This window comes from Hyaena hyaena, unplaced genomic scaffold (assembly GCF_003009895.1).
Source record: "Hyaena hyaena isolate Hyena2069 unplaced genomic scaffold, ASM300989v1 scaffold_56, whole genome shotgun sequence".
Classification (NCBI taxonomy): domain Eukaryota; kingdom Metazoa; phylum Chordata; class Mammalia; order Carnivora; family Hyaenidae; genus Hyaena; species Hyaena hyaena.
In genome coordinates, this window is record NW_024080688.1 from 1,718,405 (window position 1) to 1,789,864 (window position 71,460).

General features: G+C 44.8%; 1 protein-coding gene and 1 pseudogene across 4 annotated transcripts; both read left to right on the top strand.

Moving 5' to 3' along the window:
- Positions 1-3,222: 3,222 nt before the first annotated feature.
- TAMM41 (TAM41 mitochondrial translocator assembly and maintenance homolog) lies at positions 3,223-51,194 on the top strand. Of its 4 annotated transcripts, none has more exons than XM_039231399.1 (8): positions 3,223-3,612; positions 6,103-6,285; positions 8,872-8,964; positions 15,722-15,872; positions 28,934-29,079; positions 38,200-38,365; positions 39,605-39,667; positions 51,058-51,194. In XM_039231399.1, exons 1-8 carry the CDS (start codon positions 3,478-3,480, stop codon positions 51,132-51,134), a joined length of 1,014 nt encoding a protein of 337 aa, XP_039087330.1. In that variant the 5' UTR covers positions 3,223-3,477; the 3' UTR covers positions 51,135-51,194. The 4 variants fall into 4 exon arrangements, with proteins under 4 accessions (XP_039087330.1, XP_039087331.1, XP_039087332.1 ...); XM_039231400.1 differs by having other exon boundaries at positions 38,260-38,365; XM_039231401.1 differs by lacking the exon at positions 39,605-39,667.
- Positions 36,541-36,694, top strand: LOC120231348 (annotated as a pseudogene).
- Positions 51,195-71,460: the final 20,266 nt, after the last annotated feature.

Below are 71,460 nucleotides of genomic sequence, written 5' to 3' on the forward strand. Positions count from 1 at the left end.
GTTTCAACAAACGATGGCATATCCATAGTTTTAAAAAATTTGCTACTAGTGAATGGGATGACATAGATCTATATATGTGACACAGAAGATGTCCCCAATATATTAAGTGAAAAGAGCACATTGCAGAGTAGTATCTGTCATATGATTCCATTTAAAAATGTTTTTAATTTGGGGCACCTGGATGACTCAGTCGGTTGAGTGTCCAACTTCAGATCAGGTACTGATCTCACAGTTCGTGAGTTCAGCCCCATGTCGGACTCTGTGCCGACAGCTCAGAGCCTGAAGCCTGCTTTGGATTCTGTGTCTCCCTCTCTGCTCCTCCCCAACTCATGCTGTCTCTCTCTCTCTCTCTCTCTCTCTCTCCCTCAGAAATAAAATAAATATGAAAAAATTTGAAATGTTTTTAATGTTAACATGTGTGTAGAAAAATATCTAGAGGAATATGTACCAAAGACTATCAGTGGCTATTTCTGAGGGATGGTATACATATATTTGTAATGTTTACATTTTTATGAGCATAGATTGCTTTTGCAAGGGTGGGGGGGGAATACAAAACAAAGTTGAATTATTTCCTCAAGGGAAGATTGAAAGAAACACAGCTGGTGGATATTTATTCACTGTATTTGGGTGAAAGGTATTAGTGTGATTCTGCAGTGAGTACCTCTCAGATTCTGCCAATCTGGGCAACGGTGCTATTTAGTCCAAATGAACCAAAATGACTGTGCTCACACTGGGAGCCTGAGTCGCGCTGTGTCTCCCTTCCCCTGCCCTTATTCTGGTCTCTAGGTTGTACCTCTGGCTCTTGCTGCTGCTCAAAACCTTGGCTGACACATTTCCCTTTTCCTTCTCTTGCCTCACAGGTTGGCCATTTTTTTTAATTATAAATTTTTTGAATGTTTTATTTATTTTTGAGAGAGAGAGAGAGAGAGTCAGAGAAAGGAGGAGACACAGAATCCAAAGACAGGGTCCAGCTCTGAGCTGTCAGCTCAGAGCCCCACGCGGGGCTTGAACCCACGAACTGTGATATCATGACCTGAGCTGAAGCCCGACGTTCAACTGACTGAGCCACCCAAGTGCCCCAAGTTTGGCTGTTTTAGAAGGTACTAAAATATGGTGGTAAACAGGTTGGCCTTTGGAGTTCCAGAGCGTTGGGTTCAAATCCCAACTTCGCCACTCTCCTAAGTACGTGACTTTGAGAAATTTGTTTCTCCTGTCAGGCTGTCTGTTTCCTCATGTGAAAAATGAGTTTAGAGAACCTGTCTGATGGGGTCTTTGGAATGATGAAAAGAGATAAGTAGAGAAAGCGCTTGGGAGTTTATCTTGATGAGTAATATTTGGACCTGTTATGTCACTATAATGAATGCCTGAATCAAATGTAACACTGAATAGGAACTAGCATGAAATTAAATTTTCCAAAAATTAAAATTAAAAAATTTAAATTTTTCTAAGAAGCGCTTGGGAATGGTAAATACATAAACAAACATTACCTGTAATTATTGTCACCATGGCCTATCAATCTCTTTGTAAAATGTCTTCTCATCGGTCTTCTGCCTAATAAACTCCTACCCATTCTTCAAGCCCCCGGTCAGATGCTCACCACTCCTCTGCTCTCTCCCCCACAGACCCAGAACTGATTAGCACTCCCTCATCAGAGGTCCTGCAGGGTGCTGGGTGCCCAGGCTTCATTACTGCTGGTTACATTCTGGGTTTGCTCATCCCTCTCCTTTATAGACCCCGAGGCATCAGCCCTGCAAGGCATCAACCCTGTTCAAATCATCTCAGATCCTCAGCACTTACCTCAGTGCTGTGCCCAGAGTTTGAGTTCACATAATTACCTTTCAAATTAAATCAATCCCATCCCTGCCTCTATCATCCCAGGCCAGGCATCTTTAGTTCCCGGTGAAACTATGGTAACAGCATCCTCACTGCTCTCCCTCCTCCTTCTTACCCGATTCCAATCTAAACTAACATTCAGCCCTGGGTTTCAGCTCCCTTTTGCCACAGGCTAATGTGATCCTAAGCACATTGCTTTCTCTCTAAGAGTTAGCTTTCTCATCTGTAAAGCAGAGACAGTAACTTCCTCCCATCAGGTAGTAGAAGGAACTCACTGAAAACTGCACGTGAAAGGCATCCACATTACCTGAATTTACCTATTGCTACTTCTGCTTTTTGAAAGGCAGTGTACGTCAGGGCAGAAGAAAAGAGAATCTGAAAATCTGTGTCCTGGGAGTTAAAGTACATCCTGAATAGTCCTGTGATTTTTATTAAGTTTCTTTAGTTATACATAAACGGGCGAGCTCTCACCTGGGGTCCTATTTCCTCCAGAAATCGCATTTGATGTGTCTTCTGTGAGGTTAATCTCCAAGGCAAAGGGGCGAAGGCTCTTCATCACCCTTAGAATGAAATACAAACCTGAGAGCACATCGGTGTAGTCCTTCCATTCATGAACACTTTCATACCCATCACTGGATTTGAAAAGAGCTTTAATGGGGGGGGGGGGGGGGGGGGATCACAGCCAGATCTTAACAGTGATCATCGCTGGATGGTGGAAATGGACATGATTTTAATTTGACGTATGTTTTCCTAAGCCTTCAAAATCTTCAATTTTGGAGCTGGGTAGAGATGATGGTAACACAACATTATGAATGTACTGCCACTGAATCGCACATAAAGTGTACACTTTTATGTCAGTTGGGTGAATTGCACCTCATTAAAAATATTCTGCAATACACACGCACGATTTTATAGCCATTTGTTGAAATGTGTTTGAGGCGAGAACAAAAACGGATTCTTTTTTTTTTTTTTAATGATTTATTTATTTCTGAGAGAGAGAGAGACAGGCAGCATGAGCAGGGGAGGGTCAGAGAGAGAGGGAGATACAGCATCCGAAGCAGGCTCCAGGCTCTGAGCTGTCAGCACAGAGCCCGATGCGGGGCTCGAACCCACAAACCGTGAGATCATGACCTGAGCTCAAGTCAGACGCTTAACCGACTGAGCCACCCAGGCGCCCCCAAAAACGGATTCTTAAAGCTCAAAAGCAGTTCAGGCGGCTGACACTCTCCCGCACCCGTATTTCCGAGTCACTCGTCTAGGCGGCTGGCCTGCAGCGCGCTCCTCCGACCACCAGGGGTCTCCACGGAGCCCTCGCGTCCCCACCCGCGGAGGAGCGTCTTCTCTTGCGCCTTTGAAGCGCGTGCGCCGGCGAGAGGCGTGGTCGGGGTTGGCAGCTCGGCCCGCAAGCCCGCCGACCGCCTGTACCTCTGCCCTGCGCTGCTCCGACCAGGGCTGGGGCTGGCCCGTAGTCCCGAGTCCTCGCCTGTCCCTCCACTCCCCACCCCTGGCTGCAGCGCTCTGCTGTCTCGGCCGGTCCCCGACTTCCACCTCCCACGTTAACTGCCTGCTCCGGGATCTGCCCCCGACCCGCTGTCCTCTGCCGCGCCCGCCCCGCCGGGGGCCCTGTCCCTGAGCCCCGACCCCATGGCGCTGCAGGCGCTGCAGAGCTCGGGGGTGGCCTTCCGCAAGATCCTGTCTCACTTCCCCGAGGAGCTGAGCCTGGCTTTCGCCTACGGCTCCGGGGTGTACCGCCAGGTGGGGCCCAGTTCAGACCAGAAGGTGAGCCTGGCCCCGGGGCAGGCCCCACGCCGGGTTCGGCCTCTTCTCACGAGGTCCTTTCCACCTGGGACCCCTCCAGAGCCCTCACATATCAGGCAGCAAAGTACAAACCGCGGGAAAGTGTTCCTGGTTTAATGACCTCATGAGCTCAATTCTGAAGGATAAGTAGGAGCCCACTTATCTCCGGTCTAGAGCAGGAGATGCAATTATGCGGAGGGAAAAGCTGATGCAGAGGCAAGATGGAAGGAAGGAAATATTTACCTGGTGCTAATTCAGTGTACTTGGCCTCTGCTGAACATTGGGAGTTTTCTGAGACATGTAAAATGCTGATGCCTGGGTTCCGCTTGCAGAGATTCTGAGTTACTTGGTCGAGGGCTGAGACCTGGGCTCCAGAAAATTTAAAAACTGCCCTGCTGATTCTGATACGCAGCCAAATTGAGAGTCACATCTTTTGCAGTGGGGAAAAAAAAATGCAAAGATCCTCCTGACTTCAGGAAGCTGAAGGGTCAGGGCAGACGCGGGGAAGTTATCAGGAAAAGTTAGTGAGTGACCAGTATATTTCCGATGCTCAGATTATGTAACAAGAGTCAGTTTAGGACTAGGAGTTGTTACACTTCAAAGTTGGCTGAGCGCAGCAGCCGTGAGGATACAGTGTTCCTTGTGTCGCCGATTTTTTTTTCCTGTAAATAAAGTGAAAACAGTTTGCTTCCTAGGTGGAGAGGAGATTCAAGACCTAGCAGAGGAGTGGCAGGCAAATGTTTTCATTTAAACGAGGCCATTAATGACTTCTTCTGCTAAGGCTTTAGAGCTTTTGCTGAATTAACGTAAAAGGAGCTAGAGTCTAAATAGAGATATTCTCCCGTGAACTTGGAGTTTTACCTGCTGTAGTTCATGCACAGGCTAATAATTCATTGTCGTCTTTCATAAACTAAGGAAAAAAGTGTGCAGATTGTGGCAGGGCCCATCTTGGATTTGGACACCCGACTGTAATGTATCCTTAGGTTAAAGTTTGCCTGTTCACTTCCTGGTGGAGCCGTCGATACTGTCGCTTGGACTTCCTTTTTCCCACCTATACTGTATTTAAGTAATACTTTGCTTTAAATTGACAATACGTAAAAAAAAAAATTTATAGATGGTAGGTATGTAAGAAATTCTATAGACTTATAGAATGGTTATTTTTTCTAACCCACATTAATATAATTATACATTTTTTTAAAACATGTCCACCCCAAATCTTTCACCAGTGGTTTGTGGATTACGTTTTGAGAAACCTAGAGCAGGTCTTGGCCTCCTGATTTGCCACATACCTCTTCATTTTTCCATGATTTTCCTTTGAGTAGACCTGGAATTTCCTCCAAGAACAGGCCCTTTTTTTCCTTTCCCTCACCCTCATTGCCTACAAGATAACAAGTCTTATAGATTCCAATAGGAAGTCTCAGATCAGTCCTTCCCCTCCGTGTCTGACTTTGTATCTTTTTCATTTCTCACCGGGAATTTTGCAGCTAGCCTCCTGTGTGGTTTCCCGGCCTGTAGTCTTTCTTCCCTCCAGTGAGCTCTTCTGTAGGAAAATTCTTTCCCCTGGCAACCAGCCTCCCGCTCTGGTCTCAGCTCGTGTTCTCTTCCAGCCACATCAAACTCGATGCAGCATCGAGAAAGCCTGTCCAGCTCTCATATCTACAAGAATGTTTTCCTTTAACAGGACTCCCTTCCCTTCCCCATCCTTCTAATACTTCCACCATGCACATTCTTCAAGGCTCCAATTTATCAGAGTCTTGAAGAATGTAATTTTATAGCAAGATTTCTCCTCCCTGTTCTGACCCCATTCTGAGTGAAATTAGTACACTTTGCATTCCTCTGTCAAGTTCATTTCGTGATCATTTGTCTTTTCTCCCCCAATAGACTTTTTAAAATCTCCACCCCAAGATCTATCAGAGCTCCTTGTAGGTGCTCAGTGAGTGGTTGGCGAATGGGTAAGAATTAAAATAGCATATTTCCCTTCCTATAATATTTTACAGAGCTTTTCCATACTGTGTTATTTGATCTGGAAGAAGAGCAGAACACATTTAGATGAAAGGCCATGTGGCATAAGGTTCACTACCTAGAATTTGTACCAGACTGTGTCTTCCACTAGCTGGCTTTGTGTCCAGGGCACAGAGCTTACTCCGTGCCTTGGTTTCTTTTTTTCTGAAGTTGGGGCAATAACAGCATCTATCTTGTAAGATTGTTTTGAGGATAGAATGAATTATGGTACTACGTATAATATAAAGGATCTGGAAAAGTGCTGGCAGGAAAGTACATGAGGAAACACTGCTGTTACTATGCATATTGATGAAAACAAGCTCAGAGGGGTTCTGGAGACTTGCTTACGTTTTCCCTGACAGCCTCAGATCTTCTATTTATTAATCACAATGCCATTGAATTTTAGAGCTTTCCACTCTATCTAGCTGCCTTTCTAGGAATTAAAACTAAAACCATTCTCTTCCTTCCCAGAATGCCATGCTGGACTTTGTGTTCGCAGTAGATGACCCCATTGCCTGGCATTCAAAGAACCTGAAAAAAAATTGGAACCATTACTCGTTCCTGAAAGTTTTGGGGCCCAAGTTTATCACCGCTGTCCAGAATAACTATGGTGCTGGCGTCTACTATAATACGCTGATCACGTGTGATGGAAGGGTAAGTGACTTCGGACCTTCGTTGTAAGTTGGGTGGTTATTAAATTAAATATTAGGCTACCAGCTGAATATACATGTTGTTGCAATCGGGAACGGGTCACATTCCTGCTGGGTAAATGCGGTTGAGGGTGACTGTCTTTAATTTTTACCTCCGGCCAGTGGCTCTCAAATTTTAGTGAGCCTCAGACCCCCTAGGGTGCCTCTCAGACATACAAATTAGGGTTCCCCATCTCCAGAGTTTCTGATTCAGTAGGTCTGGGGTGAGGTTTGAGAATTTGTATTTTTTCTTTTTAATTTTTTAATGTTCATTTTTGAGAGAGAGACAGACAGAGAGTGAGCGGGGAGGGTCAGAGAGAGAGGGAGACACAGAATCCAAAGAAGGCTCCAGGCTCTGGGCTGTCAGCACAGATCCTGACGAGGGGCTCTAACTCACAAACTGCAAGACCACGACCTGAGCCAAAGTCTGATGCTTAACTGGCTGAGCCCCCCCAGGTGTCCCTGTGTTTTTTCTATTGAGATATAATGATACAGCATTGTGTTAGTTTTAGGCGTACAGTGTGATAATTTGATGTGTGTGTATATTGCAAGATGATTGCCACAGTAAGTTGAGCTAAGGTTCATCACGACACGGTTACAATATTTTTTCTTAGGATGAGAACTGTTAAGATTACTCTCAAAGTAACAAGGATTTGCATTTCTAACAAGCTTCCAAATGACGGTGCTGCTGCTGGTCTGGAAAACACTTTGAGAAGCACGGGTTTGGTCGGTGGGAGGAGAAGGCGGGACCATTAAGGATGAGCGTGAAGATTAGTCTTCTGTATGTGCAGGGGCACGTACTCCCAGGAAGAGGTTGGAAGTGACAGGGAAGTCGGGAGACTGTGGTGCCATGTGACAGGACCTCTTGGTGCCGGCAGGCGGGTGGAACTGAGGAGGCGCCCGGCTCCCTGTTGCAGAGCAGATGCGACGCGCAGATCCCGGCAGAGTGCTGTCTGACATCGGGAGCCCTGCCTAACGGGCTTTCACGTGAAGGGGCGAAGGGGTCCGGTCTGGAGGAGAGCGGCCTGACGAGCAGAACCGCAGCCGGAGAGGACCAGTGCAGCGCTGCATCACATCCGTCCGAAAGATTAGCTGCGCTGCTGCTGACATGCAGCTTCCGCCGGCGCCCGTCCTGCTTCCACGTGCCAATGCATCATCTCGAAGGACCGCGTCGAAGTGCAGATTATGAATCAGTTTCCTGGAACGGAGCCCGGGATTCTGCATTTTCTGACAAGCTCCCAGGTGCTGCTGCTGCTGGTCAGTGGACCACACGCTGAAGGGCAGGAGGTTGGAGTACTGACCTCAGAAGGGTTTTGAAGACCTGTGTGAGCTGGGCAGGGGCGGGTCCGAGGACCGGGGATGTCTGCACAGCCTTCGGGGTGTTTACTTCTCTGGTTGAGGGTTCATCCTGCCCCGCCTGCAGTCTGCAGTTGAGAAGATGAAGGTTCAGAGAGTGGACATGGCTTTCCTAAGGTCATGCAACTCGTTAGTGACAGTTAGTGACTTCCAGCTGGGTGTTTCCATGATCTCAGCAGTGAGGTGCTGCAGCAAGAAGGGCTTTTTCTGCAGTGCTGAGGCCGGATCGGAGGGAAGATGGTTGCCCAGCGCAGCTTTCCACATCCGCTTTAGTCGTGCCAAACACAGAGCTTCGTTCTTCCTCCATAATTAGCATTATGCTGAGCCCATCTCTAATTAGCGGTTCCAAACAACATGACAAGCTCCAGTAACCAAACGTTGGGGCATAATTATATGCCAAAGAGGTTGTACTTTTTAATTGAAATGCCTTAGCTACTTTTTAGATATTTGTAGCTGGAGAAGGCTGTTTGGATACTGAAGTTCAGCAAAGTGAGTCCGAAGTGATTCGTTGAAGCCAATAGGATTTTGTGACCTGCAACAACTACATTTAGGGTTTCTACAGATTGCTTTTGAAATGAGCTGGGCCGTAATTCCACGTGTTCAGCCCTGATAAAGAGGTTTCATTTTTGGAGATGTGGCTTTGTAATCCCAAATGTGTCTGACATTGTCAGTAGTAAAAGAGAAATTCACCATGTAGAGGATGTTCGTGAAAACTTCTAAAGAAAATGTCTTGGATTTTGCGATGAAATGAACGTCGGAAGCCCACACTGAAATTCAGGGACCTAGTTTTTACACTGCTGCCATGGTTACGCCATTTATTAGGTTTCTTATTTCTCAGATGAGAAATAGGAACTATATCTTCGCTTCTTAAACTGTGATACAGACTCAGCTTTTATTTCCAATCCAGGCAGGACCAATATGTGCTAGATTCCCCATAAGACCCATTGTGCCTTTAACGTCACAAGACCCTGAGTAAAGATAGTGGTCACTTTACCTCCCATCCCTGAGGGGCCAGATCAGTCTTGGAAACCAATCCTTTGTGACAGATTTTGTGTTATTCACCAGGTAGATTTTAAATGGCTTTGGAAATCTAGGTGCTACTCTGGTCAGAAATAGATTACCTTGTGTTTTGCATTTGCAAAAGCAATGGTATGGCGGTTTGCTCTCTTTCATGCCCATTTCTTTTCTTTTCTAGCTTATCAAATATGGGGTCATTAGCACTAGTATTTTGATTGAAGATCTCCTCAACTGGAATAACTTATACATTGCTGGACGACTCCAGAAACCGGTGAGCAAGTGTCTTATTGGCTGCCACAGTGAGTGATGTCTCTCCCCTCTGAACCTGACCCTGCTTTCGTCCTTGTGATTCCATTGAGATGGAGCTCCAAGAAACAGAAATGAGTTTCAGACCCCTTTTACTCACTATAGAATTCAGTGCCACACAATATCCAGGTATCACCCACACCGCTCCTGCCCACCTTCTAAAGAGACTCCAGTTGTCCGAATGCATCAGCCTCAGAGGCAGTAGCTGTAGATGGCATGACTTCTAGAGGCAGAAGAGGTGCTCCGTGCCTCAGCGGAGCCTCTGTGAGCAGGACGCAGATCACCAGTCCAGGACGTAAGTGCCACAGTGTTTGTCCACTGATGTGTCCCAGCGGTGCCTGGCACGCTGCCTGGCACACACAGTAAGCATTCAGCAGCCATTTGTCGAAGAAACCAGGTAGTCTTTCCGAGGGGAGTAGAGTCCAATCCCCTTTCTTACTCTCCTCAGGCCAGTGGTGAGATCCTGTCGTCTAGTCCTTCCCACATTTGGGATTCTGCTAAAGGAGGCAATGGGGAGTAGGCTTCCCCTTGGGCACAGGAAAAAAATGGAAAGGACTTGAACTACTGACATGTGTTTACATATTACATTTCTTCTTTTTTGCAGATATGTAGCCTATTTTCTATGAAGGAGTCTTCTCGTAGTTTAAGAACCGTGTGAAATAGTCACAGTTGCTAATGTCACAGCCAGGAACAATTTTTGTGCTGCTAGAGGGTCTCAGGCTCCACAACAGGGTACATAGATTGTTCTCACATGTCTCCCATAAGAGTGACTCTGCTGCTCCCCTTTTTGTCAGTTATGGCAAAAATTAAAGATTTACACAACCTCAGCTCACTTGGTTGTATCGTAAGAGTCTTGATCTACACAGGCAGTCACAATTCCCTTGCCTTTTGCTTCTGAGCTTGGAGTTTAATGGTGTAGCTCATTGGAACATCCAGAAACCCTTTATCAGGGCAAAAGTTACATGGGTATGTCCATATATAAACATTTGCCAAGCTGTTCCCTTTAGACTCATGCATTTCACTAAAAACATTCTTTTTAAGTCCAGAAGCAATAGGCTTCCTGAAATAACTTCATATTTATGTTGATGAATTTCTCATTTCTAAGCTGGACAATTAGTAAGGATAATCCAGTAAAGCTGGGTAATCCGTAAAATAATTGAACAGATAGATGTAGTTGAAAATTTGTAAATGTTTGTTTTCTTTCCAAGTTTTTTTTTTTTTTTTTTTAATTTTCAAAATATATAGCCTGATGGAAAGAGTAATGAAAGTGGAATTAGACGCCTTGGGCCTTATTCATTCCTGCCCCTTACTAGATGTGGACTTGAGACACTTGTTTGATTTTTTTGAACCTCTGGTGATTTACCCGTAGGACGGAGTAACAATACAGTACTTTCCCTGTCTACCTCACAAAGGCTTTGACAAGTGGAAGCAGAATGGAAGTGCTGGAAAGAGCCAGGAGTATTTTAGACTCAGGTCTAGGGCTTCGATCCCAGCTCTGACACTCCCCAGCTATGTGACCCTGCACCAGTGACTTAATTTCCCTGAGCCTTGGGACATCCTCATCTGTGGATGAGGCTGACAGACACCATCCTTAAAAGGCATTTGAGAAATGCCTAGATCTAAAATGCCCGGCACTTAGTAGATACTGAGGAAGTGGTCTTTCCTTTTTCTTTGTCCTTGCCTGTCTCAGTTATTTTGAGATACAGTGAGGTATTGAATGAGAAAATGTTGTATTGTGCTCTGTACAATGCTTTGTGCTTAGAATATTTCCATTAAAAAAAATAAGCTTTAGAAAATGAAACGCCATGAAATCTCAGAATTTAGGCACTGGAGATGACCTCAGATTTCATCTAAATGTCACATATCCTGGTAAAATAAAACCAACAACTCAAGACAAGTAGTAGCTGCTACACTCATCTTGATAAAGATGGCATTTCTCATCTACTTGAAAAAAAAATGTTATCGAGAATGATGACTGTTCTTCAGGCTTATTAAGTTTCTAACTCAAGAAAATTAGGCTATCTTGGGAATCATTTGAAAGTGTTGTACATAACACTTGGCAAAAAATAAAAGCATAAATTATAAACGGGCAAATTAACTTACACCCATTAACAGCTTCCCTATCACATAGAAATCACTGCTAACCGGAGAATTCTCGGTGAGAACTATCTTTAAACCAATGATTTGTACCAGTAGGTGGCAGCAAATGGTAATCAGACTTGAACAAATCTGCGAAAGAGAAAGGGTTGCTAGCATTGTGGACAAAAAAATAATTGAAGCTCTTAGAATTGTGAGAATATGAGTGCGAATTCTTTGCTTTTATGTATTTTCAAAGGAGGAGTTACATTTTCTAAAGCTCTAAAGTTATCTTCCATATTGCAAATAGAACAGAATTTCTCAACTCAAGTGTTTAAAAGGAATATACAGAGGGTGTGTGGGAATTCACTATACTTACCAGTCAGTTTTGCTATGACTCTAAAACTGCTCTAAAAAATAAACTTTATTAATAATAATAAAAAAAGAAATATAGGAGCACCTGAGTGGCTGAGTCAGTTGAGTGTCTGGCTCTTGATTTTGGCTCAGGTCATGATCTCAGAGTTGTGGGATTGAGTCCCACAGCAGGGTCTATGTTGAGCATGGAGCCTGCTTAAGATTCTCTCTCTCTCTCTCTCTCTCTCTCTCTGTCTCTGTCTCTGTCTCTGTCTCTGTCTCTCCCTCCCTCTCTCTCTGGCTCCCCCTTCTGGCTCCCTCTCCCTGGCTTGTGTGCTCCTGCTTGCTTGTTCTCTAAATAAATACATAAATAAATAAAGAAATATATGAAATATAAAAAGATGGACATTTCTGGAAAAAATTTAATGTGAATTAAATTTCTATCATACTTTACCATTAACTTACCTCGTAATTGAGAAGATGAGCTGTTTTTATTTCTAGTGCAGCTTTAAGTTTCTGAGTCATTTCCCAAGTCCTGTTTCTATGAAATATGAAATTTAAAGTATTTAACAGAATCTTCTGGCCAGTCCTATTTTAAGTCAAAAGAAGTTTAAAGTAAAATTAAGTAACTTCCCTAATTTATTTACCGTAAGTCTGGATTTTTGGGTATCTATGTATAGATAATTTGGCTTGTTTTAAATCATTCACATTGACGTACAATGGTATTTTGCTACCTTGCTAAGAGGATTTTAATTTATTTTAATGTATTCGTTGCAATATTTGTCTCTTATTTGCTAGTAACAGAGCTCTTTATAATGAATTATTGAGCTATAATTCACACATCATACAGTTCATCCATTTAAAGTGTATATAGTTCAGTGGTTTTTAGTATATTCATAGTTGTACAATTATCATCATATTGTAAATTTGTTGATTTGTTTTTTGCGGATAGAAAAATCCCAGTGGTATTAAAGATCCCTGAAAGAGAGTTGGAAAACCAGACTTACTGGTTTTGGCTCTGCCCAGCTGTGAGCGAATGTTTGCGTCCCTAGCCTTTGAAATGCAAAATTTGAGCCATTCATTTACTTATTCAAGAGACAACTAAGTTTTTTCCCTGTGGTTGCTAAAGGAATAAAAAAAAATAATAATACCATATTTTTGGCCCTGGAAAAGCCCACAGTTCAACAGGTATATAATAAGGTTTCAACTAGTTCCAATGTTCAGTGTTTCTTCTTAGTCCTCAAGCAGTAACCATTTAGAAAAATTCGCCTTTCTGGTCACTTGGGCTGGAAAACTTCTGTGGAAAGTGTCATTTGGTTGAGTATCTGAGCGCTAGGTAGAGCTGTGTTCTTTGTGACTATAACTTCACTTTTTACAATTCAAGGACTGTCTCCCTGTGACCGTATTATAGAGCAGCATGTGACTCTTTTTTTTTTCCTCTTTTGAAAGGTACTCACAAATCTCTCCGGAGTTGGGCTTTAGAAAGTCCCTTCAAGCGTTGCCCCTTCCTCTGTCCAGTAAAGACTTTCTCCTTGGCAGTGGAGCTAATGCTATCTGTGCAGTTCAGGTCGGGGCATTCCCAGTAAGATACAAACAGCTATTCACAAATCTGAGGGCTTTCTTTTTTTCCCAGGCCTCTCTGGCAGTGTCCCAAAAGTTCACTGGCTTTTCGCGCCGAACCACAAATAACAGTGCTGCCGAGCCAAGTCCCTAGGTCACCTTACACTGCAGAGCCCGACCAGCACAGGAGCGGTCTCCTGGATGGACAGTTTTCCTTTGAGGAAGGATGCCTTTATTTTTACTCTCTTAACCTTAAATAGCAAACAGGCTGCTTTTCTACAACCTAAGTAGAACAGCTCTCTTAGAGAACAAGTGTATTGCTTTGACTAAGAACATTTTTCCCAAAGTTACTCTTTGCATCTGTGATTGGTGAGCATCTCAGAATAACCTCTGTTTTCACTGAGTTTCTGTAAAAGCCGCCAGAAAGAGAGGATGAAGAGTTACTGAGCAGGACCTGGTGAATGAGAATGAAGAGCAGGGCTTTGGAAGTAAGCCTGTGTCACAGGGTTGTAGAAAGAGCTCTGGATAAATTGGGACCTACGTCCTCTCTTGGGGTGCTTCTCAAGGGGAAGTCTTTTAACCGTTTGGGCCTCAGTCTCCCCATTAGTAAGATGAGGAGGTTCTCCTTCTAGATCCATGACCCTATACAGAATACAAAGTTTGTGAAAGTTATTCAGGAATAAACATGAGCGTTATTATAGCACCCTGACATTTCTTTTAATCATCTTTCAAGATAAAAAATTAACCAGTACCCCCCCAAAAAAAAAAGTTAGCCAGAACAGATCCCTAACTGAATGCATGAGAATAATTCAAAATATTCAGAGCTGGATTTGCCAGCTGTAAGGGTGTTACCCTGATTTTTGCCATCGACTCATGATGCAACCTTGGGCAAGTCATGCTCCTGGGCTGCACCTTGGTTTTACTTTCTGCAGATGATTGCAATAATGCTAAACTCACCCAAGTGCCCAAAGGCTTAATTAAGGGCCATTAAGTGCCGTAATTACAAGGGAGGAGTTGGTAGTAGGGAATAAAGTGGCTTACCTACCGTTTGAGGGGTTTGGATGTTATAAATATTCCCTTAGAGACAAAGGTAGAGACAAAAGGTGAAAGATAGAAGTGAGGGTCTTAAGTTTATAAAATAGTTATGTTTTATAATATTGTTTTTCACACTTAAAAAAAGAAACTCTCTTTTGAGATAGACGTCCTTTTTCCTTGCCGTCCAGTAAAATTTCAGAGTTTCTCACAGTGTATGTCTTTTACGTGCCATCTTAATTTTTCTCAGAAGTCATCTTTCTTTGACAAATAAAAGGTGACTTAAGCCCTGTTTCCTAGAATGGGGGAAGACTTGGTGACAGCATTACATGGTGTGCAGAAAGTGAATACGTTTCACATACATGAGAGTCTTTATTAGGGGCTTTTAGACCCCTTCCTTGTTTCGGAAACCAGTCAGAAGCAGCCTGATGGCTTATGGATCATGCCTGGAGGGCAAATAGGCACAGCCACTCCAGGGAGCCAGTTGGCACTTGTGCTTCTGAGTATGTACTGGAGAGCAGTGGTTCTCCAAATGTGGCTCCTGGACCAGCAGCATTAACGTTCCTGGGAACTTGTTAGAAATGGACATTTTCAGGCCTGATGCAGGCCCACTGAATCAGAAACTCTGGGGATGGACCTAGTAATACGCATTTTAACAAGCTCTCCCAAGTGATCCTGGTGCTTGCTAACCGTGAGAACCTGTGGCTCAGAGAAGCTCTTGCATTGCACCCCAAGAAAGAGACAGAAGGAAGCTACGGGTCCATATGCAGTCTCTTATTAATCTAACCAACAACTTGATCAATTTGATTGTTATTAACCCCATTTTACTGATAAGGGATTAGGGCCATAGTCACAGAGCCAGTAAGAGGTGGAGCTGGGTCTTGAACACATTTTCTTGACTACAGCGCAGTCTTCAAAACAGAGAATCTCAGAGCAGACTGGACCAATTTGTAGTTTCATGGACTTAGGGGAAGTCAAAGAGAGTAGCTTCTGGTGTGTATTTAGGAGAAAAATCCTTTTTATTGATCAAAGCACTCACTCATTCACTAGTACATGTGATAGTTTACATTTGTCCCTTCATTCAGCCTTTGAAACAATTCTTCGGTGCACATTTATCTTCATTTTATAGATGAGGACTTAAGTTCAGAGAAGTTAAGTAATTTGCCCAAATTCACACAACTAGTAAATCCTTAGACCCGAGCCAGTACCTATCCCCCAAACCCATGCTAATTTTCTTTCCTTTTTCCTTAGTGAAGTTCAAAATCAGTTCAAAATAAAGCATGAAGTGCTTAGGTTATACATGGATAAGAACAAAGGTGAGTTCTAAACAAAGGAGTAAAATGCCTTTGTCTACCATGAAATTAAGTAAAGAACACTGAGAGTATAAAATTGTAAATACAAAATTTCCCGAAGGACAGTCATTCCTTTTATACGGACTTCTGTTTCAAAACCCATAGAGTTTATTCATTTAAGAAAAATATTTCTTTTCTTTCTTGTGTCATGATATCTTTGGTTTAGCATAAAATGCAAGCCTCTGGGATTGCTTATTAGAATAACAATTATTTCCGCCTCGACTGGCCTAATCTTCCAAGATCTTTAGGGCTAAGGGTTTGGGCCCCGTCCAGTGCATGTGTAAACCCGTAGCTTGAGCAATACGCTACTCCTGCAATTTTTCTTCCAAATGTTCTGCTTTTTTACAGGTGAAAATCATCGCAATGAATGAGAATGTTGCTCTTAGGTCAGCCCTCGATAAAAATCTGAAGAGCGCTGTGACCACGGCTTTCCTGATGCTCCCTGAAAGCTTTTCTGAAGAAGACCTCTTTATAGAGATTGCCGGACTCTCTTACTCAGGTTAGTGGATCTGCTGCTCACGTTTTCTGCAGGAAGATTTGTTGCGCAGACTAGCCTCGCACTCCTCACACTCCGCGGCCCCCTTCGTCCTGGGCCCTGTGGCTTCCTGTGCAGGTTACTTACCGCAGGAACCCCCCACGATGTGCCTCCTAGGTCTCTCCTCCTCCACATCTGCATATAGATCACCCCAGGGTCATCTTGCTGCTGCTATTACTGTTCGTTTTCATTTTGAAACAGTTTCAAACTGACAGGAGAGTTTCAGTGATAACACAAAAAACTCCCATCTACCCTTACCCCAGATTTGCCAATTTTAATGTTTCACCACATTTGTGTTCTCATTCTCTTTGTACCAGGGGTTTTCTGACTCTGGTGTGCCTCAGAAGCCCCTGGAAGGCTTGTGAAAACAGACTCGTGGGCTCCCTCGCACACAGCAGCTTTGGTAGGTCTGGGGGTGGAGCCTAAGGATTTGTATTTCTAGAAAGTGGATGATGCCATCGCACCTCCGCGGTTCCCACTTGGAAAACCACTGCTCTCTCTGTACCTGCAAATACTGTGTTCTGTATTCTTTTTTTCCAACTATTTGAGGGTAGGTTATTCATATCCTGTCCCCATCAGGCCAAATACTTCAATATATGTTTCCCAAGAACAAGGACATTCTCATACATAACCACAGTACGGTCACCAGATTCAGGAGGTTTATCACCGGTACAGCACTTATAGCAGATGACGATCCATAGTCCCTGTGTTATTGCTGGTCACAATGATGTCCTTTTTAGTGTCCCCAACTCCCCCCACCGCCTCAAGTACACGATCCAATCAAGGATCGTATTTATTAAGATGGCTTCTCTCTTTTATCTTTTAATCTGAAACACTTACTTAGTCTTCGCTTGTCTTACATGACGTTCACATTTTGAAGTCTCAGGCCAGTGATGTGTGTGCCCTATAAGCAGAGCTTTCTGTCTTCCAGGCCATCCATGGAGAGGCATCTGGAGATCATGTGTATATTCTGCTTCCTATCACACTTTCCCTCACAGACTGAGCATTCATTGATGGTTCTTGCTCGAACCAGTCTTTACTATGATGGTTACAAAGTGGTGACTTTCCAGCCCCACCTCTCCTCACCCCATTAAGGAAAAGCTTTCCCTTCTTCCCCATTCATTACTTTATTTATCAAATCTTAACGTCCTTCCCTTTCTCCTTAAACCAGTTGTGTTCCTCAGAGATGTCAAGGGCCCCTTCAGAGGGGAAGGGGAGAGCTGCGAAGATGAAGCCCCTGGCCCCTGACCCTAGCTGCAACCAGAGGGGAGCCCTCTTCCTGTTTGATGTAGTAAGGATCCACGTAAAACTTCATTTATAGAAAGAACTCTGCTACTTTTAAAATAGTTTCAAAACCACTGTCTTAAATAAATATCTTCTTTCCCAGCTTTTAAGTGTGAGTCAAGAAACTATGCTCAAAACACTGCAGAAGCAGTTTACACATTTACTGAATCCCTATACAGATAAGATTTCATGGAAATTTGAGGCTGAAAGAGACCATTAAGGTCTGTCCTTCAGTCTTTTTTTTCCCCCGAAAGGCCGCTAGCAGGACTACAGCTACACCTGCAATACTGGGCAGAAAGGAAGTGACGTAAGCTCAGTCTTGGTAGCTTCCCGCTCCACGTGGCAGTGGCCCTGCCTTTCAGCAGAAAGCGGAGGGGCAGAGGCGGTGCGGCCGGTAGCGGCATGAATGGGCCTGCATACAACGTGTGGGCAGAGGGGGCCACCTTATTAGGGTGAGGGCCTCCCCGTGCTCCCTTGTGAAGAAGGTTGGACCAGAACGTTTTATGAAGAGCTCACTTTGTGGGAGAACGATGCAGAGCCGATTTCTACTTTGCCCACACCGCTGCCTCTCTCCCATTCCCTCCCCCTGATCGACAGCAGCATAGCGGTAGCTGGAGCCTAGGAGCTCCCATACACTGTGAGCATTGACTAACGAAGTTTATCGAACGACATAACTGCCTGCACCTGTGAGCAGACTGTACTTTAGCGTTCAAGCTTCGACCAGGCGTCAGCCGACTTCTGCTTTGTCTCCTGGAGGGGCCGTGGTGTATCCTCCTGTATACTGTGACACAGGTACGGGGTGTTCAGTGAGTACTTGCTGACTCACAACAGTGTCACTCTCTGCTTTTGCTTCTTTCATAATGATTATGAAGGGCTGCTGGATGGCAGTGCCATACCAGACACAGATAGGTGAGTGCGTGTAGGTAGCTGAGCAGTAGGTGGGTCGGGGGAAGTTAGATACGTAGAAAAGTCGGTCATTTATTCCATCATTGAAACCTCACACAACAACCCTGTTCACAGCTATTTCTAGTGTGCCTTCCACGTGCCACACACTGCCCTGGGTCCTGGCTGTACCCTGGTGAGCATGACATGAGTGAGACTCCTCAGGGAGTTGCTGTTCTCTTAGGTAGAGCCAGGCAGTAAAGAAGCCGTATGGTCATTTCAGAGAACGGTAAGTGCAATGAAGAGAAGAAAATAAATCGGGACAAGGGCCGCCATTACCTTGGATCTGAGGTAGTGATGTCTGCGCTCAGGTCTCAAGTGGCAGGGAGCTTGCCCTGGACTCCTGGGAGAAGGGCCGAGAGACAGAGAGAGAGCTGCTTCCTACCAAGCATCCTCACCTTGGTGTGCCTGACTCGGCTTTCTCAGCTTCCGCTTTCTCCCATCTCTTACCTGGTCTCCTCTTGCTCTCTAACCATTATGTTATTTATTGCTTAGCCCAGATTTGGGTCTGAGAGTCTGCCCAAGGATCCCACATTACTCATTTCACTGAGGTTGGCTTCTTTTTACCGTAAAATGTAGGACACAACCTTGGTGCCTCTTCTCCAGAGGGAACTGAATCCAGCTCGGTGCAGTCCCTGGCTTAGGAGTGAGACGCTCCGCCAAGAGCACTTTATTCGGTTGTGTGGAGCTGGGGACATATTTTTCCAGCAGGACATTATGTGATGGTTGTTCCTAAGCCTGGACACAGTACACTCAATGGTCACCTCCTCCATAATATAATGGAATTAGCATGAAATTGTGAGGGTAGGGAAGGATCTAGGCCCTGCAGGTAGAACCTTTCTCAGGTATGAGACCTGCCTCAGGCCATGTGCTGAAAGGCAAGCTTTTCCTCTGGCCTTTCCTAGACTTCTGGGAACCTATCCTTGAACTGATTGGATTCTTTTTTTTTTTTTTTAATGTTTTTATCTATTTGTGTGTATGAGAGAGAGAGAGCGTGAGCAGGGGAGGGGCAAAGAGGGAGATACAGAATCCGAAGCAGCTCCAGGCTCTGAGCTGTCAGCACAGAGCCCGATGCGGGGCTCGAACCCACGAACCGTGAGATCATGACCTGAGCCGAAGTCGGATGCTGAACCGACTGAACCATCCAGTCGCCCTGAACTGATTGGATTCTAACCTCTGCAAACCATGTAACTCTCCCAAGCCCCCAGAATATTCCAAACTTCAAATTATCCACCAACCTCACTTTGATTTACAACGTTGACATTTATTTTGCACCATTTCCACGTGAGAGATAGTATGTTGTTCCTAACCTGCCCAGGTGGGCATTCCTTCTGGAAGGGGGCGGGGATGGGGAGACAGGAAATGTGTCTCTGTGAGTTACTGGGCAAGCTCCTGCCAGTAATTACGAGCAGAGACAAGGTCTGTCTGTATTACTAGTAGTAATAATAACCTCTTACGTTTTATATAGTATTTAAGGATCACTTTGCCTTGCGGGTCGGTATTGATGGCATGATTGTTGTAAATGATGGTGAGAAAGGAGTAGGTGGAAGATGAGAGGCTGCAAAATTGGGAAGGGGAAAGCTTTCTAATCCTTCAGTTATTCTTAGAAGTCAGCATTTAAGTAAACAGAAAAGGAAAACCAAATGAGCTTTAAAGGGTCACCTTGACCTTTCTCATGTAAGTACAAACTATTAAAGTGACTAATTTTACATAATGATCCTGGTTTAACATTTATCAAATGAATCAGCGTCCCATACCTCATGAAGAATTAAAGCTATAATTTCTGCTCTAAGGAACTTCACATTAATAAACACGCAGTCACGGTGAGTCAGTGATAGACTTAAAAACAACACGTAGAAAAGGCAGGGAGTGTGAAAGAACACGGCAAGTGCAGGGAAGAAGGAATAGATTGCTGTGACTGAAGTCCATGGCTCATAGCAAAAGAAAACAGCACTCATTATTATGTGCCAGGAACAACTCTCAATATTTTTGATTGAATAACTAGTTTAACCTTCACAGTAACCCATTCCTTTGATTGTGTGCTGATTTATTGCCCCATTTTAAGATGAGAAAACTGAGACCCAAATCTGTCTAAGGTCATTTGTCTGGTAGGTTAGTAGGTAGTGGAGCTATAAGTTTATTGTATTTTTAATTTTTTTGATGTGTATGTCTTGAGAGAGAGACCGAGCAGGGGAGGGCCAGAGAGAGAGAGAGAGAGAGAGAGAGAGAGAGAATCCCAAGCAGGCTCCACACTGTCAGTGCAGAGCCCAACATGGGGCTTGAACTCACATACCCTGAGATCATGACCTGAGCCAAAATCAAGAATTAGATGCTTAGGGGCGCCTGGGTGGCTGGGTCGGTTAAGAATCTGACTTCAACTCAGGTCATAATCTCACAGTTTGTGAGTTTGAGCCCCGCTTCGAGCTCTGTGCTGACAGCTCAGAGCCTGGAGCCTGTTTCAGATTCTGTGTCTCCCTCTCTCTCTCTGTGCCCCTCCCCTGTTCACACTCTGGCTCTCAAAAATAAATAAACACTAAAAAAAAAAAAAAATGGGTCAGATGCTTAACTGACTGAGCCACCCAGGCGCCCTTGGAGCTAGAATTTTAGCCCACCCTCTTCACCATTGAACTTCACTGCCTCTCGGGTATTTTGGAGAAGAGGTTCTTCCCTGGGCAGGCCAGGCCAGGCACTGGACACAAAGGCCAATGAAACTGGAATTTGACACCGTGTGCACCCCTAGGAGCCACGGGAGGTTTTGGGCTTTGCAAGAGGTGGGAGGTGCGTTGCCGTGGAAAGCTCATTTTGCCAGCACCGTGCAGGAGGCAGAGAGACTAAAACAGGAAAAAGTCTTACTCACTCAACAAATAATGCCCAGAGTCTCCTATGCCAAGCACTCTTTAAGCTCTGGGGATGAAAGAAGTAATGAAGGCAGGCATTGTCCCTGCCACTGTGGGGCTTTCATTCTAGTTGAAAAGTCAGTCAGCAAACACGTGGCAGCACCAGAGCCCGGCATGGAGGCGAATGTATACGTGTTACGTTAGTGTAACCAGGGGAGGCCTGGGGGAGGGACATCCGAACTGAGGACCACGGCTGAGGACCCATGAGGAGACCCCCTCACCCCCACCCCATGAGAGCCGTGCAGGCAGACGTGAGGATAGTTAGGACTGTGTCTGCCTTCGGCTGGCCGTGCATCCTCAGCCTCTGGGACGATGCTGGTGCACACAGTGGGTGCTCAGCACGTCTCTGTGGGGTGGACGGATGAGCCTGATGGTGATGAGGGCTCGAACTAGAGCAGCACCTCCACCAAGGACACAAATTCAAGTCACGTCCTTAACCTCTTACATCGAGTGTCTTATTTTGTGTCTTATTTTGTATCTTGTTTTTTTCTTTTCTTCAACATTGTATTACTTCACGGAAGTCAGAATTAGTGAACTATTTAAAAGCTGGGGCTCGGGTGCCTGGGTGGCTCAGTCGGCTAAGCGACGGATTTGGGTTCAGGTCATGATCTTGCAGTTCGTGAGTTTGAGCCCAGCATCAGGCTCTGTGAGCCTGCTTCGGATTCTGTGTCTCCCTCACTCTCTCTGCCCCTCCCCTGCTCTTTCTCTGTCTCTCTGTCTTTCAAAAATAAATAAATGTTAAAACAAAAAAATTTAAAAGCTGGGGCTCTAGAATCAGACGCCTGGATTCAAATCTCAGCTGCCCTCTGAACTTTTTGTCTTTGGGCAAGTTTCTTAGCTCCTTGTGACTCAGTTTCTTCATTTCTAAAGAAGGGTTATATATGGATTAAATTAAATCATACATGCAAAAGTGCTTAACAAGTGGCTGGCACACAGAAAATGCTCAGGTATTATTATCTTAGATGTGTGTATGTTTACACTAACACAGCCACTTGAGGTTGTAGACAAAGGAAAGAGAAAGACGGCAGTCAGCCGTGAGTTTGAAGACTAGCTTTGTAGAAGTGCTTGAACCTTTCTGAGCCCATGTTCTTATCTGTAAAACAAAAATAACTGTTTTCTAATAAGGTTTTCAATGAGATAATATATGTAAAAGCCCCCAACATCATACCTATTGATAGTTGGTGCTCAGAAAATGATTACTATTATTATTTATTACTGTTATGTATCATTGCTGGCCACATAAGTTTTTCTTAAGCTGAGACACCATTATTTGCTCATTCAGTGACAGATCAGTGATAGATGGACACTCAGGTTGGCCACATTTATCGTTTTATTAATGACACTGCTGTGAATCACTTTGGAGAAATTACTTTGTAGGGGAAGGGGGCAGAGAGGGCCATGAACTTCCTTGGAGATGTCCTCCAAAATGGAGTAATATTGTTAGTTATAAGAGTTACAAAACTTCTTACATGTTGACAAATAATGCCTGTCAAAATTTGGAGGCATTAGAGTTCACTTAGGTCAGGTGAATTATTTGGCCCGTTCCTGTCCTTAAGAGTGAAAAACACAATTAAGCACTCTTGTGTAAGAAAGAGAATGGGTTCCTTTCAACGTTAGATTGTCTGAACTCAGGCTCAGCTACTTCTAGGAATAAGACAAAGCGAGGAATTTACCAGCTGAGTGATTCTTGGAGGAAGAAAAATCAGTAATGGGTGCCAGCCCTCTAAAGTGTGAGTAAACATCCTTATTTCTGGACCCTGGTTAAAGCCAATGAAGAAACTTTCTCTGGAGTGATAGCTATTAAGATTTATTCTACGAGAGTCGCACCATCTGAAACCTTGCAAGCAGTGTCACTGGATAGCTTGCATATGGGAGATTTGACTATTTCAGTAATTTGGAAGCATATTTTTCTCTACTTGCCAAGCTTGAGTTTTTGCTGAAGCCTCAGTTGGAACTTTGTGCTTAGTCACTTGTTAATTTCTCAGAATGCAGTTCTCCAGAAGGAATATTAATTGTCAATAATGCCTTATGTTTATGGATTACTTACTGTGTGTCAGATATTAGTCTAAGTGTTTTACATGTATTAACTCATTTAATCCCCGAATCTTATAAACTAGCTACTATCATTGATTCCATCTTACATTTGAGGATACTGAAGCCCAGAGAAGCTAAGTAGCTTGTAAGCTTGGGTTTAAACAAAGGTCGTCTGGTTCTAGAACCTTTGCTCTTCTACAAAGGGTCTATGGTGGCTGGTGTGATTCCTGGTTCATAGCTGGGACAGCCTTCCCCCAGGCCTCAGGGCCCTGAGTGTACCTCCCCTCCCTCCATCCCCCCCCCCCACTTTGTCATCTTCCTCTGCTTGTGTTCTCTTCATAGCACTTCCTATTGTCTGAAATATTGGTTATTTTATTCATTTGTTGGTTTGTCTTTGGTCTGTGTTCCACTATTAGAATGTACAGGGCAGAAATGTTTGTCTTTTTTTGCTCACTCTACCCCATGCTTACGGTGGTGCCTGACACGTACTGGGTGAATGAACAGATGAGTGGCTGTCATATTGGTCCCTTCCTGGATCAATATCGTAAACCCCATTCCTCCCGTCCCTTACTATACTCGTCCATTTTGTGTTCTCTAAAGCATGGAAAAGAAGGGTGATTCAAATATTTGTCACCAAGTGCATCAGCTGTTTATTCTTACCTCCTTTTCTTCCACGTTATGCGTTAGTGCGATATGATGTCTTTTCTGCAACCATGGAGATATTTGGGGAGTTGCGTTTTGAGTGGTGTGCTAGACCGCCTTCTAATAATGCTGCCTTAGTCATCTGTGTTCAAATAGGTATTGTTTTGTATACACGCAAAAGAATGAAGTTGGACCCCTAATTCATACTATGCACAAAATTAGTTCAAAATGGATCATGGAAATAAGAGCTAAATGTAAGAGCTAAAACTATAAAGGTCTTAGCAGAGTGGCTTTGGGTTAGGCAGTGGTTTCTTAGATATTCACCAAAAGCACCAACAACAAAGAAAAAGTAGATAAAATGGTAAAACTTTATGAAAATTAAACTTTCATGCTGCAAACAGTACCCTCAAGAAAGTACAAAGGCAGCCAACAAAATGGGAGAAGAGATTTACAAATCATACATCTGATAAGAGTAGTACCAGAAAGTATACAAATAACAAGTAAGCGCATGAAAAGATGTTCAGCATCATTAGTCGTTAGAGAAATGCAGTTAACACCACAGACACAGTGCTTCCTACAATGGCTAGAATAAAAAAGACACGAGTAAGTGTTGATGAGGATGTGGAGAAATTGAAACTCTCATGCATTGTTGGTGGGATTATAAAATGGTGCAGCTGCTTTGGAAAAACAGTTTGGCAGTTCCTGAAAATTAAACATAGTTACCATATAGCCCAGAAATTCCACTCTTAAGTATCCATCCGAGAGAAATGAGAACACATATCCTCACGAAAACTTGTACACAAATGTTCATAAGCAGCATTATTCAAAATAAATAGCCCAAAAGTAGAAACAACCCAAATGTCCCTCAGGTGAGGAGTGGATAAAAAAATGTGGTGCATCCATCTAGTAGACCATCATTTAGCCATGAACAGGAATGAGTTACATGCTACAACATGATAAACTTTGAAAACATAACAGTACCTCATAAAAGACCATTTATTGTACAATCCCATTTACATGAAATGTCCAGAATGGGCAAATGTGTACATACAAAAAGTAGATTAGTGTTTATCTGGGGCTGGGGATGGAAGGGTGGAGGGAGACAGAGAGTGGCTGCTAATGGATACGGGGTTTCTTTTAGGGAGGCCAAAATGTTCTAAAATTCATTGGCTACATAACCCTCTCATATATCCTAAAAATACTTAAAACATGAAATTGTATGTTTTACATGTGCGAATTGTATGGTATGTGAATTACATCTCAAAAAAGCTGTTCAAAAAATATTATTCTGCCATATCAGCATCCAATTTGGGCTACTGTTCTTAAACACCACCACATAAGAAATTCTACTTGTGTAACCCTCACTGAAATGATCTGTTTCCATAGCACTTCCTGCCTCAAATAGTACGTATATGTTTATAGCTCTGATGTCTGGCCCAGCTCCTGGTACTTACTAGCCACCCAAATAGTTATTGAACTGAAAAAATGGCAGTGTTGCAGTTAGTTTAAGAGGGAAAAATTAGCCAGTTATTATCTTCAAGGACTCAGGGCCTCCTCTGCCCTCTCTCCTTTCCCGTCCTGTGTGCATATCATAGCAACAGTAACTGTCTGCTTTCCCATTTACAAAGCATCCTCTACTGCCTTAGCTCATTTAGATCTCAAAACAACTTTGTGGGGTGCCTGGGTGGCTCAGTAGGTTGAGGGTCCACCTCTTGATTTCAGCTCAGGTCCTGATCCCAGGGCTGTGAGATCGAACCCCGTGTCAGGCTCTGTGGTGAGCATGGATCCTGCTTGGGATTCTCTTTCTCTCTCCCCCCACTTGCACATTCTCTCTTTCTCTCTGTCTCCTCTCTCTCCTACTCTCTCTCAGATTAAAAAAAATAATAATAAGAACAACCTTGTGAGGTCAGTATGATTGTCACAGCCACTTTACAGAGAAGAAACCGACTCAAAAAGGTTCATCACCAGTCTCCCCCCTCCCCCCCGCCCCCAGACCCTGCCAGACTGCTCGGTGCAGCCCCTCACATCCCTACATTCATAATGAGGCCCCTGACCCCTGGGGGCATGCTAGAATCACAAAGCAGGCCGACTACACACAGTTCACCGGTCTCTGGGTTTGTTTCATTTCAAAGTCGAAGAGAAATGACCCTTTTGGTTACCCGTGGTTGTGAGCCTGGCATTTCTCTGGCTGGAGCGGTCAAGATTTAAACTTAGCAGTCAAGGTGTAAAATAAATAAAAGTCAGCAGTCGGTTTTTCTCAATCCCTGGGTTTTGTTGCAAACATCTGTGGAGGTAAGAAAACATGATTCTTAGGATCAAAGTGCCAGGTCATGCCATGCCCACAACTCCATTCCTGTTGCTCTGAAGAAGCGGGTCGTAAGCCCATTTGCTTCCTCTGCCCTGCAGACAACCTAGTTGCGCGGCCCGGCAGCCAGAGAAATTCAGTTCAGCGGACACTACCGACGTGCCTTCCCTGTGCCCGGCGGCACACAAGAAGCTGGCGGTGCGGGGGGGGATGAGGCCCAGCCCTCGTTCTCTGAGAGCCCCTCGTATCTTCCAGGTCTTTCCTTTAATCATGACACGCCGTTGTTCTTTGGGGGGAGGATTTGGATTAGTCGGCTTTTACATTTTAGTAAAATACAGCCACTCTCTAAGAAAATTACTGTCTAAAATACAAGAACACTTCATTGAATGTACAGAAAGAGAAGAAATGACCCAAATGTTTAGAACTCAACAGTGGTGCACACTGATCTTTCACTTCAGAGCCAGCCAGGTTGGATTCAGAGTTGGAGGACCTTTTATCCCTTCAAAGATTGACAGAATCCATTTATAGGCTCTAAATACAAGCAGGAGGATTCACACAAAGGAAAGGTGACCCAGCTGCCCCTCCATTCACATTTGCCAAAGTCCGCATGTCCGCATCCCGTGCATCTATTTAAAAATGCTAGAAGTAGTGTGCCAGCATTATAGAAGTGAGGGAAATGGAGGAAAATTGCAAAGTAGAGTACCCCTAGTCGCCTGAAATGTCACCTAAAATGTCACCACGCTGATACTGAGGGGTGGCTGGACCTTTGCACCTCAGTCTCCTCATCCGTAAATTTGGGAATACTTAGTAGCTTCTTCAGGAGGCTTTGCCAGGACTAAACAAAGTTAACAGTGCAATGCACACACATACCACAAAAAGCCCACAATAAATGTGTACTTATTAGAGCAAAAAGAACAGTTTTCTGTAATCTTTTCGTCTTGCTTTTCCTGTTTGTTTTTTTACACAAAGTTTTCTTGTACTTTTGTGTCTTAGTTTCTTGCTTATTATTATATGATCATTTTCCATGTCGCTGTGTGTGATTACTGTAATTTTTTAATGGCCGCACACTTGTGTGGTAGCGTGTGGGTGTGCCGCTGTAATTTATCCATTTCCCTGCTGTTAGACGTTTGGGCTGCTCCCAGCGTTTTGGTATTATAAATAGCACCTCGGTGCACAGTTGTATATATGTAGCATTTTCACTTACTGGGAAATCTCAGGCAGGTGACTCCAGCTCTGTCTGTGTTGCCCTGATGCTGACTGGGATCAGAATCTACCTGATAGGGTAGGGGTGGACAGATTGACGTGGTAATACAGCAAAGCACTTGCAACAGGGCCTGGCATGTACCAGATGCTCAGCGAACATTACCACCTCACCGCTGTCTGGGTCTGTTTCTTCAGGCTCGCTCTCCAGAGATGGGGCTGTTCATTCCCTGCTTTCCGAAGGACTTTACCAGTTAATGAAGTCGACAATATATGAAAGGTTCGATTTCTCTACACAATCTCTGCCAGTCATCCCAAGATTTAACTATGTAACTCTCTTTCCCTTTAAAACAATAGTGGAAAAAAATAAGTTTGTTCATATTTGGGCAGCCCGTTATGGCCGGAACTCACTTCTGCTCACTGCCTTGAACAGACCTCATTCACAAAGATTGGGGTCCAGAGGCTGTTTCTCAGTCTGTTTTCATGAAGCTGGCAGTCCCCTGCGGCTTTCTGTAAAATCATAGCATAAATTGGTCCTCGGAAGCTTCAAAACCCATACATTTTACTCCTTACTGAAGTACCTACTATTGGGTATCTTTATTTTTTTTCCCAAAACAAAGCAAAAGTTTGCTCTAGTAATACCTGTTGTGGTCCATGAGAATTTCAGTGATCCCTCCTCTCCTGTCTCCCCAGAGGAAACGGACTAGCAAGGTTAACCGTATGTCTGGGTTTGCCCAGTTTTTACTTATCCTAGTATAATTATTCATCATGCCCCCTTCACTCTCAGAAGCGACCTCATTTGGATGATGAATTACATTGTCACGTCTCACCTGGGAATTAATTCCTCAGCCGCTGGGGCATCTCCCTACACTTGCTACCTCATTTGCATGGACGACTTTCTCCCCCTCTCCAACAGAAGTTTCGGCCCCAGTGCTTTCGCCAAGCTTCACCTGGGAGGCCCTCACATGTGTCCAGCCTGTTTTGAATGCAAGCTAGCCCAGTAGGCATTCCCTCATGTTCTCACATTGTATCATCTTTTTCCCCCCTCCCTGTATCTTGCTGATAATTGTCAATGGCATAGGCAGGCAAGGGCACTTAAATTTGTGTCAAAAGTGGCTCTTTGTCCTTCAGAACTGTATATTCTGCAGCTCAATTCCCATCAGCAAATGTAAGGGACATTCCTCATTCCTCACCACTCACAACTTAAAAAAATGATAGATACCTGCTTTCAAGAAGTTCATCTTAAATGTAAACCTCTTCTTACTAGGACTTTTAACACCCACTGCTCTTGCCCCTTATCAAATATAAGGCTCTTTTATATTCATCAGGTCTCTCAAAGGCACTCACACAAACACAGCAAAGAGGTTCAAGCTGAGCTCCATGGTTGGTCCCAGGCAGTTTTGTTCACAGGATGGGCCATCATAAGTACGGGCCTTCTGCACTAGGAAAACAAAAACAAAAGTCCGCTCCTCAATGATGATTACCTTTTGCACTTAGGTAACTGTACTTTCACCGGCATAAAGGGCTTTACGATTTGGAGGCTCCCTTTTCCCCAAGAACAAGTGTCCGCATTCCTCGGGGAAGGTGTTCGTGGCACAAAGGAGGAACGGCAAGTGTATTGAATGTGGGATGCTGCTCTCTTGAGCTAGTGCAAGGTGAATGTTGGCGCCGTAGTCGTGGGTCGCCTCAAGGAAATCTGTTTTTCCATTTGTTTTAACCAGGCGACTTTCGGATGGTGGTTGGAGAGGATAAGACAAAAGTGTTGAATATCGTGAAGCCCAACATAGCCCACTTCCGCGAGCTCTACGACAGCACGCTGCAGGAGAATCCCCAGGTGGTGTATAAAGTCCAGCAAGGCCGACTGGAGGTAAACCCACCCCCGCAATAATTTACATGGCTTCTAAGGCAAGAGCTATTTTAAGGGGAAGAAAGAAGGGTTAGAACAGTATGACTCCTGTGATAACATTTGCAGTTTAAAAAAGTTTCATATGTAAACATACTCTTCAGTGTACTTGGAATAATACTAAAAAGTAACCCAAGAGACCAGTAGTGAGGGGCCACCTTTGGGGAAGGGAACTGGAACCGACTTGGTAGAAGGACTGTCTTCACCAGGTGTATCTTTTTTGCCATTTGAAATTCTTAGTATGCATACTAATTACCAATCAAAAATGAGTGAAAATAAACTCTCGGATTTGCTTTCTTTTCATCTCCAATCCCATTTGTGTCCCAGGATGTAACCTTACTGACAGTTTGGCATATATTCTCCCAGATCTTTTATTTATTTATTTATTTGTACGTATACACATGTATGAGGAAGTTTGGTCTTTGGTTTTGTTTTATATAAATGGACTCTTACACATATTATTCTGATGCTTATTTTTCCCCACTTGTTATGTTTATTATGTCTGGAACTTCCCTCTTAATGTATCACATAAAACTTTCTTTCAGTGTATCTTTAAAAATTATATTAGTAAATATTTGAAAATAATTATTAAAGAGCTCTTCCTTTGACGAGAGTAATTTGGATTTGATTTTTTTAAACTGTAGAGACCACAGATTTTTTTTTTAATGTTTAGCGTAAAGAACACTGTGTTTTACCTTTTTTTTTTTTTTTCTTTTTCTGAAGAGACAGAGAGGGACAGAGCACCAGCAGGGGAGGGGCAGAAAGAGAGAGGGAGACACAGAATCCCGAGCAGGGTCCAGGCTCTGAGCTATCAGCACAGAGCCTGATGCGGGGCTCAAACCCACAGAAGTGAGATCATGACCTGAGCCAAAGTCGGAGGTTCAACCTACTGAGCCACCCAGGTGCCCCTGTATTTTACTTTTTTTAATGCTCTTCCTCTTCCAAATAAAAGGAGCACCTAATAAAGTTTTTTTTTTAATTTTTACTTTTCTCAAAGTAATGCATGCATGTGGGTTTTTTAAAAGCCTATTTATTTTGAGAGAGAGAGAGGGCAGGAGGAGCAGTGAGAAAGGGAGAGAAAGAATCCCAAGCAGGCTGTGCACTGGCAGCGCAGAGCCTGATGCAGGGGTCAAGCTCACAAACTGTGAGATTATGACCTGAGCTGAAACCAAGAGTGGACAATTAAGCAACTGAGCCACCCAAGTGCCTCAACATGCATGTGGTTTAAAAACCAAGTGGCACCTCACAGTTTATAACAGGAAGTAGAGGCTCCCTACTGTGTACCTTCCTACTCTTCAGTGCTGCTTCCCAGAGGTGAGCTTCCATCCGGCTAGGAGGCCCGTGTTTCCCTCCGTGTCTCTAAACAATATGATTTGACTGTTATTTCTTGATTTTTTTTTCTCTCTTATACTTGATTTTTGTCACCCGTCTATGAGACAAAAGGATTTTTTTACTCTCTTATTCCTCTCCCATCAACGTCCATTCACGCATGTGTGTGCACACCCCCCCCCCACACACACACTTCCCTTCCTGCCTCACTTCCTCTTGCTTCACGTATAGTTATTTCATAATTTTTGGTTAGGTTAATATTCAATATTTACTCTAGTATGACAACTTACTTTTCTTCATTGCTGAGGTATAAACTATGAAACTTCCTTTCCTGAACAAATTTGTTTTTCTCGGAGTTAATAATTGTCTCATTTTCTTCATTTGCTTGGTTTTCTTTGTACCTATCACTAATCCATACCGTCTTACAAATCTTTTAGTCTTTCCCCTTACAGGCAAACATTGGGTATTTTCTGTTTCTTTTTTTTCTTGGGGACACTTCTTCCTGGAGCCCCGTGTGCCCTGTTTTTTTCTGTACTGGTTGTTTTCTAGGCTTGCTGCACAGCTCTTCTCCTGGACCTTCTTTTTGTTATTTCCCTGGGGAGTTTTCCTGCCTCTCTTCTTGGGTAATTTTTTTTTACTTTCTGCATCTTTTATCTTCCTCTTTCATGGTAACACTTTAATTTTGGTGAAGTATACCTTTTAGTTCTAATGTCAGTTGCGAGGAAGGTAGATTTTTTGAGATCATGTACATCTGAAAATTCTACCTGTGCACTGACTGATGGGCTACCTATCACATTCTAGGTTGGAAATAATTTTCCCTCAGACTTTTTAAGTCGTAGCTTCACTTCTTCTAGTTTCTAAGTGTTGTATTAAAAAGTTCAGTGACAGGGGTGCCTTGGTGGCTCAGTTAACGTCCAACTCTGATTTCAGTTCAGGTCATGATCTCATGGTTTGTGGGATCAAGCCGCACATCATGGGATTCTCTCCCTCTCTTTCTACCCCTGCCCTGCTCATGTGTGTGTGCTCTCTCCCCTCTCCCTCTCAAAAATAAATCAATAAACTTAAAAAAAAAAAAAGTCCAGTGACATTCAGTTTGCCTATCCTTTAGATGTGACCTTTTTAGCTCTTGGACAGTGTTTAAGATCTTTTCCTTTTTTCTGATATTCTTAAATTTCATGGTGGTTTGTCTTTATATACAGGTTTTTCACCACTATTCTGGTACTTCATGAGCCTTTTCAGTCTGGAAATTCATGAGCTCCAGTTCTAGGAAGCTTTATTATTTCTGTAATTTTCTTCCTACCCATTTTCTTACTTTGCTCTTTCTGGAATTCCTGTTAGCTGGATGTCAGACCTCCTGGTTTGATCTTTTTTTATTTCTCTTTTCTCCTTCCTATTTCTTTGGAGGTTTTGTTCTGCTTTCCAGAAGGAATTTTCAAATTGGTCTTCTAGCACTCCTACTGAATTTTTCATTTCCTCTGAATGTTCTTTCTTCCTTATAGCATCCTGTTCTTGTTTTACAAATGCATTAGCCTTCCTCGGCCCTTTAGTGGTCTTCATTATAATTTTTGAAGTTTTCTCTTTCTTCCTATGTTGTCTCTATTTCTCTTAGATACGTTTTTCTTTTGATTCACTCTTGTCTGGTGTTAGCTTTCCTCAAATGTTTGGGTATCCTTTGTGGACTGTTTTTAAAAAGCGAGGCACTTTTCAAAAATGCAGACTGGAAGTTCTTTGTGATGGACAGGGCTCGTCAGCTATGGGCTTCACTGTAGGGTCGTGGGGCAAGGACCTCCCTGTTTCACTGAAGGACCCCAAGTGTCAGTATCTGTAGGATTTCTCCAAAGGGACATCATCTACTCCCTGGTTCGGGATCAGGAAGGATAGCATGCCTACCTGACAACTCTCGGGAAACTTTTGGGAAACTGAGCCGGGGGGAAAGGGCTGGGAATTTTCTGTAACTATGAAGATAAACGTTTCCAAATTCCTCCCTATGGCCTCTGAAAGTCTGTGTCATGTAAGCTCTCATTGTTCTCTTAGTCTGGAGAAACTTACGAGGGTAAGATGAATTACAATTCCCAGGCTGCACCTGGTGTGAGGCTGTAACTGACACCCACCTGCTCCTTCAGTTACTACCCATTCCAAACTCCCCTCACCCTCATCTAGCATTTGTGCTGGGCTAGACTTGGTGGCCCAGACTGTCATCCTCAAGGGGCCTGAGACCCAGTTACCACGCCCATCTCAGGCTATGGTTGCTGCCCTTTGCATCCACCCCCCAAATTGGGCAAGCGATGCTGAGAGATTGTACCAGCAGCCCTACCCCTGATGATCAGCACCAGTTACTTCTGCCAGTACGGTGACTCCTTTCTGTGTCTGCTGGACTTTGGCATGGGATCTGAAGGCAGTAGGTGGCGGTCCTAGCTTTAAGTTTAAAGCCCTAAAGTTGTGGAGATGGGAAGCACATATTTCCCTAGTGGGCCGCTGGGAATGATGGTAAGCAAGGCTATCTCTTACACCCTTTGGTTCCCAGGCCTGTGTGTTCCACCAGATGGGAACAGAGCACTATAGAGGGGGCATTAATTTAGGACGCCTACTGCACCCCTCATTCTCACAGAGTATCATCGCCAAGCGGCTGCCTCCACTGTTCTTCATTGTTCTGTCGTGGAATTCCTTAACAGTGGCACCCCTGGCATTTTAGGCTGGATGATTCTTTGCTATGTGGGCCCCAGATTTCCCCTTATTAGAACTTAGAACTGTTCCGTCAGGCTGGCAGCTTTGGTGCAGCGTATGGTAGAAAGAGGGAGCCAGGGTCCTGTGGCACTGCTGTATCTTTGTACCTCTTGTGCTCTGATGCTACACAGTACAACCGTGCTGGGGAAGCAAGCATTCTGTAAGCCCTGGAGTGGTCCTGGCTAGGCCCTGCATGCAGGAAGGGCAAACTCATACTCAGAATATATGTGTTACTTCCAGTTGAGATGAACTGCTGCCCCTTCCCAGGCGGAAGGGGTTCAATGTAGTCAGCTTCCTCCAAGTGGCTGGTTATTCTCAAGAGACGGTCCTATTAACAGGATCTCAGTGTTGGCTTCTGTCGCTGTCAGGATGGAGTTTGAACAGCAGCAGTAGCTAAGTCGGCCCTGGACCTAGGCAGAGCCTCTACCCCTGTCACCATGGCTACTCCTTCAAGGAGCCAGATGCCAGCCCTGGGATGACAGAGGCTATTGAATCAACTGGCTGAATTGTTCTTTTGGTTATTGTTAATTCTTTTGCGAAGGATGCTCAGGTGGACATTAACATACAATACAGAGATCTTCACACCTTGTGCCCACCTCCAGTTGGTCCATCCACAGGCCTCTTCTCCCCAGTTTTTTGTCTTAGGTCTTCCAGTCTTTTTCCTTCCAGGCGCAACCAGCGAACCATGCTTCACTCCCCACGAGTCTTTGTATATGTTACCTGCGGCTGCTTTCCCATGTTAACTAGATGACCAGCTACACTCCCTGAAGCATAGCCATGTGGGAAGATTTTCCCCCATTAATGTCTTCCTGGGCCATCCCTGAGTGGGGCTGTCGTGCATCATCATAGCTTGTCCGTACCAAGCCAAATCATCCATGAAGCAAGCTCATCCTTTATCTTCCTCCAAGGGCCAGTCACAAGGGCCCTCCATTTAGCCATAGGCATGGACCAGTGGGGAAATAGAATGGAATGCACTGGTACAGCTGTGCTGTACTATACCCAGTACAGCTGTACATGATTGTACCAGTGCGTAGTAGATATTATGGGGGCTTAGGTGCCCTGTTTTGTGCAGCTTACTGCCTCTGGCCTTCCTGTCCAGTGCTTGTGTACCTCTTCCATCTCCATGGCATTACTGTTGAGCCTGCCTGACCATAAGACTTGATGGATATGGGAGATTCCAGCTCGCAGTGGGCAGTTCTTGATGCATTGTGACTTGATGACCCAAGGTTAGAAGCCCCATCTCTCCATCTCTCCGTCTTGTATGTAAGAGCCGATTTCAAATGGTGTGTGGTTCCTCCCTGCGGGTGGTACGGCCTTGCCCCAGAACCCTAGCAGTCTACCTCGTGATTCTCCTACGGGAGCCCACCACAAGCTTCCTGTGGCTTCTTTTTGTATTGATGATACCCTTCGTATAATAGACTTTACAGGGTTGTATGGTCCAAGGGCTGGGGCTGCTCGCACTGCTGCCTGGATCTGCTATAGAGGTCTTTTCTGCTCTGAGCCTCACAAACCTGGAATCCTTTTATATCACTTGGGAGACGGGTCTGAACATTACACCTAAGTGTGGAATATGCTGCCTGCAAGACCTGAAGGGCCTACCAGGCATCATGCTTCATTCTCAGCAGTGAGAGGTGCGAGATGTGAGAAGTTGACCTTAACTTTGGAGAGAATGTCCCAGCATGCTTCAGACCGCTTAACCCCTGAACACTTCACTGATGTGTTAGGCTCCCGAGACTTCTACCCTCTGGAGTCTGTGTATCTACCAAGGACTTCATGTACTTGCCTCTTGTTGTTTACCAGGTAACAGTAGCAACATACCATTGATGGAGTGGACCAGCATGAGATTATACAGAATGGCCAGCTAGTCTGGGTTTCTTGGGCTGTCTTATGACAGAGGATGGGCGAGTTACCATAGCCCTGAGGCAAACCATAAGAGATACTGTTGTCTGTCTCATGAATTGAGCTGCTTCTGATCCAACTTCCCAATAAGAATGGAAAAGAATGCATTCCCCAGGTCTTGGCCCCGTCCAGATGCCTGCAGTTCTGTTGACTTGCCCTAGCCGACTCCCCACATCCAGCACAGGAGAGTGACAGGGGCTCTGCTTGGTTGGTAGTCTGCTGTAATCTTCCAGAACCCATTTGGCTTCTGTGAGGGCCAGACTTAATGGAAATATGATGGAGACCATTAGCCTTTGTATTAGGGTTCTCCAACAAAACAGAGCCAGTATGGGAGAGAGAGAGAGCCAGTATGGGGGGGAGAGAGAGAGAGAGAGAAAGAAAGAGAGAAAGGGAGAGAGAGAAGGAGGGGAGGAGGGAGGGAGATTTTAAGAAATTAAATCGTGGAGGCTGTCAAGTTTGAAATTTTCAGTGAAGAGTAGTTTAAAATCTGAGGGTAGTCTGGAGACAGAATTCCTTCTTCCTCAGGAGACTTTAGTCTTTTTTCATAAGGCCTTTGGCTGATTAGATGAGGCCCACCTGCATTCTAGAGGGTAGTCTGCTTTACTAAGTCTGCTGACTTCAATGTTAACTACATCTTAAAAAATATTTATAATAACTTCTAGACCAAGTTGGACCAAGCAACTGAGCACTATAGCCAAGCCCAAGTGACACAAAATTAAACATCACACCCCTGCATCTTTTAGGTTTACACATAGCACTAATCTCAGCCTTTCCTCCCGAGATTTGTTGGGTTTTTTTAATTACTCTTTTGGATAAGAGATGAAAATGGCAGCTTCAGAGGCTTCCACTTGCCTTCCATACTGCGACAGCTCCCGAATGCCATCATGGAGTATGCTTCTTAGGACCGTTCCTGGTACCTATTGGTAGGATGGGGATTGAGTGGGTCTGAGACAAGCCCTCATCTGATCCTGTGGTGGCGTTGTCGAAGCTCGCTGACCCTGGTTATCGCGGCTTGGGGAGGAGAAGCCAGGCCTTTGTACTCCTTCACCTTCCCATATTGGGATCCACCAGCTCCGTTTGGCTGAAGACAAGTCTGGGAGGGACTCTAAGAGAAGGAGCCAGCCAGCTTTCCCAGCAGCTGGGGGACTGAGTACCTCGGCCCTTAAGCCAACATCCAGTATCATATGACCTCATTTGCTTTCTTAAGATGTCAGTTTTATTGAGATATAATTCATATACCATAAATTCAGTGGTTTTTAGTATATTTACAGAGTTGTGCAACAGTCGCTACAATCTAATTTTACAACATTTCCATCAGTCCGAAAGCATACCCATTAGCAGTCCCTAGCTCCCCCTCCCCTCAGGCAGCCCCTAATCTGTTTTCCAGGTCTATGGATTTGTGCTGGACACTTCGCATAAACGGAATCATACAGTATGTGGCCTTTTCCATATCTGCCTTTAAAATGCAGTTTGATCGCTTCTTGGCCTTTTGGCTAAGATCATGTGTAGTATCTGTTCTCAGTTTACAATGCAGTTTGACTCCCACAGTTTAACTCAGTGCTTTCACTTCCATGTTTTAATGAGACTCAAAGAGTAAGGTTAATTACACAGAATTTAGCAATTTATTTGAACATGTCACCTAATATTTTGTCTTTCAACAAACACATGCGTGTAAGCAGAAATTCCAGTGCATTCTTTTCCTCAAGAGAAAGCTGTGGCAAATGCTAGTTTTTAATTGCTCATATTACTCAAGCCATTTAGGCATCTCTAAAGTTGCTGAAAGCTTCATAGATAAAGCCTTACAGAAATATAAGGTCCTTTTGACTAATCTCAATTCTTAGCCCTAAAATGTGAGTCTCTAAATATTTCTAGCAAGTTTACAGAAATATCCACATTTTTTTGTCCTTTAAGGAAAACTAAATAGAGGTCAAATCCTGTGAATTTAGAACCATCTTAATGATGAATATGAAATATTCAGTTTAAGTAAACCTGAATATTTTTACTGGAGTCATGAAATGATAGCATTTTCTTCTTCTTTGCATTAATTTCATAGAAAGCTAGAAAATCCAGGCATTAATACTCAATAAATACTTGCTGAATGAAAAAGTGAGAGAATGAGTGAATTCTAATTAAGAAAGTTAGTCATATCTGGAAAATCTGAATCAAAAATTGAATACATTTGTCTAGTTTTTTTCTCACTGTTCTTTTAGTCAAAGTGAAAACCTAAACATTCGTTGAAAGAGTACAAGCCAGATTCTTCCCTGGAAGATACTGGATGAGCTGTTGAGGGCGGGGTTACTGGTCTCAGCTTGGCAGGCAGGCAGCGTTCACATGGTTTTATAAAAACTTAGTTCCATGGAGCGAAGTATTTGAAACTGTAGTTAGGGAAGCAGGGTGTGGCCTCAGCTCTGTGGCTAACTTTTGATTCAAAGTAAAGTCTGATGCATAGTTTTATATGTTTTGTTTCTGTATTTATCTTTCAACTTGATGTATGTAGAATACTTGGGAATAGAAACCACTGGTGTCATTTAATCCTACTTAAGAAATAGTGACAACTAAGTTTTATTGACGCAGTTATGCATTCCCTTATTCAACCAATGTTTTTTGACTGCCTACTGGGTGCCAACAGATTCAAAGTGAATAACTTACTCTTTGTCATCAGTGTATTCCTACAGTTGATGAACCCAGCATGGTAAGTCAAAGGCCCAGAAGGCAGGGGACACGAGGTTAGAGTGCCACTCTCCCCTAGTGGCTGTACAACCCTGGGTGTGTCACTCAGTGCCCTGCCCCTGTGTTTAAAATGGAGAGAGCGTGAGTGCCTGGATTTCCTGAACCTCAGTGAATGTTAACTATAGCCTCACTTCCTTTAACTGCTGGATTTAAGACAAATAGAAATTTTAAAACTGAGAGTGAGAAATTGATCCTTGAAAGAGGCTTCTGTTCTTTCTTTTCTCATGTAAAAATGATAGGAAAAGAATTAGCTTTTTTGAAGGAACACAGAATCTGAACTCGCATGCATTCAGTTTCAGAAAAGGAATAAGTCTCCTTAGCATGGTGGCCAGGATGTGGGTCCATGTATGTTTGTGTGAATTCAAAGAACTTTCCACAGATGTTATCTTTTTTTTTTCTTAGATAGATAAAAGCCCAGAAGGACAATTCACTCAGCTAATGACATTGCCCAGAACTTTACAGCAACAAATAAATCATATTATGGACCCTCCTGGAAAAAATAGAGACGTGGAAGAAACTTTATTACAAGTTGCTCATGACCCGGACTGTGGAGAGGTGGTGCGACAAGGTATGTTTATGAATTTGACATTGAGGAAGTGCTGGCCATGGGTAAAAAGCAAACTTTGTGACAGAGACATATTCTTTATTCTTTCTTGCTTAGTTGAGATCAAGAGACAGATTATCTCAGGGAAGAAGACAGCACTAACAGTCTGGGGGGTTTCCAAATCTAAATTGTCATTTGTTTGAAGTAGGGCGGCGTAAGTCCTTCTGTTTTAAGCTTCCTGGGTCCTAAATCACCGTCAAAGGGGGAAACAATGTTTGTTTTGGTTCCAACAGCGTAACTTCTAGAAGTTATTCCAAAGATGACTCTGTTCTTCATGGTGGTCTGAGAAGGAAGGAGCCTGGTGACATTTTTAGTGCTTTTGTAACATCAGGAACACAGCTTTCACCAGCCAACTCCCCTTCGATGTATCTCTCAGTGTGTTCACCAGGGCTCCCTCGGACGTGACCCGTAGTATGTTCCACATATTATCCCCAAGGCCTTCCTCATGTTTACACAGAAATCTTATCTTCAGAGACCCACTTCCCTTTGAGGTGTTAAAGATAATTTAGAAGGGCAGTCGGTAAAGAAAGAGTTATGACTGAAAACAACCCCCTCCCCCAGATAGCACGTTTTCCTGTTTCGTGAGCTCCTCAAGGATTCAGGCTTCTGCGCTAGGTGCGCTTCACAGCGATGGTACCGAGCCGGCGGGCAGACCCACGTCCCCTCTCAGGGACCTGCCCCAGGCCTTCAGAGCATGCGTTCAGGCTACCACGTACCTATTCGGAAGATAAGTGAGGAGGCCTGTTGTTTGTTTGGTCTTTTTCACGTAACACGATTCTGGTCACAGGAGTCCTACCTGTGTTTTCAGAAGGAAAGCTTTTCTCCTGGGCAGAAACTTTGGGATTTTTTAAAAATCATTTCAAATCTTGGGGTTGAGAACCAGCAGCCTGAAGCAGGTTTCAAGTCATAAAATAACCTTTGAGGGTGACTTAATCCATCCCCAATTTTAACTAAGGTGGGGCCCAGGCCCAGCGAGGGCCAGGCGTTTGCCTGTGCTCACAGAGCCAGTCGGGGACGCGGCTGGCAGTTCCAGGCTGGCCCTCAATCCTGATTCCCTCTCCGCTGTCATTCTACAGCACCAGGGCAGAGGAGGATTGGCTAGCTTTACTGGATAACTGGAGAGAATATTTAGTTTTAGGCTTTAAAAGTGTTAAGATGACTAACATCTGGCATTTTGGCATCCTTGTTGGTTTCTTCTCACAGGACTTTCAGCAATTGTGAGACCTTCTAGCATGAAACAGAGCACCAAAGGCATTTTCACTGCCGGTAAGAACGTGGGAAAACTCACGCTTGAGGTGCTGCTGGACTGAGTGGCCTCAGCACTCCTGATCAGAGCGTAAAGCTTTATCTGTATCCGCAAGTGCTTCTGAAGTGCTCGGTTTTGATGGGCATGAACGGGGACATAGCCATGGTGTACACACAGGCCAAACAGCACCGTCAGCTAGTCTAGAAAAGTCAAACCGTGTGAGGTGGTGGCGGAAGCCTTACTCCCCTCTCGGTTCTCTGAACAGCTCCTCACGTGCAGCTTGTCCCTGGATTTGGGATTTCTGAAAGTTGCGTGTGCATTTTGTTGCAAAAGCAGCCGCCCCTTGCCCTTCCCCCCACTTCCCCTCTCCAGAGACCAGTGGCGGGTTATTTGTCCGCACTGCCCGTTTTCTCGGTAGCGGGTGCATCCCGCTGCCTCCCTCCTTTGCAGTTCCAGGCATCATCTGCTGAGTGCTCGCTCTGGTGGGCCAGAATTGGGCTCTCGCAGCCAGCCCGCCCTGCACACTCAGCCCTCCCGCCCCTCAGTCCTCAGGTAGTTGCTCCATAGCTTCGGTGAAGTCAGTCGTCCAAGTTTACAGCCTATGACTCTGCTACTGTGATTCACAGGTGAGCACATCATCCCCTTGCCTGCCCTGCACCACTGCCTTTTCCCACAGAGATCTTCTGTGTCTCGTGGGAGGGATCCCGTCCCCTGTTGCTTTTGCGGTGCACGCTTCCATTTTGGTGAAGCATGCCATTCCTCGCAGGGATGCAGGGAGGCACATCTGGAGACCGTGTGTAACCAGAAATGTCTTGAGCTTACCCTCCCGTGGAATTGACGCTTGGGCTGGACAGAGATTAGAAATCATTTTGTAAAGACTTGCGATATCATTATTCCAATTGTCTTCTCACTTGAGGGTTGCTGTGGAAGCCCAGCCATTCTGCTTCTCAGTCCTTCGTGTGTTCTTTCTGGAAGCCGGTTAGGTCTTTGCTTGCCCCAGGGCTCTGACATTTCTCAGGGGTAAGCTTTGCCAGTGAATCTGTTTTTATCCATTTTACTGGGTACTCATCACCCTTTCAGAGAAAAAGAATGTAAGAAAATTTTCTTTTATGGTTGCTTTAAGTTCTCATCTGCTTTCTCGCTTCTCTTTCTGGAACTCCTTTTTTTTTTTTTCAGATACTGAACCTTCTTTGGTTTTGAAGAGCCCTTTGATTTCCTTTCATCTGTTTTTTATCTCTTTGTCTTTTTGCTCTGCTTTCTGGGAGATTTTCTCAACTTTAGTTTGCAACCATTCTATTGAGATTATTTTTGTGCTATTATATTTTTTAATTTCCAGGAGCTCTTTCTGTTTTCTTGTTGTTGATGTTGTTCTCTGAATGTACATTTAAAAACATTGTCTTAAACATCCCGTTATTGTTTTATGGGCTTAAGCATTTGTACATAGCTTTGGACATTGCTACACTGCCATCCAGAGTGATTGTATCAATTTATAGTCCTACTGTATGCAGTAAAGGAGAGTTCACGCTTCTCCCCTTTTTCTCCAGTACTTGATATTGTCAGATGATGGACTTTCCTCATTCAGCCTTTCGTGATGCGACCATCTGCTGAGCCTCCCTCATATGCTAGCCATGCAGGATGCAAAAGTGAACATAACACCATCCTGCCTTCAAGGAGTTCAGAAACTAGATGCATAAATAGAAATTTGCAGTAACGGGGCTAGATGGCACAGAGGTAACCCGGAGCAGGGAGTAAGCCTTTAGCCAGATTCTGATCCCTGGGCTGAGATTGCCAGGAAGCTGGTGTGGCCACACCTCCTAACTTCTCACCTCAGCTGCCTGGATACCTGGCCCAGTGTTTGGCCCCGAGGACACAGTGTTGCCCTCCCAAGTCTTCGGAAAGATTCAGCCAAAAATTCAACAAAGATTTAATAGCACATGGGCCAGATCTACTCAGCTGAAGATTTGCTACCACTCAGGAGTGTATATAGCTTTGCATTTCCAATTAAGATATTTATTTAATCTATGTTCCTGCTGGTTTATCCTGGCAAGGCTGAAGATGAGGTGTTTTTGTTTGCTTGGGTGGTTTAGGCTATTAATCTGTGATTTGCATGATTGCAGCTTCTTGCGTGAGGCTGAATGCTTTGGTTTTTTTGATTTTGGGCTTCTTTTGCTATAAGGAATTATTAGATTCATGTATTTTTTTTGTTGTGATCATGTGATCATGTTTTTAAAAATTCCTTTTATTTATTTATTTTTTTTTAAATGTTTTATTTATTTCTAGGAGAGAGAGAGACAGTGTGAACAGGGAAGGGTCAGAGAGAGAGGGAGTCACAGACTGAAACAGGCTCCAGGCTCCGAGCTGGCAGTCAGCACAGAGCCCGACGCGGGGCTCGAACCCACGAACCGCGAGATCATGACCTAAGCGAAAGTCGGACGCTTAACCGACTAAGCCACCCAGGCGCCCCTAAAAATTTCTTTTAGAAGTACATATTAAAATTTCCACAGGGGGCGCCTGGGTGGCTTAGTCAGTTAAGCGTCCAACTTTCGCTTAGGTCATGATCTCGCGGTTCGTGGGTTCGAGCCCCGCGTCGGGCTCTGTGCTGACTGCCAGCTCGGAGCCTGGAGCCTATTTCAGAGTCTGTATGTCCCTCTCTCTCTGACCCTCCCCTGCTCACGCTGTCTCCCTCTCTCTCTCTCCTAGAAATAAATAAAAATATTTTAAAAAAATAAAAAAAAATAAAATTTCCACAGATGGAAGGACAGGATGTCTGAGATTTGCTTCAAAATCAATCATGGTGAAGGGAAGTGGGTGAGGGGTAGATGACACCAGACTGGCCATGAGTTGATATATCGTTGAAGCTGGGTGAAGAAACATGAGACATGCCATACTGTCCTTTTATAGTTTGAATTTTTGTCTAATAAAACATTTGTCAAAATCCATCATCATCATCTCTAGAGCATCAATCTGAAATGAATCTTCGGTTTTCTTTCCACTCATTCTTTCCAGTGGCCAGCAGAGGGCAGTGGGTGACACCTAACGGAAACCACAGCCCAGTGTTTTCCTGTGGCTGCTCTAGTTAGTCCCTAGTGCTGGTTCCCAGAGTGCTCACTGCCTGCTTCCTTTTCCTTTCTAAAGATGCCTTACTGGGTCGTAGAAGCCCAGAGTAACAGAACGTATACAGCCTGTTCTGAGGCTGCAGAAACTGTGAAAAGTGTCGGGCATCCCTCCAAAGCCTGTGGGTTTCCCGACCTTAAGCTCCGGTTTCTCTGGTTTTATGGTGGCTGTGGGAGGTGATAAAGGCGGCCCAGGCCAATGACAGGGATTTACGAGCCCCAGAGACTAGGGTTCATATTCCGACCTAACTACTGTGCCTTGGGCAAGTTACCTAATTCTTCTGAGTTTTAATTTCATAGGGGTAATTATACCTGCCTCACCAGTTTGTGACAGTTACAGCCTAAGATACATAAATGCATCCAGCACTGTCTGTGCCTGGTCTTTCCCTTTGGGGTATTATCACCTAACAGGTTTCCTGACCCCTGCTTAGCATCCGCCTCTTTGCACTGTCATATCCAAATGACATGAGGCCACCCATTAACCAGGTCTCCAGTGGGAGTAAACTACAAACAAAAGGCTCCGAGTGCCTGGTTTAGCGTTTCTCTTCCCTCTCACTCCACAGCAAGGTTCGTAACCTCTGTGTTTCTGCACGTTGTTCTTTAGAAGTGCTTTTGCTGTGTTCGTGGCTGTGGTTGTTCTGCTTGCTGCGCTAAGGCCAAATCCTCCACGTCCTACCTGTGTTCAGGTTTTCAGCTAGCTGGTGCGTCGTGTGCAGGTGAGCAACCCGGCTGTGCGATGGAGTTCGTATTCCTTGTTAGCCGTTCTCACGCTTCCACTTCGCAGCCTCCCACTCGATGGGGGTGAAAAGGAAGGTTCAGTCTTCCCCCTTCGCTAGTGAATACCTTCTATATTGAAATACAGTTAACTTCAGAGGTATATAGCTAACCAAGGAGCTTAGCCTGGGGTCAGAAGACCCGGACTTGAGTTGTAGTTATTCATTTCTTGCCCCTGTAACCTTGGTGTGTTAATTAGCCCTTCTTCCTTGAAATGGAAGGGATACTAATACCAGCTCACCACAAGTTCGGAGAGGGTCCAGTAAGTACCTAGTAGGTGCTTTAAAAACTTGGGTGAGTCTAGATCTAAATATTATTCTATTCCTAGAAAAGATAGAGGCCAGGCATCTATAGCCAGCCTAGAGGGTGGTCTTTCCTAACGAGCTGTGTTGAATAGCACGGTTGCCTGTTTTCGTGTGGTCTGACCCTGTCTTTACTAGTTCCTTGAAATCCCCTCACCTTCAGATGCAGCAGGTTCAATGGTGAATACAGAAATACCCCAAAGCCAAACACTGTTTTGTAGCCTAACTCACCAGCAGCGCAGAAGAAGTCAAAAGCCCTTTTAGACTCCATACCTGCTCCTCTTTCCTCTTTCCGTGATGGCAGCAGATGGCGTCACATCTCAGACAGGTCACAGAAGACCAGCTAAGCAATCTGTCATATTCCTTTTTTTTTTTTTTTTGAGAGAGTGTGAGTGGGGGAGGGGCAGAGAGAGAGGGAGACACAGAATCCAAAGCAGGCTCCAGGCTCTGAGATGTAAGCACAGAGCCTGACATGGGGCTTGAACTGGTGAACCACGAGATCATGACCACGGCCGAATTCAGACACTTAACCAACTGAACCACCCAGGTGCCCCCTCAGTCTGTCATATTCTGATCAGCAGCAGCCTTCCCGTTGCCAGCCAGCCTGAGTATTCTGGTGTGGGAATAAGGGAGAGATGGGGGAATCTAGTCATGAGACTGAGGAGTAAGCAGGAGCCAGCAAAGAGGGGCCTGAAATGCCCCGTGGAGGAACTCAGAGTTTATTTTGAGGGCAGAAGGAAGCCACTGGAGGATCGTAGCATGACCTGGACGGCTACAGAAATTGAGAACAGAGGGAAGGGAGATACAGCCGTGGCTCGGGAAGCCGGTTAGCTGTGGTTGCAGCCCGTCAGCGGAGGAGTTAGGCGGCCTGAACTCAGGTCACTGCAGGCAGAGAGAAGAGATGTGCACAATAGAGGGCAAGTTACCTGTTCCAGATGCCTGGAGGGACATGGGAAGTGAAGGAGAGAGAGAGAAGTCAGCTAGAATTCCCAGGTTTCTGGCTCGGGGAGCCGTGGATGGTGGTGCCATTCCCAGAGATGGGGGCGGCCGGGGAGGATGATGGGTTTGATTTCTGAAGTGTTGTTTTATTTTGCCCCACCTCACTTCCTTGTCCGTCATCACTGACTCTGGGGACAGACACCTGTTTACCTCTCCAGCTTCAAAGGGTTCAGCTGAATTAACAAGACAGGTTTAGTCTTGCCCCTGAAAAGTCTCTGGCACGCCTGAGGGGTTCCTTCCCAGCCCTTTCCTGGAACACAACAGAATGATCATTGATTATCATCCTCTGCTTCTGATTCCTCATTACTAAAAACACTTCTTCCAGTTTTTATTACTTACATATTAAAGAAGAAGAACATATAATAGTTACAGGATTCTTTTTTCCAGAGATGTGATTATTTAACCTGCGAGTCCTTAAAATAAGTAGTATTTCTGCTTCAAGAGATTTTCTTTGTAGATAATATCTATGTTTAGAAAATAATTGGAGGAATGCTTGGGGGCTTACTGATTTCCCCTCATAAATATCTGACAAGTAGAATTATCTGAAGGGAGAGACCCCTCACAACCTACTGCTGTCTCTGCCTCACATGGTTTCCTGGAGAACCGTGTCTGCCATTGGGCCGGTCTTACTTAAAGTCACATAGGGAGTCACGGTCGTACATGTGAGTAACTTTGCTGCGGGTCACGGGAAACAAGCTGGAAATCAACAGAAGTAAAACCTCAGAAGCCCTATATTTGAAGTAGATTTCTGTATGCTTCCAAAACAGACCTGACTTTAGACACTGATCAAAATTCATAATGACTCAGTTTAGGTAGGTAAGGATCTGTCTAAAGATGTGGTATCCAAAGAGATCTTCCATCTTTATCCTTTGGGGAAGGAGCAAAGACGATGATGGTGGCTCTTAATGTCTCTCTCTTAGCAGGCTGTCCTCCCTCAGGACACATTCTAAAGGCAGACTTCCTATATCACCACTCTTTTCTGTGGAAAGAGAGCAAAAGCCCTAAGTGTTGTTCATACCAGTATCCCCAACAGCCAGCTCAGTGTCTAGTATTATGTAGATACTCCATAAATACTGGCTCAGTGTATTTCAGTGACCATTATTTGATTTATTATAAAAGATTCTGGGTTTTCCGGTAGTAGCAAAAAAAGAAAAAAAATCTCCATACATACAGAAAAATGTATGCATCAGAAGTTGGGTGAGTTTTCACAAAGTGGACACTCATGAACCTAGACCCGAATGAAGACATAGAACAGAACCATCCCCCGGATAGTGGGCCCGTCAAAGTCCCTATTCCTCCAGCACTACCTACTGTCTGACCTCCAGTGCCATGCTTCTGTTGTGCCCATTTTGAACTTTAAGTAAATATGTGGTCTCCTGTGTCTTTCACTCCTCATTATGTCAACATGGCGTCGAGAGCAGCAATAGTTCATTGATTCTCACTGCAACGAGTCCATTGTATGATTATACCCCAGTTTACCCACTCTATGTTAATGGTTTCTTGGGTTGGTTCCAGTTTGGGGCCACTACAGATGGTGCTGCTGTGAATGCTCCTGTATCTGTCTTGTGGTGGGTGAACGTGTGCATTTCTCTTAGGTGCGCGCTCGGCGGTGGAATTACAAGGTCATAAAGTATATGAATGTTCACCGTTCACCGTGGTAATCCCGCCACACAGTTGTCCAAATTACACTCCCACTAACTGAGCCCCTGGAGTAGCTCCTCCTTACCTGATATTCTATGTCTTTTTCATTTTAGGCATGCTGATAGGTGAGTAGAGGTATCATATTGGAGCTTTAATTTCCATTTTTCTGATGACTAATGAAGTTGGGCGTTAGTTCATATTTATTTGGATATCCTCTTTTGTAAGTGCCTATTCTAGTCTTTCGCTTATTTTTCTACTGAATTGTCTACTTTTTCTTTAAAAAATTTTTTTAATGTTTATTTATTTTTGGGAGAGAGAGAGACAGAGTACAAGCAGGGGATGGGCAGAAAGAGAGAGGGAGACACAGAATCCGAAGCAGGCTCCAGGCTCTGAGCCGTCAGCACAGAACCCGGTGCAGGGCTCAAACTCATGAGCCACGAGATCATGACTTGAGCTGAAGTCAGACGCTTAACCAACTGAGCCACCCAGGTGTCCCTGAATTGTCTACCTTTTCTTAGTGAATTCTCTATAAAGTCTGGATACAAGTCTTTTGTCTGATATGTGTAACGCAAAATTCTCCCAGTTGGGTGGCTGTCACTTCACTCTCTTGATGGTGTCTTTTTAAAATTTTTTAATTTAAATCCAAGTTAGTTAACATATAGTGTAATAATTCAGAATTAGAATTTAATAATTCATCACTTACATATAACACCCAATGCTCATCCCAACAAGTGCCCTCCTTAATGCCCATCTCCCATTTAGCCCCCACCCCACACACCTCCAGCAACCCTCAGTTTGTTCTCTGTATTGAAGAGTTTCTTATGGTTTGCCTCTCTCACTCTTTTTATCTTATTTTTCCTTCCCCTCTGTTTTGTTTCTTAAATTCCACATGAGTGAAATCACATGATATTTATCTTTCTCCGACTTAGGTCGCTTAGCCTAATATACTCTAGTTCCATCCACGGTGTTGCATATGGTAATTTCATTCTTTTTGATTGCTGAGTAATATTCTGTTGTATATATATACCACATCTTCTTTATCCATTCATCAGTCGATGAATATTTGGGGTCTTTCCATACTTTGGCTATTATTAATAGTGTTGCTATAAACATTGGGGTACATGTACCCCTTCGAATTGGCATTCAAGTATCCTTTGGATAAATACCTACTAGTGCAATTACTGGACCACAGGGTAACTCTATTTTTAATTTTTTTGACAACCCTCTGTTTTCCAGAGTGGCTGCACCAGTTTGCATTCACATCAGCAGTGCAAAAGTATCCCCTTTCTCCACATCCTGACCAACATCTGCGGTTTGTTGAGCTGTTAATTTTAGCCATTCTGACAGGTGTGAGGTGGTATTTCATTGTGGTTTTGATTTGTATTTCCCTGATGATGGGTGATGTTGAGCACTGTTTCATGTGTCTGTTAGCCATCTGAATGACTTCTTTGGAAAAGTGTCTGTTCATGTCTTTTGCCCATTTCTTCACCAGATTATTTGTTTTTTTGAGGTATTGAGACTGATAAGTTCTTTATGGATTTTGGATACTAACCTTTTATCCAGTATGTCATTTGCAAATATCTTCTCCCATTCTGTCAATTGTCTTTTAGTTTGTCGATTGTTCTCTTCGCTGTGCAGAAGCTTTTTATTCTGATGAGGTCCCACTTGTTCACGTTTGCTTGTGTTTCCCTTGCCGCCAGAGTCATGTCTAGTTAGAAGCTGCTGTGGCCAAAGTCAAAGAGCTTGTTGCCTGTTTTCTCCTCTAGGATTTTGATTGTTTCTTGTCTTACATTTAGGTCTTTCATCCACTTTGGGTTTATTTTTATGTATGGTGTAAGAAAGTGGTCCATGTTCATTCTGCTGCATGTCGCTGTCCAGTTTTCCCAACACCGTTTGCTGAAGACAACACCATTTGTCTTTTTTCCATTGGATATTCTTGCCTGCTTTTCAAAGATGACTTGGCCACACATTTATGGGTCCATTTCTGGGTTCTCTCTTCTGTTCCATTGACACGCATAGGTGTGTCTTTTTGTGCCAGGACCATACTGTCTTGATGATTACAGCTTCGTAATACAGCTTTAAGTCTGGACTTGTGGTGCCTCCAGCTTTGGTTTTCTTTTTTAACATTACTTTGGCTATTCAGGGACTTTTCTGGTTCCATACAGATTTTAGAATTAATTGTTCTAGCATCTCTGATGAATGCTGGTGTTGTTTTGATAGGGACTACGTTGAATGTGTAGATTGCTTTGAGTAGTATTGACATGTTAACAATATTTGTCCTTCCAATCCATGAGCATGGAATGTTTTTCCATTTCTTTGTGTCTCTTCCAATTTCTTTCATAAGTTTTCTATAGTTTTCAGTCTACAGATCTTTTACTTGATGGTACCTTTTGATGAAAAGATGTTCCTAATTTTATTCAGTCCAGTTTACACTGTTGCCCTTGATAGGAGCAGCTTTTGTGCCCCGTTTAGGACATGTCGCCCACTTCCAACCGCATGCACTTTTAGTCTTCCACCTGCATTGCAGTCAGAATATTAAGGCTGAAAGGATCCTTTGTTCCCATGTGTTGGTTCTTAACCTTCTGCAAATCCTGGGTCCCTCTGAAAATCCGACAAAAACTGCACCGTCTGCACATTAGTGCGCACGTGCGCACACACACAGCAACCCTCCCTGCAGTTACCTCCTCGCTTCCCTACAGACTGCCGTTGTGAGAGAGCCCTGAACTAGTCCAGCCAGTCTTTTTGCAGATGGGAAAGTCAAGGCGCAGAGAGTGAGTCACAGACTGTAGGTTTGTGGTCCAGCTGCAACTAGATTTTAGGTCTCATGACTCCTATTCTAGTGCTCTTTCTGACACGATTCCCTGCAAGTCATTCTGAGACTCGCTTTGTCAGAGCCATCAAAGGGCGAGACTGTTTTCAGTAGAGAAAGGTTTCTGCGCAGTAGCAACAAAACACGGCTACAAGGTGACGCTCAAGTACTTTCAGTATTTACCTTAAATGTTACACTCCAAGGAGTCTGTAGGTAAGGTTTGTGAAGTTGCACTGGGACTTATCACGGTCGATGCATCTTCCTCTAGCTGAGACTCAATGCCCTGGGGTTGCTGTGTCGAACCTTATTGTAAGCTCCACCTGTGTTCTGCTTAGTGTCTCGATTGGTTCTGGCTGGAATATTAAAAAAGCACCTTACGTAATAAGTTTCCAGTCTCAATGCTCAACTGGGTGAGGTTCACCAAAGTGGTTGCTCCAGGGAGAAAATTAGAAGAGGTGGAGGCAGGGAAAGGAGCTCTGCGTTTCTTGATGAGGCTGTGTCAGTTTGCAAGGAGTCAGTAGACACGCTGGGCCAGAGTTTCTAGAAGTATTCGCTAACAATGTTCCTGGTTTGCTGCCCTTTTTACCTGCCTCTGCCTGCAGTAGCTTCTTCAAAGGTTCTGAGCAGACCAGGCAGCTTATGGGCAATAGGCCCAGGTATTTTCAAGAGACCATACCGGGTCCCCAGAGTTAATCCTGTCACCTCATCCACAGGCTTCAAGTGCACTGCCAGGGGTGTGCGTTTCAGACTTGGAACACACACCACAGTTTGTACTCGTGGTGCCAAAGGCTGTTGGGATCTTTGGGCCACACCCTGAAACACAGACTAAATGATCTCATCCTCAGCACAAAGGAAGTGGAGCCCATAATACCATCTGCAAATTGGGTCCTATTAGATCTGACAGACAAATAGCATCCCATTATCCTATCCCATTTGACTGCTGTCCCGTTAGCCCCCAGAGAGCCTCTCCTCTGGTTTCATCAGGTACTTGTGATTACGAAGCTGGGGTGCCGGACGGCTGGGTAGCTGGACGAGGTGCATCCGTCCTATCACTTCAGAAGCGCTTACCGAAGGCCTGCTGTGTGCCAGGCTCCGTACTAGATGCTGGGGATACAGAGACAAGGGAGACACGCTCCCTGTCCATAAGGAGCTCCCAGCCTAGGCAGAGGGACAGCTCAGGAAACTGCCAAGCACTGCACCGCCTGGTGGGTGCTGTACGAGCCAGTGGCCAGCACGGGTGCCCTGGGGCCGGGAGGAGCAGTGTCCAGGATGGCACTTCTGAAAGGGGATGGGGAGCGAGCAGGCCGAAAGTGATGGAACCAATATCGTTCTGGGCAGGGGGTGGTGTACGCAGCAGCCGGGACCTGGGGGGTGGCTGCGATGCGGGCGCTGCAAGTCAGGAGGGGGCTGAGGATGTCCAGTTACATACAGAGTTTTGTCTCTGTTTTCCTTTCTCATTTTTAAATGAGCCACTGAAGTCAAAGGCTGATGATAAACTCGTAACTTGAAGGATTCACTTATCCCGTTAGCTCAGGTACCTATGGCATCCACGTCACTGTGGCCATAATGCCTAAATCAGAACCTCTTCCCCTCGTTTTGGCCGTGGTGATCTTTAATCATCTTCGGCTCCCAGGGTCTCCTGAGCCCCACCAATGAGCCCATCACGGCTGCCCTCCAAAGGCAGGCCTCTGGTGAGAATATCCTGGAAGCTCTCGCAGCGGATCTGGTCACCAGCCCCAACTTTCTCACCATCTCTTCTTTTTGTCTTTTAGGCATGAAGAAAACAGTGATTTATAGTTCACTAAAACTACACAAAATGTGGAAAGGATGGCTGAGGAAAACATCCTGATTTTGCTCACTTGTATATATACATTATGTGTGGTTGAATAAAGTGATCCTTTTCAACAGAGCGGCGTTTGTCGCTTTGCCCCACTGCTTGAATTTGAAGATACCCAAAAAACATTTGATTTTGAGTGTACGTGTTAGACGTGTATCTGGGGGGACCCAAATACCTTTGAGACTCAGCAAGAGAGGAGAAGAATCCTCTTTCCATACACACCCATCTGGGTCCTGCCCAGGTAAGAGCTTCAGCTGCGGTCTGCGTCGTGGCGCGGGAGAGTCAGTGGACTGAGGAACTATGCACACGGCTGTGCACTTGCAGCCCATGGGTTACAAGCAGGGAAGTTTGGCTACCTCTGTCTCTCAAGTCTCCTCTTCCCCTGACTTTTTCCATTGAGAGCTCACAAGTGTCACGTCAACATTTTCCTGGACCTAGGATTTTTACGTCTCCCTTTGTTCTCCAAGAGGGTGTGTGGCAAGAGCGACTTGCGGGTGAAGCCTGTGACTGTCCCTTGCAGAGCCTTCCCTATTGTAACAGGAATGTTGGAGTAACAGGTAACCCACCGCAGAGTGCCTTGAACAACAAACAATACATTAGCTCAAAGAACTGAAAAGTTAGAGGTGTGGTGGGCTTCAGGGTTGGTTCGATCCAGCAGGTTAACAGGATCGCTCAGGACCGTTTCTGTCCAACTCTTCTCTCTGCTTTTTGTGGTATTGGTGTTATCCTAAGGCTGGCTCCCCCTCATAGCTCTGAGACCCTGGCAACAACTTCAAGGGCTATATGCTTCCCTGTTCGCATTTGGGAAAACAGAGAGCGTTCCTTTCCAACTCCCTCTTAGGAAAGGCCTCCATCTGGTTTCATGGGCCCTAAGTGGGTCACTTGCTCATCCCTGAGCCAGTAAGATAAGCTTAGGCCTGAACCACTTGCTCCAACCTAAGAGCCAGCTGCCCCTCAAGCTCATGGGCCATAGGGAAGGTGTGGACGCCTGGACCTTTTCTGATGAGGTGACCCAAATCCTTATTCCTGAAGGAGGTGTGTCCTTCTTGGATCACTCTAGTCTTTCATTAACGTTGACTGTGGAACATGGCTCCGGGTTTTACATGTGGGTCAGTGAGGATTTGATAGCGCTTACCACTCTGCAGGACCATTCTCATTACTCCGGTCTTCACAGCAACACTATCAGTGGGCACTGCTCTCCAGCCTGGAAATGAGACGGAAGCTCAGGTCAAGTAATAGGCCCAAAGTCACACTGCTAGTTAAGTGGTGAAGCCAAGATTTCAGATCCAGATATTTGAATTATCTGAATCGAGCTCAGTGCTCTTCACCACCGTGCTATTCCGCAACTGAGCACACATTAGATGCTCAGTAAATAGTAGTGTTATTGTTGATATTGTTTCCATTTGACTGATACCTGTCTCCTGGAGAATCTTTTACTCACTCCCCTACCAAAATAACCAGCTAACTAAATCAAGCTTAAATAAAGAAATTTCTCTGATTTCTGGCCAGAATTCTTTAAAACACTGTTTCAGAATTTACAGCCATCTGATGAAAGACCTGATCCCCAAAAGAGTGCTCATGATCAGATTCCAGGTCAGCTGTGCCACAAATCAGCCAGGTAACATTGGGCCTCCTCTGAAGGAGCTGATGGTTGAGTGTTCACACCTCACTCCAAGGTGAGAAGGCTTTGGGAGGCTGGAGAAAATGTAGTTGGCCACGACCATAAATACAACGGTACCCAACACTGATGGGCTGCCATGGCCCACGTTTCTATGTCAGTGCCCCAGTGGCCCCTATGTCAAAATATCCACGTGGTCAGAGACATCCCTTCATACTTTGTCACAGAACTCCTTGGTAATTGTGTAGCTCCCAGCGGGAGGGGTCTCTACGGCCAGGGTCTTGGATTGCAGCAGCAGCTGAATCATGGGTTCCTTTCAGGTACCGTGTGGCCAATGCGTCTTCGAGCCCCTTGTGTCCCTCCTGAGCCTTGCCCTTCTGTTGCCCTGGAGCTGACCGTCACCTTAATGACCAGATACCACTGCATTAGATAATAGACACTGCCCTACCAAAAACTTACTGAGCTAGTCTAACCCACAGCAACATCCCTCCTCTAAATCCCAACTTGTGGTAAAGAGCAAATGAATAGTTTTACAGGCACAGGTGAGTTTTTTTTTTAATTGCATATGAATTTTTTTTACAAATAGTTTATTATCAAATTAGTTTCCATATAACACCCAGTGCTCATCCCCACAAGTGCCCTCCTGCATGCCCATCTCCCCCCTCCCCCCCACATCCATCAGTCCTCAGTTTGTTTCTCAGCATTCAAGAGTCTCTCATGGTTTGCCTCTCTCCCTTTCCCCCACCATTTCCCCCCTTCTTCTCCCCCATGGTCCTCAGTTAAGTTCCTCCTAATCCTCCTATACGTGCAAACATGTGATATTTGTCCTTCTCTGCCTGACTTATTTCACTCAGCATAACACCCTCAAGGTCCATCCATGTTGCTACACATGACCAGATTTCATTCTTTCTCATTGCCATGTAGTATTCCATGGTATAGATAAACCACATCTTCTTGATCCATTCATCTGTTGATGGACACTTAGGCTGTTTCCATGTTTTAGCTATTGTGGAGAGTGCCGCTATGAACATTGGGGTACATGTGCCCCTATGCATCAGCACTCCTGTGTCCCTTGGGTAAATTCCTAGCAGTGCTATTGCTGGGTCATAGGGGAGTTCTATTGTTATTTTCCTGAGGAACCTCCACACTGTTTTCCAGAGGGGCTGTACCAGTTTACATTCCCACCAACAGTGTAGGAGGGAGGCATAGGTGAGTTTTAACAAGCGAAGGATTGAATGGAACAGTGAAAATGAGCTAACATTTATTCAAGGCTGAAACACCAGGTGTGATACGTGAACTGCCTCATTTAATCCTTACCCTCCTTCTACAACATAGACATGAGCCCCAGTGTTTTACAGGCAAGGAAGCCCAGGGTAAAGAAGTAACAGGCCCGCTGGTCCACGGCCCCGTAACTCGTGTCATGGCTAAGCTGGGACTTGAATTCAGGTCCGTCCCACTCAAAAGACTGTTCTCCGGCATCACATCCCACTTAAGGCCTGGCCTGTAAGATGTGGGAAATTCCTGGTTTGTCCAGGTGATTTCTATGATTATTATCAGTTATCACTGGCCATGGAACTAAAGGGCTGGCATGATTTCTTTTACACCATTTCTATTATGTTTCTTCAGAGATCAAGTGGAACATAGGAAATTCCTTCCTAGAATGAGCTGATTCTGGAGGGATGATGCATGATATGTCAGAATCTATGGCAAATCTGGAGGCCATTTATACTCTTTCACTTTACTGGTGGGTTAAGTAAGTCCCAGAGAGGCAGTGACTTCCAGGGTCACACATATTTGTCAACAGCCTGGACTAAAGCTTGTATCTCTACAGCCTACTTAATTCCCCTTTCGCTTCAGCCTGCTGTCCTACCCACCCAGCGTGTAGGCAAGTTATAACAAGGACTTGGATTTCAGTAGCTTTTACAAGATCGTGAGGAACAAAATCTCTCAGCTCAATATTATTTTCAATAATTACAGGACACCCCCCGGGGTGCCTGGTTGGCTTAGTCGGTTAAGCGTCCGACTTTCGCTTAGGTCATGATCTCGCGATTCGTGGGTTCGAGCCCCGTGTCGGGCTCTGTGCTGACTGCCAGCTCAGAGCCTGGAGCCTGTTTCAGTCTGTGACACCCTCTCTCTGACCCTTCCCTGCTCACGCTGTCTCTCTCTCTCTCTCTCTCCTAGAAATTAAAAAAAAAAAAAAATTACAGGACACCCCACCTAAATGTAACTCCTCACCATTCACTTGTGTTTTATCGTCTTCAACCCCTGCTCGGGTAACCAGCCTACTCTTACAATTGGGCAGCAGATACAGGGAAGTCTTTCCCTGGGATTTCAGGTTACGGTGGGTTATGTAGACGTAGGCCAAAGGTTATGGCAAGTGAAAAAGCAGGAAAAAGGCTCAAGTCTCCCAGGGAGGAGAATTTAACTCAGCTGCTATTAATTCAACATTGCTAAGCAGTATTGGGTTGGAGGGAGAAGGAATATGATGAGTTGACCATCTTTGTGATCATGCCCTTATTAAGGTTACTGTATATCAAGTAGGGAGGACAGAATTTATCCTCATAACACGAGAGGAGAAGCGATCATTGCATGAAGACCAGTTCATTCATTCATTCATTTAGTCATTTGACAAATAAGGCTCTTATAATGCAGTGAAGTAGTCACATAAGTAAATCGGAAATTCTGTTCATCCGATAAAGGCTTAATTATAGGGGTAACTATGGGGTCCCATGGAGAGACATAAAAGTAATGGCGAATACTGGCTGCGTCCTTGGAACAGTGTCAGGCGCTATTCTAAACACTTGCTGTAGATTTATTCATTTAATCCCCATCACAGCCTTGCATAATAGGGACTCTTATTATTCCCTAATTTATGCCTGAGGAAACAGAGGCACAGAGGAGTTAGGCCTTGCATGCCGTTTCAAAGCTGGCAGCTGACAGCCAGGATTCAAAACTGGGCCATGAGTTTGCAGAGCCCCGCCTCTTGATCTCTTCACTAAACTATCTTGCAGTCACTTAGTATTCACCCAGTGTGAAGAGAAGGACTAAGTGGTGTCCAGCCCACTGCTTTAGGAACAAGTAGGAGTTACCCTGAGGAGACAGAAGAATATCCGGACACAGGGAAGCGCTCACTCAAAAGCCTGGAATGAAGAGATCACAGTGTGTTTAGGGAACCAAATCTGGCTCAAGATGAATAACATGCCAGGCAGATACTGTACAAAAGTGAGGCTGGAGAAATAACAGAAGCCAGATCATAAAAGTTCTTAGAAGGCCCCTTAGTGTTATTAATCATTATCCCCAGAGCAGTGGAGAGCCAGTGAGGGATTTGGGGGCTGGAGAGTGGCCAGTCTGGATTTGCATTTTATAAAAATCATTATGTCTGCAACATGAAGAATGGATTGGTAATCATCCGAATGAGAGATAATGGCAATCTAGGGCAGACCCATTGAGAATGGACCAAAAGGAACAAATTCAAGTGATGCTCGGGAAGTGGACTCAATACAACTTGGTGGCTGAATATGAAGAAGGTGCCAAGGTTCTGGCTGGGGCAACTGGGAGAACGGTGTGCTGTTTCTGAAACTGGGGGCTCAGGAGGAGGCGCAGACTGGGGTGGCATGAAGCCAGCGATAAATTCAGGTCTCGGCATGCTGAGTTTGGAGGGTCTATGGGAAATGTTCACTAGACAGTTGGCTACATGGGTCAGAAGCTGGAAAGGTAACTATGAGAGTTGGCAGGTAGTAGACGGGAGGGATGGATGAGATTCCCCTAGGAAGTCTATAGAGTATGAAGAGAAGAGAGTCAAGGTCACAACACTGGGAAACACCAACAGGCAAAGAAATCTAAGGAGTGATGGACAGGTCAGAAGAAAACCAAGAAGACAAGATATCGGGTCATACCAGGGATGGTGAGGAAGCATTAAATTGTATTACTGTGCCCCAGAATAATCTCTTTTCCCTCCCTGAGGTTCCCCATCCTATGGGAGGACTAGTTGTCTTCCCTCCAAAGACATCAGGTTGACCTTATGACTTTTTTTTAGCCAAGAAAGTGAGAATTGGAGTGATATGTGTCACTTCTGAGCAAAACTTTTAAGAGCGATCCCAGAGTTTATCCTGTCCCATTTTCCCTCTGCCACAGGACTGGCAGTGTTCTAATTAGAAGCTACCCCATCGGCCTGGGTCCTTATTCAGTTGGGAAGATCAAAAAGGTTTCAAGCAGTCAGTTGATTTCTTCATTTTTGGCAAGGGCTCAGGGACATAAATGAGGGCAAAATGATTTTTTCAACAACCGGTGCTAAGACAATTGGATATCTACATCAAGAGAACGAACTTGAACCCTTACCTCCCACCATATACAAAAATTAACTCAAAGAGATCTAAGCCTAAATATAACAGCTAAAACTATAAAACTCTTAGAAGAAAAGATGACTAAATCTTCAGAACCTTGGATCAGTCTATGGTTTCTTAGATATGACACCAGAAGCACAAGCAACAAAAGGAAAAAAAAGATAAATGAGATATCATTAAAATTTAAAACTTGTGTGCTTCAAAGGACGTCGTCAAGAAGGTGAAAGGACAACCTACAGAAAAATGGGAGAAAACATTTGCAAATCATATATTTGAGAAGGCACTTGTACCTAGAATATACAGAGACGTTTATAATTCAACAATAAAAAGATAAGTAACCATATTTTAAAATGGATAGAAGTTCTGGATACACATTCTGCCAAAGAAGATACTCAAACAGCCAGTAAGTACATGAAAAGATGTTTAACATTAGTCATTAGGAAAATACAAATTGAGTCACAATGAGATACCATTTCATGCCCACCAGGGTGGCTATAGTCAAAAGATGGAAAATAGCAAGTGTTGATGAAGATGTGGAGAAATTGGAACCCTCATACACCACTTGCAGGAATGTGAAATAGCACAGCTGCTGTGGAAAACAGGCTGGCAGTTCCTCAAATGGCTAAACATAGAATTAACATACCATCCATCAATTCCACTTATAGCTATATAGCCAAGGGATGAAATGAAATAAAAACATATGCCCACACAAAAACTTCTGCAAGAATATCCATAGCACCATTATCCACAATAGCCAAGAAGTGCAAATAACTCAATATCCATCACTGTTGAGTGGATAAATAAGATACGGCATATCCCACACAATGGAATATTATTCAGCATTAAAAAAGAATGAAGGGGCACCACCCAGGTCAATCAGTCAGTCATCCAACTCTTGACCTTGGCTCAGGTCATGATCTCATGGTTTGTGAGGTTGAGCCCCACCTGAGGCTCCGCACTGACAGTGCAAAGCTTGCTTGGGATTCTCTCTCTCTCCCTCTCTCCCTGCTCCTCCCCTACTCCTGCTGTCTCTGCCTCTTTCAAAATAAATAAATAAACTTAAAAAAAAAAAACTGCTTTCCCTTTATTAAAAAAAAAGAAAATGTTCGAAAAGTGATTTTGGTGATGGATGGTTGCACAACTCTGAGTATACAGTAAACCTGAACTTTACTTAAATTCGATGGTTTAAGTACATTAAATGGTAAATAGTATGGTGTGTGAATTGTATCAAACTTCAAAGTGAAAGGAAGGTTTCATGGAGGAGAAGCCCCTTGAGATGGTTTTGAAGGAACGAGAGGAGCTGAGTGGGCGGAGAAAGCAAGTGCAAATGACCCTAAAGACTGGAAAAGTAAGGAGGTGACAGTGAGCAGTAGGACAATTTTTTTTTTTTTGTGCTTGAGAAATTAGGGTTTTATTTGAGGGTCTCCCACCAGAGTTGTGCATCATCTCTTAAGCCAAGCTAGGCTTTAGGACAAGGAGACAAAGCGTATCACGCTCCCTTTGTGTCCTCTCCGATGCTATGCCAAAGAAAACCTGGATATTAGCTACACCGCTTACCGCCCTCCGCCGGAAGACAGGATTCCTCAGCCTGGCCCAGGGTTGCTCTCGGAGAGCTCGCTGGGACCTCTGAACCGAGAATCTGCATACAGACCTCTCTGCACGAGGAAGCACGGCTAACGAGACGGCCACGGTGACATCCAGCCCTACCTCATTTGTGTATCGCGAAGCAGGTTTCTCCCTATTCTTTTACAGAAATTGGAGACACAAGTATCAGTCCTAAAACCTGGAGCAACCGGCTAGCGGGAGCTTGCAGTGACTACATACTTTCTCCCTCTGTGCTTATACGTAGCCAGTCATCTGACAAGCGGCCCACAGACTTCGGCGTCCCTGCGCAAGTATGACCCAGAAAAGTGTCAGTCTGTTAACACAGCTGCTGTGCTTGGGAAGGGCAGCCGAACACGGGGTAGAAGTGTCAGGTGGACTCCCCGGGAAGCGGGCTCTGTGGAGGGAATCTGCCTGCAGGAGGTGTGCGGAAGCATGCTCTCAAGAGCGATACCTGTAAGGAAGTGAGGGCAGGGGCGCCGGGGAGGCTCAGTCGGTGAAGCACCTGACTTTGGCTCGGGTCGTGATTTCAGCATTCACGAGTTCAAGCCGCACATGTGCTCTCTGCAGTCAGCACAGCACCTGCTTCAGGTCCTTTGTCCCCCTCTCTCTCTGCCTCTCCCCTGCTCGCTCTCTTTTTCTCTCTTCCTCTCTCTCAAAAATAAGAAATAAATGTTTAAAAAAAGGGTAGCAGGGTCAGGCAGAGGGACGAGTTGAGCTGGGATGCAGCTGAGACACGGGCCTCGGCCCTTCCTCCGGGCAGGCTCTGCAGCAGGTGGTTTGGCAGCGTGGTCCAGACTGAGCAAGGCACTCAGGGCTTCTTACTAAGGCAACAACGAGTTCCTGGATGTGGGCCTACCCTTAACAAGGCAACTTCCTTCGACTGCGGCGCGCGATTCGCCCACAGAAAGACTCAGCTGTGAGCCGTCAGCACCCTGCACCTTGCGGAATGTTTGCTGTGTTTCTCAAGGGAAATCTCAATGGTGCTGAAGTCAAAAGGGCCTTCTGGACCTTCTTCAGCAGGCAAAACCTCAGAGCCCCCATAATATAGACGAAACATTCAAACATTAAACCTTTATATGTTAACACTTTTGTTTTTTTTTAAGTAGGCTCCACACCCAGCGTGGAGCCCAATGCGAGGCTTTAACTCACAACCCTGAAATCAACACCTGAGCTGAGATCAAGAGTCAGACGCTTCGGATGGAACTGGAGGGTATGATGCTAAGTGAAATAAGTCAGTTAGAGAAAGACAGATACCATACGATTTCACTCATACACGGAATTTGAGAAACTTAACAGATGGCTGTAGGGGAAGAGAAGGAAAAACAAGATGCAAACAGGGAGAGAGGCAAACCATAAGACACTCTTAAATACAAAGAACAAGTGGGCGGGTGGGGGAAATGGGTGATGGGCATTAAAGAGGGCACTGGTTGGGATGAGCCCTGGGTGTTGCATATGAGCGATGAATTGCCGGAATCTACTCCTGAAGCCAAGACTACACTATACGTTAGCTAACTTGACAATAAATAGTCAGACACTTCACCGACTTAGCCACCCAGGCACCCCATTTGTTAACATTTTCTTGAGCACTTTTTTCTAGAGCTCTCACAGGCCCCCAGACACACGTCCCCATAGAACCCTTGAACCATGGTCCAAATTGAGGAGTGTTGTAAGTATAGAATACAGTCCACATTTCAAAGACTTTGTATGACCAAAAGAATGTAGAATGTCTCATTAATAATTTTTATGTTGGTTGCCTATTGAAATAATTATTTTGAGAACATTGGCCAAAATATATTATTAATGCTAATATTAATACCAATTTCACCTGTTCCTTTTTACTTTTTTTTTTTTAATTGCTACTAAACAATTGAAAATTAGCTGTGTGGCTCCCATTGTATCCCCAGTGGGCAGTGCCTTCATGGATGTTTTCTGACATTCTATATACACTGGAAAGAAGGCTCTTTCTCTCTGCATTTGATGGCTGGTAAGAGCTCTATTCATCTCTTGCAGCCACCCATGCCCTGCCCATAGTAAACCCGCACGGAAGTTTGTTCAGGAAAATGATGAAGCAAGAACATCTCATTTTGTTTCACTTTTATCTTTCAGACGCTGCTATGCAATTTTGTTTCTCGGATTCTTAGCTTCCCCGCAGATGGGAAAGAAGAAAGACGTGGGTGTGTCAAGGGTGTGTGAAAGACAAGGGAGCTTATTAGGAGGTCGAGGTCGTGATGTCCTTCAAAGAAAGCAAGTGGGCGAAGATCCCACAATAACACCGGTGACTATTTGTACAGAGACTTGACAGCGACAAGCATGATTCTGAATGCATTTTCATGGGCGTTATCTAACTTAATCCTTACCAAAGTACTGTGAGATGTGTATTTTCACTACCTTCATCCTGCAGGGGAGGGAAGCCTGTCTCCAAACTTTGGTTTACATGACCTGCCTGGTCCTGTGGGATTTGAGGTTTTGACCCCCATTCCTTGGCCAATTACATGTTCTTTATATTGAAAAACTCATTGGAACTCAATGAGTAGGGATCCAGTCTATGTCTCAGTTCAAAGACTTTGATGGAACTTTTTAATCAAATGCATTTACACTGTGGTTTTAATGCTTATTTGGACCCAATCTGATCCCTGCAATGGAAGATTCCGTGTAGGTTTTCCTTTTGAAAGCACCCTCGAGTTGTTTAACATAACCTTATTATGCATCTTTCTTAACGCAGAGTTAATTTTAAGGTTTCCTTTTGGGGAAGACCAGATGCTGCAAATAATTTGCTTTTTCAAATTCTGGCGCTATTCCAGAATGTGGAGCTAATTGAAGCAGAAAACTGTGAATTCACTGGGAGGGGACCCATTTCCAATTCTGCAGGTCAGGGAGGGGTTTGAGGTCATCTTTTCACGATTTCCATCAGGAGTGCAGTCACAGCTACACAAATGCAACGATGGCAATGGTTTTATTTTACCGGAACAACAAACATATGTTTTCCAGATATTTTTATTCAAGACCAAAAAAAGCAAAAGATCTTTTTTCCAACAAAAGAATAAGAATTTTAGAAATGTTTAACTCATTTATAAATGTAAAATACATTTGTTTGAAAAATATGTGCTAGCCAGGCTGTTTTCATCAGGTTGGCATGTGAACCTTAAAGTATGTGATTATTTTACACATGATTACCTATGTCCATATGATTATGCAGCTAACACTCTCCTCAACGTCTGCTTCCTCTTTATTTGCAAGACAGAAGAGAGTGCGTCCCTATTTGCCAATTCCCAAATGCATCCACATAGTATTAACTTACTGAAAGGAAATACACATTCTTTCTATGCTTATGGGTATGAGAAGTTTCTTAACTCAGAGAGTCACCATGTAGTTTAGAGGGAAAGATGCGACCTCTCGGGACAATCAGATCTGGGTTCAAATCCCAACCCTACTGCTTATTAGCTGAGTGGCCCTCATTTATCCTCCAAGAAGTTGGGCTTCCTTTTCTGGAAAATGACAATAATAACTACCTTGCAGAGACTGGCATGAGGCTCAGATTAACCAACTGTGGTCGCATTCTACCCATGGTAAACTTACAGGCATCTTCCCTAATGAATCCCAGTGATTCGGAAGCAGCATGGTGGAATGGCTCCAAATCTGAAGGGCCACAGGGGAGACAAGGGAACACTGCCTAAGTCCCTCCTGCTCTCCTGCGCCTCCAGATCTCACGATAACCCTGCCAGCTGGGTGTTAATAGTCCCATTTGCACTCTGCCCTTCTCCCTATTCCTCTTAGATTTAAGTTCGAGTTTCCCTTATGCCAATTACTCTGTGGGCTTGAGGACAACCTGTATTCTAATGCTCAGTTTCCTTATCTGTAAAACTATATTAGTATTTTTAAAAACTATTTTAATGTGTATTTATTTTTGAGAGAGAGAGAGAGAGAGAGAGACAGAGCATGAGTGAGAGAGGGGCAGAGAGTGAGAGGGAGACACAGAATCTGAAACAGGCTCCAGGCTCTGAGCTGTCAGCACAGAGCCCAGTACATGGCTTGAACTCAGAAGTCGTGAGATCGGGACATGACCCAAAGTTAGATGCTTAACCGACTGAGCCACCCAGGTGCCCCAAAACTGCATTAGTATTAATTCTGACCTCACATAGTAGCGCCTCAGCCCCTTTATGGAGATGCCCAAACCCTTTTGAGAGCTACATGAGCCCTGAATACAAAAGCCAAGGCTCCATTGGTTACCTTTAGGATTGGATGGGACAACATGCATAGTAGCACATGGCTCACAGGTGGAGCTCAATAAATAATCGTGACATCGGGTCTGAATTAAGTTACCTCCACCAGCGTAGGGGCCTGATTTTATTTTAAAATTTTTTTTAATTTTTAAAAAAATTTATTTCTGAGAGAGAGAGAAAGAGAGAGATTGAGAGAGCATGAGCAGGGGAGAGTCAGAGAGAGAGGGAGATACAGAATCTGAAACAGGCTCCAGGCTCTGAGCTGTCAGCACAGAGCCCGACACGGGGCTCGAACCCATGAACCGTGAGATCATGACCTAAGCTGAAGTCGGGCGCTTAACTGACTGAGCTACCCAGGAACCCCTGATTTTATTTTAAAACTTCTCCGGGATGGTTAGGTAGCTCAGTGGGTTAAGCATCCGACTCTTGATTTCAGCTCAGGTCATGATCTCACGGTTCAGGAGTTCAAGCTCCACATCTGACAGTCCAGGCCCTGCTTTGGATCCTCTTTCTCTGTCGCTCTCTCTCTCTCTCTCAATCCCTCTCTCCCCTCCCCTCTCCTGCTCATGCGCTCCCTCTCTCTCTCAAAATAAATAAATAAACAAACTTAAAAATAATTTTCAGGGTACCTGGCTGGCTTAGTCAATAAAGCATGAAACTCTTGATTCTCAGGGATGTGAGTTCAAGCCCCACATTGGGTGTAGAGATTACTTAAAAAATAGAATCTTTAGGGGCTCCTGGGTAGCTCAGTCGGTTGAGCATTCGACTTTGGCTCAGGTCATGATCTCACAGTCCGTGGGTTCGAGCCCCGCATTGGGCTCTGTGCTGACAGCTCGGAGCCTGGAGCCTGTTTCGGATTCTGTGTCTCCCTCTCTCTCTGCCCCTCCCCAGCTCGTGCTCTGTCTCTCTCTGTCTCAAAAATAAATAAACGTTAAAAAAATTTTTTTAAATAAATAAATTACAAAATCTTTAAAATAAGAAAGAAAGAGATCTCCAGGATGGTGGTAGGGAATACGACAGTAAAGAAGATGGTGAGCAGGCTTCCAAAGCCTGCAGGGGATGTATAGGAGGTCATTTGGAAAGAGTAATAAGAAAACTATTCTGGCTCTCAGCCTGGACCTCAAAGGGCAAAAGGTAAGGTCCGGGGGCAGGCTGAGGAGCCAGGAGATCACAGGCTCTCCCTTGGGCCTGCGGCTCATCGTTGCTTCGTGGAACACGCTCCTGCCTCTGCTCGCTGCACAACTCGTCAGCCCGTGTTAGCCTGGCCCTCTGGTGACTAGCCACCCTGGAGCTCAGTTACTGCTTTTCTTGGCAGGGTGGGGAGCCTGCCTGGGTCCACTTGGTATGACAGGGAACTTTCCAGGGGCACATATAAAGGGCAAGAGTCCTTCTGATTCCCAGGGAAGAAAAGAAAACAACTCCCCGAGCTGGGATTTCTCAGGTGGCAAGAGAAGTCTCCCCTGCTCTGTTCCCCTGCGTGGGTGGGTTCTCCTGCATGGACGCTGGGCATTCTCGGGGGCAGAGGGCAAGGAGCTCATACCTGTTTTAGGTGACAGGGCACCTGCATGGCAGTCTCCTCGGAGAAGATGATGAAACGCTGGCATTTCTGTGCCTCGTTATACAAACGACGACTTAGCTCCGAATACACTGACGGATTTCGCTCGTAGGTCAGGCTGGGAACGTCTGCTTAATTAATCGTGCAGACTGTTATAAAGGAAAATCACAGTGAGCGTACTGGCTCGTGGGGGGAACAAGCTATTGAGCCACTCCGAGTCCAGTTTCCAAGTGTCTCCACATTCATTTCCGATATCCACTTGCCAGTAGGTTTGGATGTCCTCCCGGTACTTGATAGCAGTCATCAAAGGAAAATGTCGGGAGAAAAAAATTAACAAAGTACTCGCCTTGAGCTTTTTTTTTTTTTTTTTTTTTAAAGCAAATCAGAAAAGAAAACAAAAGATCACATGTAGGGTAGTTTGTAGTTAGAAAGACCTGGGTTTAAATCAAGAGTATTAGAGGGGCGCCTGGGTGACTCAGTCGGTTAAGCGTCCAACTTCAGCTCAGGTCATGATCTCACAGTTCATGGGTTCGAGCCCCACGTCGGGCTCTGTGCTGACAGCTCAAAGCCTGGAGCCTGCTTCGGATTCTGTGTCTCCCTCTCTCTCTGCCCCTTACTTGCTCGAGCTCTGTCTCTCTGTGTCTCAAAAATAAATACAGCATTTTAAAAAATTTTAAAAAATCAATCAAGAGTGTTAGCTATGTGACAGTGGGCAAGTTACTTAATCTCTTGGAACTCGCTTGCTTCCTCTTTAAGATGGAGATAATACCTTCTTGGCAGCATTATTCCCGAGATTAGCATTCATGTATGTGAAGTCCCTGGCATGGCGCCAGGCTCACAGTAGGAAGCTTAATAAAGGACAAGTAATGTTAGTGTTATTGGCATCAGAAGGCTTTGTCCCGTTCCCGAAACACCATTGTTCCATCAGTGGGGGAAAACTAAGCCAGAAAAGGCCTAGACACGTTTGAGTTGTTTCTGCCATGCAACAGGTGAGGCAACAGAGACTCGCGAAGGAGCCCAAAGTCACACAGCAAGTGTGCCCCGAGCCAGGCTAGAATCCCAGCTCCCAGAGTCCTCCCCGCCCCAATGTGAGTTTCTCTTCCGCAAACCCGGAGCCTTTCTAAAATGTCCCACGTTGTCCCCGGAGGCCACCGGCTGTGCATGTATTCTCTTCTCCTCTGGTAGCCAGCCAAGAGGAGAGACTGTGCCGTGACTCACCAGGTGAGCCAGTCCTCAGCCCCTAGTTACTGTTCCTGTTAGAGAAAACACTCCTCGCCACTCACACGTTTGTGTTTCTTGTTGTGTGGATCCCTCCTGCTGTGGCTTGGCTGTTTGTAGACTTTGTCAAGGTAGGTGCCTTGTCCCCCACACGAGGCCGCAGCTCCGGAAGCTGAAATGGTGGCCGCATGGAGCCGGAAAGGGCCCGGGTCCTCAGGCCGGGCGGGGCCCCAGAGGCGGGGAAGCTGGCCGCCAGCCTAGGGGCTCCAGACAGCAGGTCTGGGCAGAGAGAAGGGGACAGGGAGTGGAGGGAGGCATGTCAGCACTTGCCTGCAAGTCCCTGGGGAGAGCGACAGAGACAGACAGAGACACCTGGTAGAGGAGGAGCCCGAAGCAACACAGAAGAGCCATGTGCACCTTGGGGACCACACCGTTTTTACTACCTTGAAGACCCTCTTTATTATTTCAAAGACTGCTCGATGCCTTAAAAGATTTTGGTCGTTTCTCCCTCTCCCCTCCCCTCCTGCTCTTCTGATCCCTTCCTGGACACACTGATCCCCGATCCCTTCCTGGAGGCGCCTGTCCTCCACCGTCGGGCGGGCGGGGGGGGGGGGGTGCTGGCCTGCCAATCATGTTCGTGAACTTCTATTATGTCACCAGCAGCCAATCGGAGCGGCTGATTCGTACGGTGACCGGTGTCACTACCTTGCGTTGACATAATCCTAGCAGCGAGCAAAGAGGCTTGACAGTTTGTGTCAGGAGGCAGAACTTTGTAAACGGCTGTTTGAAAGCCTGCATATTTTTTTAAGGTCGCTCATAACCCTTCTCCATGTCCCCACCCCATGCTGACTATTGAGTCATCTGCACACCAGGGTAGAAAACGGATTTGTAAAGCCCGCAGCAGACGCCGAGACACTGAGAGAGGCACTTGCTCCTAACTCTGCAGCCCCCGCTCTACTGGGAGTTCTAGGAGGTGCCCAGCACGTTCTTCTCTACTTAAATTAACTGGAATCAAGCCTTCCTGTCTCAGACCAAATGATGCTTTGCCAAGACTTTCTTCCTTATTCCCTAAACTTCTCCTTGCCTGGGCCGTGGTTTCCTTGGAAGCACTGTCACTTGTATAAGTTCTGTAACCCCCCCCTTGCGGACCCGGGGCCTGCACAGAACCCCGGCGGCCAGAAAGAATGATGGGCTTCGGCACAGCTTCGGGGTACGGCCTGGCCTCGTAGGAAACAATGGCTGGTGGGTGGGAAGCAGAGTTCTGTTTTCCAGCCCGGCCCGTGTTAAGGACCTGACTTTTCTTGAAGTCTAAAGGCACCCTCTGTCTCCATTAAAAAGCAGACTTCCTTTGCTCCATTTTGATTTTCGCCACTAACCAGAGAACTTCTGGATAGTAGGGAGGCTGCTTGCTCTCATTCTTCCCTTGGCCGAATCCAAGAGGCAGTAAACCAGAGCCTCCCCAGACACATCCATTCCTCCTGGTTTTAGCAATAAAATTGTATTAGGACACAGCGAGGCTTATAGATTCGGGTGTTGACTCTGGCTGCTTTTGCCCCTCAGGAGCAGAGTTGGGAGGTTGTGACAAAGATCATATTTCTACAAGGCTAAAATATGTGCTATTTGGCCCTTTACAGAGTTTGCAAGCCTCTTAATTCATCTCCCTGGCTGTCCCCAGAGAGGTCTCTCAAGCCTCAGATGCGATCATGCCATTCTTCTGCTTCAGAACAAAGACTTTCCAAACTGACAGAGCATAAGCAGAGCTCCTTGGTGCGGCTCTGCACACCCGGCTTATGCTGCCTTCCCACCCTCCCGTGCGCCCTTCACCTCTGCTCTCGCTCGCCTCTGACTTCAGCAGTCATGCCTTCGACCACCGTGTGCCTGATGCCTAGAACAACCTTCCATTTTCTCCCTCGGCCAAACCTCTGAACATCCTTTACACCGAATTCAAATGTCGCCTCCCCTACGCCCCCTTCCTACAAAACCAGCAGAATTAATTGCTCCTTCCTCTGTGCTCCCACAGCTCCTTGGACACATGACTGCCATTGTATTGACCAAATGGGATTTCGTGATGTGTTTATGTGTTTGTCTTCACCACTAGACAGTGAGCAACTAAAGATCGGGGGCCTTGTCTCCTTGCCTTTCTGCCTCTGACAGGAACGAAGATGAATCATCTGGATGTTACACGTAAGTCAGAAACAGACCTTTATAAAAGTACCAGGAACCTGACTGTAACGCTAATGCCATCTCTCATAACTGACTCTCTAGTTTCTTCTCATCTCATTCCTGGTAGCTGGAATATCATAGGTGCTCAGAAAATGTCATCTTGAGTGAGTTTGTAAATGTATAAAATACATGTATTTTCCCCATCTATTCTAACATCAAAACATGCTAAACTCATTGTCACCTTCACTTTATCATCAAGTACATTCAGGACTTTTTTTAAAAAATATTTTTATTTATTTCTAAGAGAGGGAGAGAGACAGCGTGAGCAGGGGAGGGTCAGGGAGAGAGGGAGACACAGACTCTGAAACAGGCTCCAGGCTCTGAGCCGGCAGTCAGCACAGAGCCCGACGCGGGGCTCGAACCCACATACTGCAAGATCATGACCCAAGCGAAAGTCAGATGCCCAACTGACTAAGCCACCCAGGTGTCCCGATTCAGGACTTTTAAAACTAATCTACCTCCATCTGGGGCACCTGGGTGGCTCAGTCGGTTAAGCGTCCAACTTTGGCTCAGGTCATGATCTCACGGCTCGTGAGTTTGAGCCCCGCATCGGGCTCTGTGCTGACAGTTCAGAGCTTGGAACCCACTGCAGATTCTGTGTCTCCCTCTCTCTCTACCCCTCCCCCCCTGCTCGCTCACGCTCCCTCTTCCCCTCTCTCTCTCAAAAATAAATAAGCATTTTTAAAAAACTTAAAAATAAAAAGTAGTCTACCTCCATCTAAAGATATGCAAATGGCCAGTAAACACATGAAAAGATGGTCAGCATCATTAGCCATTAGGACAATGCACATCAAAACTACAACGAGATCCCACTTCACCGCCGCCAGAATGGCTATAATAAAAAAGACAGATAATCCCAAGTGTTGCTGAGGATGTGGAGTAATTGGAACCTTGCACATTGCTGGTGGGAATGTGACATGGTATGTAGAATGCTGTAGAAAACAGTTTGACAGTTCCATGGTTACCAAGTCACACAGCAGTTCCACTCCTAAGTATATCCTCAAGAGGAATGCAAACATGCCTCCACACAAACACACGTACAGCAATAGTCATAGCAGCTCTATTTACATTTCACAGCAGTGCTGCTCATAATAGCAAACATGTACACACAGTGAAAATGCCCACTGACTGATGAATGGATAAATAAAATGTGGTATATTTCATACAATGAAATATTATTCAGCCTTAAAAACGAATGAGATTCTGATACATGCTACGAGATGTATGAACCTTGAAAACATACGCTAAGAGAAGCCGGTCACAAAATGCCACATAGTATGTAATTGCCCTTATATAGAATGTCCAGAATGGGCAAATACATAGAGACAGAAAACAGATTAGTCGCGGCCTGGGTTTAGTGGGGATGAGGGTGGGGGCAGAGATAAGCAGTAACAGCTAATGGGTAGGGAGTTTCTTTTTGGGGTGATGGAAATGTTATGGAATTAGACAACGCTGATGCTTGTCCAACTGTGAATGTACTAACATCATTGAACTCTACACTTTACATGGGTTAACTTTATGGTAGTGGATTATACGATGTGGGCTTTTTTTTTTTTTTTTTCAAGTGCTCTGCATCAAGTAAGAGCTAAAATTGGTGAATTCTAGCAATTTCAACATCCTGGTTGGGAAATTGTACTATAGTATTGCAAGGTGTTACTTACCACTGGGAGAAACTGGGAGAAAGAGGTATGTGGGATCTCTATAATTTCTTACAAGTGCATGTAAATCTACAATGATCTAAAAATTAAAAATCGGGGTGCCTGAGTAGCTCAGTTAAGCGTCGGACTCTTGGTTTCAGCTCGGGTCATAATCTCACGGTTCTGAGATCAAGCCCCACATCAGGCTCCACGCTGAGCGCCCTTGGGATTCTCCCTCTTTCTCTGCTCTTCCCCCACTCACACTTTCTCTGTCTCTCAAAATAAATAAATAAATAAACTTTTAAAAAGCAAACATATTCTACCTCTTTCCTATTTCTCTCCTCTTCACATAAGAATTTCCCGGAGCACCATGTCCATGTTCCTTAAATGATGTTGCTATTTGATGGCTTCTTTTACTTGTTAGAGCCCATAGACCTACCTCATAGACCCTATGAATTTTTCAAAAGCTGACCAAAGTGTTGGATGTAACAAAAAGTGAACAGAAAACCCAAAATCATTAATGAATGTTTAAATGGCTACCCAATATGGTCTTAGATCAAATAGTCAGCTGCAACTCAACTCATTTATTTCTCTCTCTCTCTCTCTCTCTCTCTCTCTGTGTGTGTGTGTGTGTATTATATATACTTAATATTTAATGTGGATTATGAGGAAGAATCAAGACCAGAGGTGACATGGTTTTGAATCTTGTCTCCCTCCTGTAGCTCTGTGGCTCTGGATAAATTTTTAACTTCTTTGAATCTCAATTTCATTTTCTATAAAGAAAATTGTAACATCTCCTCCATAGGGTTATTGTGAGGGTAAAATTATATGAATAACTAATTCATGTAAAAGGCTCAGTAGAATACCTGACCCATCGTAGGGGCTCAGTAACCAGTAGTTATGATGGCGATGATAATACCCAACGTGGCAATTCAGGCACTGCTGTCCCTGTTGCGTATCTGTAGGTGACTGAGCCTGGTGGTAAGAGCCCTAAGCCCAGGAGGCTCTCAGGCTCCCTTGATAATGGGTTTGTATTTAACCAGAGCCAGAGAAAAGGCTTCTATTGTCGGTTGTGCTAGAGGATCAATAGGAGAACAAAGGCCTGGTTACACTGGAGGCTCGAACTAATATGATTTTAAGCTACAAAAGCCGTGGGGGGTGGAACACAGGACGGGTGAGGCCAGCTCAGGCTTGCACCCTGAGGTCAGCTGGTGCGTGACTGAGTCACGAAGCATTTCATATAAAGTGTGATCTGACACTTCAACTGTATTTTCCTTGCTGACACTCAGGGCATCTATTTTAAAAGAGCTATTTGTTTAGAAATGTGTGTGGTTTGTGGCATCTTCTATATGAAAAGGTTTGTATATGACTTGACTGTGGTTCTACATCTACTTTTTATTGAAAAGCGTTACATTATATGACATCAGCACCTGCCTGGCACACCTGAGCTTTAAGGTTGTGTAAGGTTGGGTCGCCTTTAGGACGGCTGTTTGGAACATCTCTGCAAACACGTGCCGGGGCCTGGCACCTTGCTGAGCACTGACAATGCCAGAGTGTGTCCTCTGTATGCCCGGTTCCACACCTGTAACATGTAACAGACAACAACAAAACCCACAGAAAAAAAACCAGAGATATCTGTAATGAAAATCGGTGATTCTACAAATGTTTTAACAGTCAAAGATAAGATTAAAACAAAAGTGATAACGAAGGTCATCTTCCTGTTTCTGGCGCTTGGAATGTGTTGCTTTAGAAAAACAATGTAACAGTAGAAATATCGCTGATATTCTAGGCAATACAAAGATTAGGAAGGAACAGATCTGGGGGCGCCTGGATGACTCTGGGTTGAGCATCTGACTCTTGATTTTGGCTCAGGTCATGATCCCAGGGTCGTGGGATCAAGCCCTGTGTCAAGCACTGTG

What these genes read in the sequence shown, in the direction of transcription:
- TAMM41 (XM_039231399.1), top strand. Translation starts at nt 3,478, where the DNA reads ATGGCGCTGCAGGCGCTGCAGAGCTCGGGGGTGGCCTTCCGCAAGATC. An exon ending in GGCCCAGTTCAGACCAGAAG is followed by an intron (nt 3,613 to 6,102) that starts GTGAGCCTGGCC and finishes CTTCCTTCCCAG; the next exon opens with AATGCCATGCTGGACTTTGT. An exon ending in CAAAGGCATTTTCACTGCCG is followed by an intron (nt 39,668 to 51,057) that starts GTAAGAACGTGG and finishes TTTGTCTTTTAG; the next exon opens with GCATGAAGAAAACAGTGATT.